The sequence below is a fragment of the Leptopilina heterotoma genome, unplaced genomic scaffold (genome assembly GCF_015476425.1).
Source record: "Leptopilina heterotoma isolate Lh14 unplaced genomic scaffold, ASM1547642v1 Lhet_26, whole genome shotgun sequence".
In the NCBI taxonomy this organism is placed as follows: Eukaryota; Metazoa; Arthropoda; class Insecta; order Hymenoptera; family Figitidae; genus Leptopilina; species Leptopilina heterotoma.
The window spans coordinates 2,718,360-2,790,448 of NW_025110969.1; the positions used below are offsets into that span (position 1 = coordinate 2,718,360).

Sequence of the window (72,089 nt, forward strand, 5' to 3'; positions counted from 1 at the left end):
GAATTTAATTATTAAATAAAATTTTTTATAATATTTCTACACGAACATTCAATTATTTTCAAAAAATATAAAAATTTCATAAGAATTCAATTATTTAAAATAGAATTTGCATAAATTTTTTCGAAAAAAGCCAATTGTTTAAAACTTTTTTTTATAAAATTCCCCGCAATAATTCAATTATTTGCAGAAATAATAAATCTCATTGCTGAATTTCAATTATTTTTTATACATTTTTAATGGAATTTCTCGAAAAATGTATTTATTCTTAAAAATGTTACTTATATACATATATTAAAATTCGTCAAAAGAATTCAATTATTTAAAAATTTGTTGATAAAATTATGTATCATAATAATTTTGTATTTTAATGACATTTTTTAAAAATGTCATTTTTGAATTTCTGCGAGGTCAAATAACATAAAGATATGTCAAAAACTCGAATTTGAAAAATTTTAGTATTACATAATACAATACTTCCTCATGATGAAGCAATTTAATTGAATCCAGAAAATTTTACTTGGTTCAAGTAATTATCGGGATAGCATTAAGGATGTGTTAATTATGATTTTGAGTAGGTGGTCACTTTTTCTAAATAATATTTTCTACTCTTTTTTGACTAAAAAAAAGCGATTTCTAATGAAATCTGTTTTCTAGAGAAAGTTTTTCTAAAAAGCTCTGATTTCTAATATTTATTTTTCTGAAATATATTTGTGAAATTCCATAATTTTGAAAAAAGTTAGAAAATTGTTTAAAAAATTAAGATTAGGAAATAGAAACAATTTCGCATATTTTCTGCTTCTCAATCAAAATTCTGTTCATAAAATTATGAGTTTCTTTTTGATAAATCAGAAAAAATTTTATAAACTTCCTATTTCTTATCACAATTTTTTAACAAAATTCTGTTCTTCTTTGAAAAAAAGAAATAATAATTTGCATCATTTTCATAAAAAAATTTTCAAAATTAATAAATATTTATGGAACACTGATTTTAGAAAATTTTAAATATCCTTAGGAAAAAAATCCCTATAATTTCAATTTATTATTTATGATGTTTAACTAGATTATTAAAAAAAAAATTTTTTTTAAACTTTGACCTAATTTTTGACCTAGCGAGGCGCATGAAAACTCTCCAATTTTTATTTTCCGAATCTTTATTTTATCAAAATTCTTTTTATCTAATAAGAATTAATTATAATTTCTTTTAATCGAAAGAATAATTGTCAAAAACATTATTTTTTTGAATGACTAATTAACAGAATGTTTAATACTGCGAAAGAAAAATTTTTTTAATCTTCAAATAACTGAATTATTATTTCTAAAAATTATTACTTTTCATAACGCGGTGCTAAAATAATAATATTAAATAATATTTTTATTTTCGAAATATCAATTTTGATAAATATTACTTTATAGATTTTTTAATAATTATAATAATTATATTCCCGAATTATTATTTAATATAATTCAAATATTACCGAATTACCAATTCTTAAAAAATTTATTGTTTCTAATAATATTTTTTTATAATGTGTAAATGTTCTATATTTTAAAGTTTTTAAATTTTATTTTTTCGAAACATCATTTGTTATAAAACTTTTTTCTTATAAATGTTTTTCAAAATAATTTTAACTTTTTCGAATTAACATTACTCATAATTTTCTTTACTTCTAATCATTCTTCTTTATAATTATACTATATTTTCTAACATGTATTTCTTCTAACTATAACTTTACCGAATTGTTACTTGTCATAATTATTATTATATCGAAATAGTATTTTTCAAAATTTTTGTAATAGGTATCTAATAATTTTTTATACAAATTTCTTTATTGTATAATAAACAGTTTTTATAATTTTATTTTATTCGTATAATTTTTTTCTTACCGAAATTATATTTTAAATAATTTTTTTTAAATCGATTTTCTATTTTTCCTAATATTCATTTTTCCAAATAATTTTTTTTCATAATTTTTATATTTCCTAATTCGTAGTTTACATAACATACATTTTTTCTAAGATTTAAATTCTCTAATTTATTATATTTTCTTAACCTATAAATGTCATAATAAGAATTGCTCCGAATAGTTATTTCACCTACAGAATATCCGGTTTCGACGTTTCCCATCTCTGAAGAATATGGGGCCAAATTTGAAAAAAGTTTATTAATTTATTATTTAAAAATTATTAATTATTACAAATATTGTTTAAAACAATGTTTTATGTTTTTTAAATTATACCGAAGAAAAGAAAAATTTATTAATATAGAATTATTTTCCAGATTAAAAATTCTTCAAATTTTAAATTATATTTAATGCGAAAACTAAAGAAAATAAAGAAATGTCATACGCTATCATAATAATAATGTACTCGCCGCGAATTAAGAAAAAGTTTCGCATAGATCTCAGTAGATGGCGGTAATCCCTAGTCAACTTTTATTAATAATTTCGATCGCAGTTATTTTTCACTACTAGTAAATAATATTTGATATCTGAATACTAAGAAGAAAAAAGAGAAAAATTCTTGATATAAGAAAATAATTCTATTGCGTGGCCCTTTAAAACTTCATAATATAATGATACAATATATTATTAATATATATTTTGTTAACTATATATATTATTAACTTTTTAAATATATCTAGATTTTAAACATTTTTTTAAAAAACATAAATTATGAAAGTTGAGCGTAATATTTATAAACAAAAAAATTAAAAAACTTTTCAAAAATATGTATAATTAAAAAAACAATAAGTAAATAAATAACAAACAGATTACACGAAAACAAATGGAAAAACAAAAAGTGAAAACTCGTTGAAAATATGTAGAAATGTTATTCATAAGAAAAAATGAAAAAAAATGAATGGAGCAATTTTGTAGCAACTCACTTAAGGATGACAATACACAGTCGAAAAGTTGTGGGACAAAATTTCCGTGTATATTAAAGTCGAAAGTAGTCCGCGGGTGGTGGTGTGTGATTGCAGCGAGTTTAAAATTAAATTTCAGTTTAGAGTCTCGCGTGTCGAGTTAGACAATGGGGTTAATAGTCAGTGAGAAATCAGAATGGAAACATGAATACCGAGGGCAATGATGAAAGAGCGGATATATAATCTGAATATGAGGATGTCTGAATAAAATTGAAAATGTAGGAATGTGATTTTATTTTATTTTCTTTTTTTTGTATAAATACAGGGATCTTATATATATCGTCGCTTGAAATCGTTGAAAAATATGAAAAATTCATGCGTATGCAAGTCGACCCGTATGCCCTCTTCCACCTTTCCTTTCCTTTCCTCTTTTTCCCCTCGGACTTCCTATTGCCACCACAACCCCACTTCCCGGCACTGACTGTGTTGTGTGTACATATGTATAAATAATACGCATTCACACAAACACACGTCACCACTGATAACAAATGTAAAAGTATTACAATTTGTATGAATGTGAATGACTAGATCACAGGACACTTTTCATCAGAGAAGAATTTTCCACAAACATTTTGTCATTTGATTCCGACTATAACTTTTAGTTTCTATAGGCATTCGCTTTTTCATGGAATAAGAAATTGAGATGACGTGTTACTAACATGTGGAAAACTACAACATAGCATAAAATTGTATATATATTATATAAAACTTGTATAGCTTTCAGGAAGCATGACAAATTTTTATTTTAACAATGAATAATTATTTTTAAATTTGTACATTTGAGCAATTCCACGTTAAGTGATCTGAAGAATTTTCGATGATTTTTGCAATATTAAAAATACATTCTGAATTTTTTGCTTTATATATACATGGAATGAAAAGGTATAAAAGTTTTTCCAAAATTTGTTGAGTTACCCTCTTACTCAAAATTTTGGTTGGTTTTTCAAAAAAGGCACATAACTTATTTTCTTGTTAACAGGTTAAGATAATTTTTTTTGAAAAATACTCATAATAAGAAGTACTTTAACCCCTTCACAGTCCAGTGAAAATAAAGTTTTTGTGACATAATATGTTAAAAAAATTTTTTTTTTAAAAAGATGACATTATCATATTGTATGTTTTTTGGGTCACTGAATTAAAATTCGTGGTTGAAACTCCAAGATTCAAAATGAAGACAAAAAAAAAATTTTTAAATTAACAAATTCCTTAACTATAAAATTTTTTATTTGCTATTTTGAATCCGCCATTTTGAAATTTGAATTTTCGACCACAGATTTGTATTCAGCGACCCCGAAAACCACCGAGTAGGCATTTTCAGACAGTTTCGTTAACTTAAAAATTTTTTTTGGCCGCCATTTTAAAGTTGCCATTTTGAATTTTCGACCACGGATTTGGATTCAGCGACCCCGAAAACCGCCGAGTAAGCATTTTTAATATATGTATATATTATATATTTTTTTTACCTTCATTGATTAAGAAAATTAATCAAAAACTCTATTAAAATAATGTTTAATTGATAAAAAATAAATGAATTAAACATTGTTTAACCCTTAAAGCGCACACTGTGTATCGGACACCCATACTCTAATATACTTTAACTCAAATATCCCGTTTAAATTTGTAAAATTTGAACATGTAATGCTATCGAGCGGTATATTTTGTACTTAACTTTATATTTAGTGAGTAAAATTAAAACCCTTTTTGTTTTAATAAAGTAATTTTAAAGTATAATTTTTTAAATTTAGGAAGTGTGCGCTCTAACCACGGATGGACAAAATGAATCTCAACACGTCTTCAAAATCATCGAGGGGCTACAACAGGGTACTGTGAATTCTCCAATTCTCTTCAACATCTTCACCAGTGATATTCATAAGTTGTTTGGTCTGAACAACAACAACAACGGTACTTACTCAATCACATATGCTGATGACAAAATTGCCTATGTGGCTGGCAATACTGTAACATATATATAAAAAAATTTACAATCTCTAACAGACAAAATTATCAACTATTATAAAATCTGGAATCTTAGAATTAACCCTAATAAATGCGAGACAATATTATTTAGAAACCCCACACAATTTTGTTCAGGACATAATGCTAAAAAATCAAAAACTTTTAAAATCACCGCAGCTAATCCTGATACAGAGACAATAATTGATATTACACACAAAAACACAGTCAAGTATCTTGGATTACATATAGACCATTTAATTAGATTAGATCAGCATATTGTTATACAACTCAACAAAGCCATAGAAATTTTTAAAAAATATATGATAACATCTTCTATCAAAAACATATCTCCAAAAGAGTAAAAGTAATTTGTTACCTTTTGTTGGTCAGACCCATAGCAACTTTTGCCGCTCAAACTACATGGAATACCAGTGCTTCACTAATGGAATCCCTCAGACTGTTTGAAAGAAACTGTCTTCGTGCGTGTCTGTCGATGTATCGGTCACATCACAGTAATTACTACAAACGCCATAGTAATTATGACTTATACAGTTCAGCAAAGATCCCCCGAATAGACAATTTTATTATCACCTTAACGAGAAAATTTTTTGCAAAAGTGACAGAAATCGACAATATTTATATCAACAGTGCCTCGTCTATTCCCCGTAATTGGAATCAACAGGTAGAATCTGGATATATGCCACCGCAAATTTTTATACAGCTTGACCATTTAGGAATTATACAAAATGACAACAACATCCCCATCATTTACCATTGGTCACGCCATAGAAAGAATAAAAAACTACCTACAACATTCGAAAATTGCAACAATTCTAATAACCAAGTGTATAATAAAACGATTCCTTTTCAAGACTTTGTAAACACCGAAAGATTAAATAAAAAATACTGGTGGCTATCACAAGATAGTTTACATCTGGCGGAAATAAGACGAAGATTTAAAAAAAAAAACTATCTTAAGAAGAAGAATATATAGAAATATTTCATCCATCGATTTAGTGATAATAAAATAAAAAAAAGGTGATTAAGTGTAAAAAAAAGAAAGAATGAAAAAAAAGACAATACCAAAGAGAAAAAGAGACTATTATTATAAGTACACATGCTCACTAGCATACATATTTATTACTTTTGTTTTTGTTGTTCTTTTTTATTTGTTTTTTATTGTTGTTAAACTCTTTTCTTTATTTTCTTCTTTTATCAAATTTATTTATTATTTATTGTTGTATTATGTAAAAGTGTCGACGAGAGTTTTTTTTGTCAGTTTTATACTAACTTTTTCCTCTCATTAGAAATACAAATGATAAAACGTTATACATTCTATACAAACACATATCAAGGTCACTTAATATTCACACTAATTTAACGAATAAGTTCGAGTCAAGCTTATAGCTTGCAAGAATTTAAACAACACAATTTATAGTTAAGGCAATTTTTGTAATTTGTTTATGCCTGTATTTAACTAATTGTATGACTTGAATAAACGAATTATTATTAAAAAATAAAAAAAATAAAAAAAAAAGTTAGAGCGTCGTGCTAATAACGCGAAGGTCGCGGGTTCGATCTCCCCACGAGCCAATTTTTTTTCTTTTTGATACATTTTTGCAGATAAAATGTTCAAAATTTCAATAAACAAATTAAATCTGAAATTTTTTTTTTAATTAATTAAGGGAAAGTTCACGAATGATTTAATCCTCCCGTTTTTGGTGGCGGAATCATCCATTTCCATCTACATAGAAAACAATTAGTTGGTGCAATACTTATCGACTTAGAAAAGGCCTTCGACTCTGTTTGATTGAACGGATTGATTTATAAACTCTTCCAAAAAAAATTTCCAATTTATTTAATACACCTCATTGACGACATGATACATAACCGAAAATATTTAACTACGGATGGACAAAATGCTCAACACGTCTTTAAAATAATCGAGGGATTATACATCAGGGTACAGTGAATTTTCCCATTCTTTTTAACACCTTCACTAGTGATATCCATATGTTGTTTGGTTTGAACAACGCTTGGGCCTTACCTAATGGGTTAAGTGTTTTAAATATGGGGACAAAATAAGTTTTTCTATTTGTATATAGCAAAAAATATTAAAATGTATCAAGATTTTTACAATCGATGCTTTTAATTTTCTGAAACTAATGAAAATTTTGTTCAGTGGATTCAAATCTGCGATTAAATAGCAGACATTAGAACAACCAATATATTGTTTGGCTACCCCGGATAGACAACTCACTAGAGCGAAGGTTAATAATAATTGAACCTCCATTTGAACGAGAATATGAGTTTAAAAAATAATAATAAACCTATTGCGCCAAAGAGAAAAAAAATTTACATTTCTTCTCAATGAAATCCTTATATGCTTCTGCTAGAGAAGAAGGTGGTTTGTAACGGTTCATGTTACGTGTGTATAATTCCGACCACGCGACTAGATTTGAAGCTCGCTTCGCAGTCCAGAAATGGGCATATAATTAAATTATATTATCAAGACCCGCATATCGTTTGAACCTTGGTACTCGCGGGGAGGAAAAGGCAAACTTTGATAGAGATATATACGTGCAGCTTTTATTGAATTTAAGTCTACATGTATATAATACTCCATCTATACTATAATATGCCATACTAGTGAAAATTACAATAGCTCTCTCACAATTTTTATAAAAATGATTTATTCATTTTGAATATATCTTTGCGGTTAAAGGGCTTCTTCAATAATACTTTTCCAAGAGTTTTTTTGGTTTAAAAAAAAAAATTTGACCTAGAATATAAAGTTGAAGCCGCGGTGTATATATAAGGAAAGGGTATTTGCAGGTTCTTTGGAGGCTCGATAAACCTCCAAAGGAAGAAGGAACGACGACTTTGTCGTTGACCTACTAAAAGTCATCTTTTTCTCGATTATTCCCTGCGGTGTCCCTAACACCAAAATCTTCAACTCACACAACACGCCGCAAGGGCCGCGGCTTCCACAAAAGAATCCAGTTTGAGGGCTAAATAATTATATACAATAACCAAAAAACTAACTTCAGCCCCCCCATGAAAGGAAGACAAATAAAATTATATGTATACGTATTTAACAAAAAGGGTGGATATAAACCATTTAGCACACGTATTCTAAAATTCTTTTAGATAAGTATATCTTCTACCCAGAGAATATGTAAATAATAAATTAAGTAAATACTGTTAAAATATAAGAATACTATTAAAGTTAATGCCCTAATTTATAAACGATTAATAGTTTATTTTAGGTAATTAACAAATGTAAATCCTGCAAAATATTATCCTTTTTTTAATATGAAAAACTTAATTGGGGACCATCCACATATTACGTCACACTTTAAGGGGCGGGGGAGGGAGGGGGGTCAAAAATGTCCAAAAATAGTGTGCCCCTTGTTTGACAAATTGAAATTATGCAGCAATTTTTTCCCTTCTTTCTAAACAAAAATTTAAAAATTGTTGAAAAATTAAAATTATAAAGTAGAACAAATTTTGCACATTTTCTGCCTCTCAATTACAATTCATAAACAAAGTACAAGTTTTAAGTAAAAAAAAAAAATTTTTTTAATCAAATTTTGTTAAAGAAATTTTAAATTTGTTGTGGAAAAAATATTTACAAATTTTCCATTTGTTAAAAAGGATTGTAAAATTTTTCGAAAACATCAATAAACTTCTTTTCTAAATAAATATTTAATCATTATTATTTTTCCAGAGGAATTAAAATTCTTCAAAACATTCAAATTCAAAACTTTTTGAAATATTGAAATTTAACAACTTATAAGAATATTTATTATAAAACATGAAGAAATTGATTACTCCGAGTCTTCGACTCGGAGTGATCGATTTCTTCATTTTTTATAATAAATTAAAGATAACCGAGTGATAAGATCATTATTTCATATAATAGAAATATTTTTACTATGTAATTTTTTCAAAATTTTTTCCATCACTTTAATTCAATTATTATTTTCTAAAATTTTTCAATAAAATTCTCCTTAAAATTATTAAAGATAATAATAATTAATAATTTCATAATTAATTATTAAAAAAATTTAATAAGTTTTGAAAAAGTTCTGTAAGAATTTTCAAATCCATTTGTTTAAAATTCAATTTTACGATATTTCAATTATTCAGAAATTCTTCAATCAAATATTACGCATTAAAAAATAGACACTTGAAATAATTTCAGAAAAAAATTCAATTAAACTTTTTTCAAATTAATTAATTCTACAGAATTGTTGGTTATAAGTACCTATGAAAAATTAACATTTTCAAAAAATTTAATTTAAAACTTTTTCAAAATTCAATTATTTCTTGAAAATTCATGCTTTAATGTATAGCCTTCTAATATTCAAATATTGTTTGAGTATTTCATATTTGAATAATTTGAATAATAAATATTCAAATTTGAAATTTTAACTGAAATTCATTTTTAAATCAATTTTTATTAGAAAATTCTACGAGAATTTAATTATTTAAATGCAGAAATAAATAATTTATTGAATAGTTAAATATTTCTTAAAATTGAATTCTCATAAAGAATTTTATCAAAACATTTTTAAATAATTAATTTCTTTTGACGATTTTTAATAAAATTGTTAAGAACAATTACATTTTTCGAGGAATTCGATTAAAATTGTATATTAACAATAATTGGAATTCTGCGATGAGTTTTATTTATAAAAATAATTGAATTCCCAAAATGAATTTTATTATTTATGAAAATAATTCAATCCCTGTAAAAAATTTTATTATTTATTGAAAATAATTAAATTTATGCGAAGAAATTTATAAAAAAAAATTTGTAAATGATAGAATTCATATATGAAATTGAGGAAAATTTTTAAAAATAATTAAAATTTGGCCAAAAATTTTATTGATTTAAAAAAAATTGAATTTTGCTAAGAATTTTATTAAAAATTTTTTAAAAAAATTAAATTTTGGAAAAGAATTTGATTATTTTTAAAAAGAATTGAATTTATGCAATAATTATTTATAATTTTTCCAAAATTAATTTTTTTTTTGTGTTTTTGAGTAAAATTTGTCTATAAGTTTGTCTATAAATTTGCCTATAAGTAACTCCGAGTCTTTCACTCGGAATAATCGATTTCTTCATGTTTTTACAATAATTAGGTAAAGATAACCCAGAGAATTAATAATAAAATAAAATTAATTCTACGCAGAAATATTAGTTAAAAGTACGAAAAATTCTGATTTTCAAAGATTTGATTTCGAAACCTTTTCAAAATTTAATTATTTCTAAATATTCCCCCCTAATGTTTTTAATATTTAATTATTATCTAAAATTTGAACTAAAATTCTTTTTTAAATCAATTTTTATTAGTAAATATCACGAGAATTCAATTTTTTAAATACAAAAATAAATAATTTATTCATAATTGAATATTTTTTAGAATTTAATTTTTTCAAAGAATTTTATTAACAACTTTTGAAAATAATTAATTTCTTTTAGGGAATTTAATTAAAATTTTTACTAAAATTTATCATATTAAAGAATTTTATAACAATTTTTGAAAAATAATAATCTTCCTGAGAAGAATTTAAATAATAATTTATGAAAATTATTGAATTCATGCTAAGAATTTTGATTAAATTTTGTTTAAATAATTGAAATTTTGCCAAGAATATTATTAAAATTTCTGACAAAAATTGAAAATAATTGAATTATTGCAACGAATTTTATTATTTTATTGAATAATGAAAGCTTTGAATTTATTTATATCTTAAATTTATTTAAAATCGTTTTAAAAATATTGGAACATCTGCGATGAAAATAATTGAATTCCTAAATGAAATTTTGTCATTTATGAAAATAATTGAATGTTTTCGTATAGAATTGTATCAAAAATATTTTTCAATAATTAAATTATTTGATAAATTTTATGAAAATAGTAAATATTGAAAATCATTAAATTGTGAAAAACTTTTGAAAATAATTGAAATTTTGCAAAGAATTTTATTTAAATTTTTGAAAATAATTGAATTTTTGGCGAAAAAAATTGTGCTATTTTGTAAAGATAATTGAATTCTTGCGAACGATTTTTATTAGAATTTTTAAAAATAATTGAATTTCTTCGAAGAATTTTATTATTTTTGAAAATAATTGAATTCTTGTGATGAATATTGTTATTTTTATGAAAATAATCAAATTTTGTAAAGAAGTTTTTTGAAATTCCTAAAAAAAAAAATTGAATTTTTGTAAAGAATTTTATTATTTATCAAGATAATTGCATTACAACTTTTGAAATAATTAAATAATATTAAAAAAATCATTCTAGTCAGAATTAGAATAAAATTTTGAAGGTTTTTTATTAGAATTCGTGGTAGTTTTATAGCTCATGAGGCAAAGAAAAAAGAAAAAAAAAGACACAAAAAATTTAGAGTTTTCTTATGAATTCTAAATTTAAATCTTTTCCAGTACTTTTAATAAAAATCCCTGACTTTTCCCTGATTTCCCTGACCTGTGGCAACCCTGTAATTTCCAAAAATTGTTCTCTAATCAAAGTTAGTTTTATTAAATTATTTTACTCTTTGAATTAGTAAATTATACTAATAAATTAGTAGAAATTATTATTAAAAAAATAATTAAAAATTAAGAAAAATTAATTGAATTTACTAATTCAAAAGCAAAAAGTCAGTCAGTAATTCAAATTAGTAAATATTTTTACTAATTAAAATTTAGAGAGTAAGCTTAATATTTGGTTTTAATAATATAAAAATTCTTTAAAAAGATAAGTTTTATTTATTATTATCACTTTTATATATTTAATTAATTTTACTGAAAACTAAAAAAATAATAATAATCAATAAAAAAAAATATTTTCTATTATAAATTATATTATTATAATAATATTTATATTTTTTCGTTATTATGCAGTAAAATCCTTAGTCCTGGACATTTACTTGTAGAAAAAAATTTTACAAGAAAAAATTATTGTTTAAAAGTCTAGTAGATATCATATGATAATTATTTAGGTAAACATTTGAAAAACAACTTTAAATCTATAAATATATTGATAATTTTTTTCTGTAAAATCTATCTTATATTTACCTTTGAATTTTTCTCTTTGTATACGTATCATTGGGAATCCCAGCTTGTAGTAACCAAATGGTCATTGAAACGTGCCAGTCTGAAAAAAATAATAACCAAAATAGGTATCAAAACACATCGAAATTTTTGGCACATTTTGAATGTACATTCTCTCTATTATAAATAGAATGTATTTATTAATAGAAAAATGCGATGTTAAATAATATAAAGGTAAATTATGAAAGGTAATTTTATCACTCAGTTGTCTTTAGTATATAATAAAACAATCAAACGATAAGAATCAGTTCGTGTCAAGGCGTGATTCCTTGACTCTGAATGATCGTTATCTTTTTATTTTATTAGAAAAGAACAATTATTAAATTTTAATTATGAAAATTGCGTTACAATGATTTAAAATTTTTTTGCTTATAATTAGATGAATGGTTTTTTGCAATTTTAATTTGTAGAGAAATGGATTTAAAAAAAGGATTTTATTATTTTATTTTAATAATAAAAAATATTTCGTTTTTACGATTTTCTTAAAATTAAAATTTAATATGAAAAGGTAAAGAAATTCTTACAATTAATTTTTTAAAGATAATATTTTTTTAATTAATACAATTGAAAAATTTCTGAATAATAGAAATTTCATAAAAACTTTTAAAAATAATAAAATTTTTGAAAAAAATAAATAAAAATAATAAAATTTTAAAAATATTTTATTTACTTTGTCCGAAGATAATTGAATTTTAAAAAATTATGATAAAACAATTCTAGAAGAATTAGTTTTTAAAAATATTTTAATGTTATATTTCGAAAGTAATTGATATTCTTAAAAGAATTTATTTTAAACAAACTAATTAATTTTTTGATGAAATTTAATTGAAATTTTTGAACATGATTTTTTATCCAAAATGTTAAAAATAATTCTAAAATGTTAAAATTTTTTGTATGTATTTAAATTTTCGGAAATATGAAACTAAAATAAAAATTCATTTTTAAAATTGCATTTAAAAATTTTTCTTTAAAATTTTTTATAATAATTCAATTATTTTCAAAATTTCATTTCGGTATTAAAATAGAACCAAATTACTATTTAGTATCAAAATTGGTACTAAATTACTAAATTTCTTTTTAAAACTAAAATTAAATTAAATTAAATAAATTTTAATTCTTCAAAAGTTGTTTTTAAAAAATTGGAAGAAAATATGTACCTTGAAAAAAATTAATTATTTTCAATTAGATTTTTCAAAATTTCAATTATTCAAAAAGATTTTTTATTATAGATCTTTTTTAATGAAAACAAAAATGGAGAGATTGGGTGGCCTGCTTGTCAAAGAATGTCCCAGATATATTTGAAAAATTTAATTATCAAGAAAAAAGATGCAAAAATAATTTTTGAAAGATTTGATTAGTTAGTTTTCGCACTATAAAAATCGAAATAAGTTGCATTTTATACTAAAAAATGTTGTATTTTGTTGCAATATTTGGAAAAAAGTCGAAAAAGACGCAATTTTTAAAATATTTTTGAATTTTCTATTTTTTTTTAAATTTTTCAAAAAAAATTTTTTGATTTCTTTTTAATGATACACCTTCAATTTTTCTTTTAAAAAATACCTTAAAGTTTTCTCTTTAATATACATTTTTTCAAGATTGTTAAAAAATACAGTTTTTCAAAAAACGACTTTTTTTAAAAAAAATTTAAAAACTCATTTTTTTGAAACTACATAAAAATTTTTCTTTTGAAAATTTTAAATTAATTAGTTTATAATTATTTTTTTCAATTTTAAAATATTTTTTAAACTGTGTTATTTATGTTTATAACACATTTAAATTTCATTTAAATCGGTTAAGTAGTTTCCGAAAAATGATCTTTTTTTCAAAAAAGTAGTTTCTTGAAAAAACTACATTTTTCAAAAATCTGCAAAAAATATATATTAAAGAAGAAACTCTAAGGAATTTTTAAAAACAAAAATTGGAGGTGTAACTTTAATACAAAGTAAAAAAAAATTTTTTGAAAATTTTCAAATTAATTTTTTTTGAATTTTTTTTTATTTTGAAATATTTTTTCTAAATTGTCTTATTTATAGGACTAGAGATGATTCTATCACTCAGAGTGATCGTTAAATTACACTATTTATTGTCTTATTTATGTTTACAACATATATAAATTTCATTTAAATCGGTTAAGTAGTTTCCGAAAAATATGAATTTTTGGGTTGTATTTAAAAAAGAATCGTTTTTTGAAAAAACTATATTTATCAAAAATCTGGAAAGAATATATAAAGAGGAAACTCTAAGGTTTTTTTTTAAATTGAAGGTGTATCATTAAAAAAAATAAAATAAAATTTTTTGAAAATTTGAAAATTAATTTTTTAAAAACATTTTTTGGAAAAAGATTTTGAAAATTTTTTTTAATTGTTTTATCTATATTTATAACATATTTAAATTCCATTCAAATCGGTGGTGTGGAAAGGTTTTATGCAAAAATTGGAAAGGGCATGTGTCAAAAGTATTTAAAATGTTTCAAAGCCACTGAGAATTGTAGAAGTAGCTTAAAGTTGTTTCTGCAAATACACGAAGATAAGTCGCGAAAAACTAAATACTTTCGTGTATTTTGCGTCCGTGCATCACGTTCCTATGTAGAATTTAAGCTTGAAGCCTCTTCTACAACGACGAAGATAAAACCGCGAAAACGTGCAAAAAGAGGTGTGTGCACTTTTGTGCCTACGTGCGCTTCCACATGTACGTGGAATTAAGTGTCTTGTCGTTCTGCTCTAACCTTCAAAAATATGGATTCACGCGCAGAAGAGTAGAATTTTATAGCTTTTTTCCAGATCGAACTGTTGCAAGCATGACGTATCCTAATGTTGTGTTCTATAAAAATTCGAGAGTATCGCGTCTGCGTCAATGTCATTTTGGATCAAAGCTTTATAAAAGTCACAGTTCCTGAATTGTTTTCAATGTCATTTCTATATCTACACAAAACGACGTAACTTCATCGAAAAAAAGAGCAAAGTGTCAATTGTCTGCAATTATCACATGCAAATTAATAAACACGATAGTGTGAAAATTTTTTAACATAATTTTCTATTCATCTAATAGTATTTTACATTCTAAAGTTTTTAATAGTTTCTTATAAAAAGGTGAACAATCAACTTCTATCGCGGTGAATAAAAAGTGACTTTCTTATCAACGCAGGTGATTATAACATTGTTATTATTATTAAGAGTTTGGAGAATTAGCTCAAAAATTATTAGAAAGTTTAAAGATTTTCAAGTTCATTAATCTGATTCTATAAGTGAAATAAGTTGTGCAAAGAAACCAAATTGTGAAAGTGATAAATATATTTTTTATTTAAGATAGTGTTGGGGTTTACAATGATTGACCATTAGATCTGTGGACTAAGAAAGTTGACCCATATAGCACCGAAACTTTCATAAAAATTAAAGATCTACTTGCAAACTTCGAAGTATTTACTTTATCGGAGTGGGACATTTAAATCTTTACACTATTGTCACTAAACTTTGTAAGTAAATACTCCGAAGTTTGCAAGTAAATCTTTAATAAATTTTTCGGTCAGTTTCGGTTGACATAAAGTTGTACACGTTTTCAAATGAAAAAATTTTGTCTACGTGATGTTCTACACGGAAAAAATGGCTACCAGATGTGTTGGTATCCCTAGAAACAAAAGTACATACATTTATACTGCACGTCTGTTTACTATTTTGTGTCTTCGACTATATATGTATTGATTCTTTTTAGTGCAAACACTGTGCGCAAGCACACAATACTTCGAAAAGACACACTTGTCCCCTTGTCTTGGGGATACCATCACATGTTCCAAATTCATGATCATTTTTGTTTTAAATCATAACGCAATTCATTTTTTTGTATTTTTTTTATAAAAACAAAACATTTCCATTAAGTTAATTGAAATTAGGAACCGAAGTTTACAAATCAAAGAAAAAATCCATTAAAGTCGTAAAAGTTAATAAAATTAGACAATTTTTACAGAATATTAAAGAGATTTACTTACTCTAAATCACTATTATTTTTTTTTATTCCTTAAGAATTTAGTAATTTTTGCGGAACCGGAGTATATATACCATTAAAATACGCCGTAAAATACTAGTTATTTTTGTGGTTTTTAATCTAAAAACTCTATTTCTTTTTGCAAATTTTAAATAAATCCACACAAAAATTTAAATAAAAATAATGAAAATCCATGGATATGTAAACTCTGCGTTCCGAATGACAAACTAATGAAGAAAAGTATAATAAAAAAAATATTTTTACACAAGATCAATGAAAATTAGAATACAACAGAAAAAACTTAGTTTTGGAGACAAATTTTCAAACAGTGAAAAAATGAAGAAAAAATGACACTGAGTGAAGAAGAACCCACATTATTTTTAATTTAAAAAATTATGATTCTTTTTATTGATCATTAACAGGTATATAGTATAACGAATACAGAATATACCTTCAAAGTTTATATCTATACTTTTAGGCATAAAAACGATGTATATACTTTATGTACATAGATATAATATGATTATAAGATAAACATAATTTCTAATTTTATTTCCGACGTAAATGTCATGAAATGATTCAATGTAATTTCTAAACAATTGCAATTTTCAGTGGAAATCAGCTGAGGCTTTAGATTACTTCTGCGCGATACATTGCGCAAACTTATCCTATCCATTTTCAAGATCAAGCCGTTATTTACGAATTCGGAACATTTCCCTGCTTCGATTCACATTGATTTCGGATTCTTTCAAAATAACATTTGAGATTTAATACAAAAATATATTTTCAATTAAGTAAAATGGCATCTCGATTGCAAGGCCTTTCTCTCAAAGGACTACAAAAGCATCCATCTGTAAGTACTTTTTCGTTTGTTTCAAAAAAAATTTCTTCCTTTCAGTTTACATTGTACTTTATTAATATCTGTAATTTTCGTGAAAGAAATTTTAGATTAGAATCATTTACTTGAGTACTTAATAAAATATAAGCATTTTGATTATTTTATATTTTAATAGTTAAGTAATTTTTTATTACATATTAGATATATATTTATTATTTCATTGCAGTTAATTCCCCTATTCGTTGTTATGGGTATTGGAAGTTCGGTCGCTATTTTTTGCACTCTAAGAGCCGCTATAACAAATCCGGATATAACGTGGAGCAATAAAAACAATCCAGAATCGTGGAATGAATACAGTGATAAAGGGTATAAGAAGGTATATACATATAGGCATAGTCATCTTATCATTCTATTATTTCTTGTTGATTCTTATCATAAACATTGTTAATGAATTTCGTGTTTCAGTTAGTTACCGTGGATAACAAGGCTCCGTTTAACACAAGACATTCGACAATTTTTGATATAGCCAAAATATAAGCACAAACTTAAAAATATTTAACCTAGAGCTAAAACATCTTGGATGAAATTAAGTTATTTTTAATTCATTATTTTTAAATTAGTGGTCATTAATAAATTACGTAACACTGCTTTATACCTTTCTTCCCCCTGCCGAAAGTATTTATAACACATTTGTTTTGTCGAAATTTTATTCGTTAAATTACTACTCTCCTTTAAAGTGTTCGGTACTTATTTATAGACTTATTTATATTTATTTATAAATTAATCATATTAATTATTTATTTGAATATTATTAAAATATATTTATAGTAGTCTTTAAATTACAGAAATTGCATTGAAAATACATATTGTGAAACTTTTAGTCATGGAACAAATACTGTACCTATTATTTATAGAAAATACAATGTATTATAATTTGTTAAAATGTTTGTTTGGAAAAATAAAATAAAAAGCAGTTATAGAAGACCATGTGTGTTAATCTAAATTTAGCTAATTAGAACCAATATAAAAAAGAATTCGTTTCTGTAAATTAGTGAAAAATTATTAAATCGACACCTTAAAATTAGAAGTGCAATAAATTTAAATGTCTTTGAAACTTACGTGGTCATTTTTTTCAATTTAAACAAATTAGTTAGTTTATTTATCTTTATTTTAACACCACAAGAGTAGGACCAATATTATCTTATAATTATTAGAATAATTATAGAAATAATAATTATTATTTTATTATCTTATATTTTTTGTTACTTATTCTTAATAGAAAATTAACTTTCAATACAATTACGAATTTTAATACTGAACAGTTGTTAACATTCTCTGTTCAGCTGGTAAATGCTGATGTAATAGAAAAAACATTTTGAAAACAGGAATTTGAGGTGTCTTATCGAGACAGTTAGTATATATAATATAAAAATATACATATCAACATTGTTTCATTCGTTAATACTTACAATAACATTAACTTAATGCTCATACAGAATAACCATGTAAATATAAATTGTAACATATTCTAATATCGAGAATGAGTGTATTTATTTTATTATTTTGTATTTACTGGAAAAATTTTGTTCAACCTATTGTATTTCTATTGACTTTTTCGCAGTCAAGGTCTATCGATTTTGCCTTATCGCACATGAAAAATTTTAAATTCTCTGTTTTTCAATACCCAACCCCAGACTACAATGTTTTTAATGTTACAGAAATTTTTAAAAATAAAAACCTAAATAGTATTTCTTATTACTTTAATTCAAATTTTTTTAAGTTTTACCTTTTTCTAATAATACAGAAAATTTTGGTTACCCAAGTGCGAAAACCAACACGGCCAAAGACTGGCAAATACTGGCCAAATATTGTCTTGACAGACAATATTGAGCCAACTCTTGTAGTAATAATTGCGGTTAGACGTCGGCAACCAGATCTCGGCAGACATTAATAGTCCAATATCTGCCAACATTACTCCCCAGTATTGGCATAATGCAAAAAATAATTATATTTTTCAGTTAATTAACCAAATAATTTATAATATTCATTCGGCTTATTTCCTTAACCTTAAACACAATCTTATAAACAATTGAAAAATTGTTACTGCTCGTGGGGATCGATACCTCAACTTATTAAAAAACTACATTTATTTAATATTTACAAGAAAAAATTAAAAATTTTGTTTACTGATAATTGCAATTAAACAAAGAAAATGTTTTTTTAATATATTATTTTGACATTATCAAAGTAGGGAATATTAGCTTTGAAATAAGACCTCAGCCAACTTTCAATCTTTATTAGAAATTAGAATAAAAACTTTTTGTAAATGTCTTTATTTGTCGTATGATGAGCAAATCTTACTTATCAAAATTCTTTTGATAAAAGTCAAAAGAAATTTTTTTTCTCAAAATTCTTAAAAATCCTTCTGTTAGTTTTTAAATATTTATATAATAAATATACTTAGTAATTTTTACCAAAAATCGTTAAATACTCTTCGAGTTATCTTGTTCACAAAAAAGCGATCCGGACATTTGTTCAGGATTTCATATAATACATTCCTATATAGAGGAAAATTTGAAGCAGATTTGAAAATCATTTTTGAAGTAATTAAATGGGGAACAGTTGAGAAGCAAAAATGACCACTGAGTGAAGAATCACACACATAATATATAATTCGAAAAATTACGATTCTTTTTATTGATCATTAAAAGGTATATAGTAGCGAATGCAGAATTTACCTTCAAAGTTTATATCTATACTTTTAAGCATAACAAAAAAAATATATATATATACTTCATGTACAGAGATATAATGTGATCATAAGGTAAACACAATTTCTAATTTTATTTCCGGCGTAAATGTCATGAAATGATTCAATGTAATTTCCAAACGATTGCTTTTTTAGTGGAAATCAGCTGAGGCTTTAGATTATTTCTGCGCAATACATTGCGCAAATTTATCCTGTCCATTTTCAAGATCAAGCCGTTATAAACGAATTCGGAACATTTTCCTCCTTCGATTCACACTGATTTCGGATTCTTTCAAAATAACATTCGAGCGAGTTCTAATACAAAAAGAAGATAAACAAATTAAAATATTTAATTGTTTCTTTTTTTTTTAATTAAAAGATAATATTTTCAATTAATTAAAATGTCATCCCGAATGCAAGGTTTAACTCTCCAAGGACTGCGAAAGCATCCATCTGTAAGTAATTTTTCGTTTGTCTCAAAAAAAAATCCTTTAAATTTATATTCTACTTTATTAATATCTGCAATTTTTGTAAAAGAAATTTTGAATTAAAAAAATTTATATTGAACTCGATACATGGAAATTATTTGGTTGCAAAAAAGTTTTAATGGTCCAGAAGTTTCGAACGTTCAAATGAACGAAATATTTTTCAATAAAAAAAATCTTCTTAAATTACTGATTGTAATAAAAATTACAAACCTAAATTAAACATTTTAGAAACTTTATAATTATTTTTTTTACACAATACATAAAATTTTGCTTTCAAAAAGAAATAAATAAATTTCGTTCATCTGAACATTCAGAACTTTAGGAACATCAATTTTAAAAGATTACATTTTATGAAAAATCGAAACTGCTATAATTCTAGACAAATTAAAATTATAATGTCTTCATCTTTCGCGTGTTCTTGAATTTCTGAACATATAAATAAAGAATTAAAAAATATATATAAATACCCCCTCTTTTATTTCTGTAATTTATTTTTATTTTAAATATAGTTTTAATTCAATTTCAAATTTTCACCAAACAATTAGTGATCATAAACTGTAGTATTAATAATACAAATATTTACATGTACTTTTAAAAAAGTACCGCTTAAAATTTTAGATTTGTTTCCCCTAAATTTCTCAAACAAGAACAAATAAAACTCGTTAAATTATTTAATTTGTAAAAAAGATAACAAACTTCAAAGGAAATGATACCTAAGTCAATAATTCATTATATATTATTTGGACTTTTTAAAATTATGTAACATTTTTTTGACGTCATTGACAAAAAAACATCACAATAAAGGAAACGTTTTATTTGAAAAATTTCACAAAATTTTAACTTATCAATCCTTTTTTTATCGTTAAAAGATAACATCTAATTAAATATCAATCAGACAATTTAATAAGAATTAAATGGCTCAACTTAAGAAGGCATCTATAAATATACAAAATTTTTACACACATATGTGTAATATATGTACACACTAAGAAAAAATTTAATTAAGGGGAGGGACCGATAAAATTTCAACTCATCTAAATTTTTGTTGTTTATGGGTGGTCAATGTTTTTTCTAACAAATTTTAGAATTTAAAATTATAATATGCTTCAAAAATTAAAAAAATTTAATTAGTTAACTTTTTTTTAAATAAACATCAAAAAATAAAAATTTGAACTACTCTCGTAATTTTTATTGCCGATTTTTTATACACTTATTTCATGATTCTAAACAATCAATCGTATGAATTTTCAAAACATCAAATTACTTTTATTAATTTTCTGTAGATTAATATGATTTCATCTAGTGAAGAAGTGTGAAAAAAATTTCAATTAATAAATAAATAAAATTTTCAAAATGAACAAAAAAACTATATGTTTCAATTTTAACAATAATACAATAAATTTAGATCCTAAATAATGCTAGAAAAAAAATTGGCGCCTCTTAACAACGTAATTGTCGGAGGGTTGAAATTTTAACGGTCCCTCCCCTTAAAACAACTAACAATAATAAGGTTCCCGTAATAAAGTATAGAGTATTTGATTCTAATATTACATTTTTACTGTATGCATTTTTTATTTATATTTATTTTTTTAATATATTATATTTATTTTATATTTTAATAATAAACTATAGTAAAGTTTTTAACGTCCGAGCGGTTTTAATAATAAGACAGAAAAACAAAGACATTTAGACAAAGATTCGTTTAATGTTACTCCAACGTTTCGAAATCAGCAGATTTCCTCTTCAGGGAGTCAATTTAGCAACAGTCAGAACATAAATTTGTTATAAATAAATTAAAATTCGTCAGAAAATAAAAATAGTACACCCATACATTAGAGCCATACACACAGAATTAAAAACTAATTAATATTAATCCATTTAGTAAAAATAGTAAATAAAAGAAAACACATATAATAAATAGTAGAACAATCAAAAACAACAAATAAATAAGAACAAATAAAACAAAACTAATAAATAAAAAAATTAAATTTCAATCGAGACTGACCTTCACCGATGAAGGTACAATTTAAAAACGAATCTTTGTCTGAACGTCTTCGTTTTTCTGCCTTTAAATTAATAATAAACTAATTATTATTTCATTACAGTTAATTCCCCTATTCGTTTGTTTGGGTATTGGAAGTTCGGTCGCTGCTTTTTGTACACTAAGAGCCGCTTTAACAAATCCGGATATAACGTGGAGCAATAAAAACAATCCAGAACCGTGGAATGAATACAGTGATAAAGGGTATAAGAAGGTATATACATATAGGCATAATCATCTTATCATTCTATTATTTTTTGTTGATTTTTATCATGAACATTTTTCATGAATTTCCTGTTTCAGTTAGTTACCGTGGACGACAAGGCTCCGTTTAACACAAGAAATTCGTCAATTTTTGATATAGCGAAAAGATAAGCATACACATAAAAATATATAAGCCAGAGATGAAATATCTCGGATAAAGTTAAGTTATCTTTATTTCATTATTTTTAAATTAGTGGTCGTTAATAAACTACGTAACACTGCTTTATACCTTTCTTCCCCTTCCGAAAGAATTGATAACACATTTGTTTGTAAAATTTTTATTCGTTAATTACTACTCTCCTTTGAAGTATTCGGTACTTATTTATTGACGATCCCTTAATCATATTAATTATTTATCTGAATATTATAAAAATATATTTATAGTAGTTTTTAAATTACAAAAATTTGTGATCAATTGAAATAAGTTTCAAAAGTCATAATTTCAATTAAAATTTTTCTTACCGGAGAGCATTGCAGAGCTTATTTTACTTAAATGTAAGTTTATGCATTGCAATTTCCTATTGTGAAACTTTTAGTCATGGAACAAGTGCTGTATTATTTATAGAAAATAAAATGAATTATTATTTGCTTAAATGTTTGTTCGTGAAAATAAAATTAAAAGCAGTTACAGAAGACCATGTGTGTAAATTTAAATTTAGCTAAGTAGGGGAGCGTGGTCCTAAGTTGGCCGTGGGCCTAAGTTGGCCACCCTGCATTTCTCAGAGATGGTAACTGGACGAATCTATAATTTTTTGGTATGATATATTGATAGACCATGATATACTTTATGGACCTAATTATAATCTAAGATTCGTCTACGCATTGTGAGGACAATAATATTGTTTACGACCAAAAAAATTTAATTTTTCTTGTTTTTTCGAGAGCAGCTACAAGAGATAAATAATTAGAAATTTCTAAATGAGTGTGTGCGCTAGTTCCTTTATTTATTGTTGTAATAAGAGGTTCTGTTGATATTTTAATTACATTTTTTTTATTAACGTAATAATTTGAAACTTGTGAAAATCTATAGTGGTCCTAAGTTGGCCACCTATTGTTTTTGTTTGTTTTTATTTATGTTTTACTTCTTTTTTGTGTTTTTCATCACAATAAAGACCGTAAAAGTATAACATAGGAATTAAACAAAGACAAAAACAAAAAACAAAAATGCCTGTCTCCACAGCCATCCACCACTGCAAATAAATGAAATAAAATAATGCTTCATTTTCTAAACAAAAATAGTTAAATAATGCGTTTTTATTCTCCTAAATGTATCAAATTTGTAAAATTTCTGCGTAATTGAAAAGAATATGCATTTCTTCCTTAAACACAAGCGAAAAAAAGTGGTGGCCAATTTAGGACTGCTATTTCTGAAATGTCCAAAATGCAGCTTTTCACTATTTATTGTATTAAGACTACAAAAGCCATTCTATAACGTTCTAAATACCACAAAATTATAGCAAAACGATCTCTGAACACTTATATATACTTGCCGAAGTGATTAAATTTCATTTTGTTACTATTTTCGACCAATTTGCTTAGGCGGCCAACTTAGGACCACTCTCCCCTAGTAGATACCAATATAAAATAAAGAGAATTCGTTTTCTGTAAATTATTTAAAAACTACCAAATTGATAGTTTGTAAATAGTACATAATTAATAAAAATTAATAAAAATTACGTAATTAAAAGAGTATGTTTATTATTAATGAAACAACAGACCAGTGCGTCCATTGCAAGAATTGTAAAAACTAAGGACCAAAAATTCCAAAATAAATACTAGAATCGAAAGTGAAAAACCTATTATACCTATTCCAAAGAGCAAAAAAAGAAGTTTCTTTCCACCAATTACATCAATTTCGTTAAAAGAATTATCGAGACTGGGATTTTTGAACGTATTCAGGTCTTCCTTCTCCCACTTCCACACCAAACCGGCTTGTGTAGCCACTTGCAAAATGTGTTAAAATTTTGTACAATACAATGAATTTGTTTCTAGATAAACGCCACTTGCAGTTTCATACAAAGGATCTTTCACCACTTTAAGTTGTGCTTTTCCATTCTTATCTTTGGTATTTTCAATCATTACTAGCGCCTCATTGACCTGCATTGTGCAACTAATATTCTTATGTTTAGCAATATTTTGTAAGCAAATCTCAACAAAATTTAAATATCCCAGTTGCTTGTCTACCAAATCTCTTTTGGCTCCTTCCTCAAACAATAATCTTTGAGTAGCCAATCCTATAAGACCAATAGGTTGTAAATAAGATTCAAGCACATCCTTTACTGTATCAAATCTTAATTCCTTCTCCTCGGCAAATTCTATTCCCGTCAACGCTCCAAAAATATTTGAAAAATATGCAGTGCTTATAATAAGAAGATAGCAGAAAATCAACCTCTCTCTTGTCATAATCGGCTCCTGGGGAGTAGACATTTGTATCACTATCTGAATAATGTACATAATTTTCCAATAGCGGCGATCGAATTTCAAAAGTCTAATAAGCAACCAAACTGATATCACAGCAAAGATACTCATTGCACCAGTCATATAAAGCAATAACTTTCCTTCAATTCCACTATCATTTTCCATTATAACAGGAACAAGGACAACTAAATCCTGCCTACCAAAATTGACACTACTATATAGGCACACTGGTATCGTTATTAAATTTACGGCCATAAATTGAATCTCATTGTTTGCCATTTTGTACATATAACCAGATGCAGCACTTCTGTTAAAACAATTGAATGTTCCATAAGCCTTTTCCGTTGATGGTACGAATACGAGTTTAAAATTCATCACACGCGACAGAAAATTGGCAAATGAAACAGATCTTCCTTTCATTACCACAGGATAACCTGTTGAATTTAGTTCTATTAAAGTCTGCAACGGCTGATTGTATGTACCATATTTTATTTCATATCCATTTAAATCGTGCAATTTGCCAGGAAACCATTCAATCCGATGAGAACAGATTTTTTCTGTATACTTTTCAAAGTATGGATTCAATTGATGAATTGTATCAAAAACTTGCTCATTATTCAGAAATAATAATTAACCTTTTCATTAACTGTCGCTACATGTAAATTGTAATGTCAAGAAATCTATTATTCCACATTGTTTACAAGAGTTTTTCAAATCTCAAGTTTCTTTGTTTAGAATAAAGGAGAAACAAACATTTTGGATTTGCTTTATTGTACGATGCTGAAGTTATCATATCGATTGGAGCAGTAAATTTTTCAGCATAATTTAAATCTTCTACATAGATAGCCATGACGAACAAAGTTGTTAATTCAGGATTTTTCATGAGTTGAAAGGTTTTTGAATTTTTCCATATCTTTTTGGTAGCATTATGAAAATTCACTAACAGAACAGGTGAATTTTCTATTAGATTCAATACACGGAGAGAAGTTTCTGTTAATTTTTGTAAGGAAATTATGGAAAAAATTACTGTGCTTCCGTATAAAATAGGTTCGTTTTGTTGGCAAAGTAGAATGTACCATTAACCAACACAGTTTATACCTAAAAAAACGAAAATATTTGCTGTCTCTTTAACTACAAAAATTACTGTGCTACCTCAGCAAAGAAAATACACAGAAAAATAATTTGACATAAGCTATTTGTGTATATGACATTCTTTTCTTACAATTCATGTAATGAATTAACATAAATTAAATAATGTTTGTTAATTAATTACTGTTAATATTTATTTGTTTTACATGTGACGCGATTATTATATTCCATATATATCATGATATTATCAAATCAATATTTGAGGTTAAGTTGAAATTCCATAGTAAACGCATTGCATACAAGGCACACAAGTTTGATTTCAAAATTTCTAGGTTAAGTGAAATCATGGACAGTAAAAATTATTTCATTTCCAATATTTCTTTATACCACTAATTGAAATATAAAATCGAAAACGTCGCAAAAATTTACCTTGCCAACAGGTGAGGAAAGTACGACAGTAGCAATCGTAGCAATATTAAATGGATGTTCGTGATACTTCGGGTATCATCGGCCTTCTTCAACTTGACTTCATGCAGGCAGCACAGTAAAAATTTGTGGGGAGCACAGTCTATTTTATTAACCTGCGCATGACTATTTCATGGTACGGTTAATATATTTTGCTTAGGACCAAATTAGAAAGTCCTGGTTCAGCAATTTTTACAGTGCTTTCAAAGAAATATTCCGAGGCCATTTTGTAAATAAAACTGTTTTCCATATGAAATAAAATTGTGCGCAAGTCAATATTTCTATTCTTCCGGCACAAATAGTTCAGTAAAATCATTTTGCACATACTTTCAGGTGACAAGCACAGTAATTTTTATTGGAAATTTTTCTCCGTGTAGTATTCTTTCGTAACGAATTTTTTTGTTATTTTCAGTAAGGATCATTACTTGATGTACATTTAATTTTGTTTTAAAATATTTTCCTAATGTCCGGTTCCACTAACCTCGATTGAGACATTAACGGACCGTCAAATTTTTACTTGCGTTTCACCAACTTTTAACGGAATGTTATCTCGATTTAACCGACGTTAACTCTAAACGGACACAAGAGGTCGGTTAACGTACCCTAACCTAAAAAGTTAAAAATTTTAAATTCTGATAAAATTGTAAATTTTAATTCAATTGTTGAAAAATTTGAATTATTTAAATAATTTTATTAAAGAATAATAAAAAGTGAATTGAGATTTCATGAAATTTCCATAAAAATAATACAATTTGTTAGGCGGTATTAATTTCCCACAATTAAAATGTATATAGGAAAACTGTATACAAGCAAATTTAAAAAATAAATCATTAAATTAAAGTTAAAAACTGTACAAATTTAAATTGCATAGTGTAAAACTGATCACAGGAAGACTACACACAAGCTAATTTTTAATAAATTTTATAGAAATAAGCTAGTGTATATTTTTCCAGTAGTCAGTTTAACTTTGTATAGAGTTGAAAATAATTTTAATTCTTTATTAAAATTTCTAATTTCTAATAGTGTGGTGTTTTCTCGTGGTCAGTTTAACGAAATACAGTTTAAATTTGTACAGTTTTTTAATTTAATTTAATGATTTTATTTTTTAAATTTTCATGTGTGCAGTTTTTTTATGTGCACTTTTCCTGTATCCAGCAAAATAGGGATGGCAAAATGGACTTCGACTTTAGTCGAAAGTCGACTTTGATACAATAAAGGATGTATATGAATTTTATTTGCAACCTATTGGGTTTTTTGGGTTAAGCATGCAAGGATTAGCATTTGAGGAAGAAACCAAGAGAAATTTTGTATAGGAACACCTCGAATATACAGATTTTATTGATATTTGCATGCAGAACATTGTTAAATATAAGAATATTAGTTTTACTATGCAGGACAATGAGGCTGCAGTATTGATTAATAAATATAAAAGACATGGATAGAAAAGCACAAGTTAAACTGGTGAAAGAGACTTTGTTGCAAACTTCAATGAACGTTTATCTAGAGAGTAATTCACTTTATTCTAGAAAATTTCAACACATTTTGCATGTGGCTACACAAGCCGGTTTGTTGGAAAAGTAGGAGAAAGAAGATCTGAATGCGATCAAAAATCCTAGCCTCGATAAAGTTTTTGACGAAATTGATGTTATTGGCGGACAGAAGATTCTTCTCTTGTTGTTTGGAATAGGTGTCGTCGGTTTTTCACTTTCGGTTCTAGTATTTATTCTGAAACTTTTGAATTCACGCTGTATACACACTTAATTCACTTTATCGCTAGGGGTGACATTTACACAAATAGATCTACGAAAATCTGCATTAACGACAAATTAACTGACCTAAGTTTTTGTTTTGTAAAGTAGAGGTACTGAACGGTTGCCTTAATATTTTTTGACTAATTTACAGGAAATTAATTCTCCTACTTTACATTGATATTAATTATCAAAATTTAGATTTACACACATGGTAATACATCGTAATACATAATCATGATTTTGATTAGGAAAATGAAAAAGTTTTGGACAATGAACCAAATTTTATAAAACGACGAATATCCGAAATGATCCATATTAAAACAAATCATTACACTATTAATAGAAAAGAAGATATTTTCACTCTAAACAGAACTTTATTTCCCCTTCTCAGACATTTAGACTCTTGTCTATAATGTAAAAACAACACAACTTGCCCCCCTCTATGATAAAACTGTGTTTACATTCCAGTTTATTGACTTTTTCTATATTTTTATCCTTTTTGACTTTCTTAGGCTAGCAAATTTTAATTTATTTCAGTTGATTTTTATGTTTTAACGAACAAAACGTCGCATTTCTGACGATACATTGAATTTTATTCAATTTTCACCGCCTCCCCATGATCAGTTATTCTATTAATATTAATTAAACTACGGAAGGATTTAACTCTTGTCTATCATCAAAACCTAGATTATTCTTTGCAGGAAATTTTTTTAATGAAAGATAGAAAACTCTTTTTCTTACTGTTATAAATAAGCATTAGGATTTTGACTTTCTTTTGTTGTATTTCTTTTGGAAATTACTTTTTTTAAATTATGAATTCTTGCAAGACAATTGAGGCTCCTGATCTTAAAAGGGCACTTTCAGCATTGATTTTAAATGGTAAAACTGCCCTTTTAAGATCCGGAGCCTCCGGATTCTAAATGTTGTAGTTACAATGTTGAGAAAAATTGAATTAACTTGTTATGTATTGAATTTGTTATTTCTCTAAGTATAAGAAAATGTTACAAACTTTGACATAAGGTAAAACAAAATCAATGAACCTTGACTGCTAGAAAAATTTACTTTTATCTGAGAAATCTATTTCAATTAAAATACATTCCTGTATACAAAATAAGTAAAAAAATTCAAGATATAATCAATTTTTAAAAATCTATAGTAATTAGACGTATTTGTTTGTTTCTTTTCTAGGGCATATGCATTAAAGAACGAAATATCTATACAATCAGGCAAAGTTAAATTACACTTAATGTTTGAACGTATTATTTTTTTCTTTTGTTAAATTTGAGACTTTCGCATATGTCTTATATTCGTTGAGTTCACACTCTCCAACTAACTGTTAAACTAAACGAATGTATTTTTTTTTGGTAGAAATTAGAAGTGTAGTAACTATATTCTATAACTGATCATAATTTTGTTATTGTATACTCTAGCAGTCGAAAATATATTTTTATTTCATTACTGTATAAAGATAGTTGATTTAGCAAAAAAATTAAAATAAATGGAGCTACAGTAATTCACGTAAGTTAAACAAATATTTGCATGTTTTATTAATTTTAGAGTGACTCCGCGTGAGAAATATCACAATCTGCAAGTGGTTCTTAAAATTTGACGAAACTTGGGGGAAATAATAAATTAATATAAGAGCTAAATAATTGTAAAAGGAATTTTCAAAATATCTAAAATTGTAGGACTTTAAGGGGTTATACTACACAGGCGCACTGAAAAATTAACGTTTTTTTGGAAATTTTTTTCTTAGAAACCATTCTATGGATAAAAATAAAATTTTGAAGCTTTTACTATGCACGTTTTAAGGTATAGAAAAAATTTTTTAATTATAACTGTTGATACAAAATAGGGCCTTGACTGATGGTAAACGGAAAATAAGTTTTTTTCGAGAAGCGAATCTGTGTGTGACATAACATTCTCCAAACAGCACCAAGAGCAAAAAACAAAATTTGTCGTTAATCTACATTAACTTTGCTAGGAATGTATATATATATATATATATATATATATATATATAAACGATTATATATTTTTATGAAAAGTTCACAAATTGGCATCAGTTTTAACATTTTTTTTCATTTTTTAAACTAAAAATCGACTTTAAATTGTTATTAACAATCGTAACTATTTATAAATCTTCAAAAGTGTGTGTACTTCTCTAGATAATTTATCCAAAAAGTTACAGTTAAAATTTCAAATGAATCCGTCAAAAATTGAGCGAGTTACAGTGTACGCAGTTTTGAAAAATGTAGTTTTGAGAAAAACGCATTTAAAATTTCAAGGTGCATTCCCTTTATGACTTATTTAAAATAACGACTGAACAATTTTTTCACTTTTACTTTGCTATCTGAGCACCATATAACCACTGCTTTATATTTATGCTTCATATTTTATATTATAATTAAACTGATTTGTACCCCTAAAAATTATCAACAATAAGTTTAAAATTTTAAATTATCATGTTAAAAGTAGTTTATTGAATTTTCGTCGACAAAATAGTATTTACATATCATTCTTGGATAGTTTATGCATCATTTAATCCAATAAAAATTTTTTTTTAATTTTTTGCTGATTTTGATGAATCAAATATAAATTTTTTCAAAAAATTACATATTTTTAGAAAATTATATGGAATAAAAAAAATTTTAATGTTTAAATATAGAAAAAAGTACAAATAAATTTTCTTTTACAGTTTTTATAACATTCGACAAATTATTTTTAATTTTTAATATTTTTATAATAATCTCTATCATTTCATCTTTAATTAAAAAAAATGTATCTTGGAGACTTTAATTAATTTTGAGATATTGTTTGACATGTTGGTACATGTCGAGAAAAACTAGTACCGAAATTTGTATTTTTACCTTCATATGCTGCTCGTAGACGGAAAAAATTTAGGGACATCAGATGCACCGAGGAAAGTGTCAAAAGTAGTACATTTCATTTTCCACGTCTGAGGTGCCTTTTTGACACATCAGGCGTACAGTTTGTACGTCTGATGTCTCAAAAAGGCACCTCAGAAGTGCAAAATGAATGTACAAGAAAATTTTTCACAACGTGCACATCTGACGTGCTGAAATTTTTTTCGTCTACAAATTTAAATTACGATATCTCAAAACTAATTAAAGTCTCCAAGATAATTTTTTAAAAATTAAAGATGAAATGATAGAGATTATTAATAAAATTATAAGTATATTGAACTATAATTTTCCCAAGTTTCGTCAAATTTTAAGAACCACTTGCAGATTGTGATACTTCTTCGAATCGCCCTTTAACCTGTTTTAAGTAAAATATTCGTTAAAAGTAGTAGTACTTTTATCTTTAAGGAATCCATTTTAAAAAATACTTATTTTCTATGAAGCTGAAACTGGCACCCAGTTATCAGCACCCACTTATGTTTTGAAAATTTTATGTAGGCAATGAAACAAAAGAAGACCATTACTGAATAAATCAAACGGCTCTAACGGAATGAATATTATTCAAAGATTATTCACTAAAACAAATGAATACAAAATCAATAAAATTAAAATAAATTAAATTCTAAAAATATTTAATAATAGTTAAACTATCCGCGCACAAGCGCGCGGGAATATTGTATCAAACTGCTTATTTTAAACAATTTAAACTCCATTTTATTTTAAAAAATGTTTAAAGAAATAATTATTATTATTACCTAACAAAAAGTTTGAAATAATTAAAAGTGGAAAATGTTAACAATTATAGAGAATTAAATTTTCATTTTATATTATTTTGAAACTTTAAAGTTTACAAAAAAAATTTAACAACTTCGAACTTCTAATTTTTTTTTAAATTCCAATACTTTCACTTAATGGTCTCAATTTAAATAGAATTTACATTATACTGGACCTGAACTATGGCTAGAACAATTCCAATTAGTATCTGGGTCATAAAAATTAATTTAATTCACAATTAATAAAAAAATAGCCACAGCCGGTAATCAGCAGGAGGTGAAAAATTATTTTTTGAGCAAATTTTATCTTTTACATTGCTTATTTTAAACAATATAAAGCCATTTTAATTTAAATATACTTTTTAAAGAAATAATAATTATTACACACTGAAAAAAGCTTTACTTAAAACAGCGATATGTTTCTCTAGAATAGCAAAAGTTTTAATTGAAGCACTGAAAAATTTCGCTAATAAAGTGAAATCTGTAGTTTATCCAGGTAAATGTTTTTTGTCGTGCATAACGAAAAAATAATTAAATTAACATCAGATTTTCTAAATTCAAAATAACGAATTCAACATAGAAATTAATCATTTTAGAACTTTACCAAATTCACCCCAGAAATCACTGAGTCCGATAAATTAGAAGAAAGTCAGACAAATGGAAGTTCTATTTTGAATTTCAGAGTTTTGCAAGTTGAAAATTTATTAAAAAATTAAAAAACTAAATATTCTGAATTAAGAAATTTATAAAAATAAAATTCAATTGAATGTAAATTATATCAAATAACTTTTTTCAATATATTGAAATAATGTTAACATTAAATTATAGAAAAGTATTTACCTTTAGAGTAAATGATAGTTGTAAAGCTAAAAATGGAATCAAACACTATAACAGTACTGCCAGATGATTGAAACGACAAATCTTCAGAATTTTCTTATTTATCTTCAGAAATCTTTAAATTAGTCAAAAAACTTTCTTCAGATTTTGGTTATAATTTTTTCTAGAATATGATAAATGAAATTAAATTTTACAAAGAATTATAAAGAAATAAATTAATATTGCTGTGTTTGAATCTGTTCGCAATTTGAAAGTAAAAGTTTTCAATGTTTTTAATTTTAAAAATTAATGCACTGAAAATTACTAAAATCTTGCAAAGTTTTTATTGAAAAATTTGGAAATAATTAGTCATTTGATTTTGATAAAAAATTTTTTTTAAATAATTTAATTCTTTCAAAAACTGTTATTAACATTTTTGAAAAAGAATAGTTAATTATGTTGTTAATATGAAATTAAAAAATTAATGTTTATATTTGAAAATATAACATTTTTTGATTTGCAAAATAATAAATGGAACAGTAACAATTACTTTAGTAATTAATAATTATTACATTTATTATTATAATCATAAAAACGTAAAGAACAAAAATTATAATTTATCTTTAAAAAATGGTTTATTTATATTATTTAAATGTTTATAAATATTTTCATAATTACTTGATATATACACAGCCTTCACAAAATTTTCAAACAATCTTCAAGTTTTTACTATATTTCTTCCAGTCTGGCAGCACTGCACAATAATAACATAAACATTGAAAAATTTGACATTTAAAAATATTAAAAATGCTAATACTTAACCCACAAAAATTAATTTTCAAAACAAACAAATGAATGCAGATAATTTACTAACGGAAAGGAAACTTACGATTATTATAATGGTATATATATATATTTCTATTTTCTATCAAAACGTATAAAAAACAAAAGAATAACTATAACTAACTTCAAGTGTGGACAGAGATCCGGGAATCTGGAATCACGACGATTATTATATATAATTATTTATCCAGAAAATAATAAAAATAATACAACATTGGGCCTTAAAAAATGATTTTTTCGGAAAAAAACTTGATTTTAATTTTTAAAAAATTCACATTTTCTTCCTTGACTATTTTTAACTATCGATTTGTACTTGAATACTTTTCTTACATTACTACAAACCTAAAAAAACCACATTAGACCGCGGGACGAGAACATTGGGCCTTAAAAAATGATTTCTTCTAAAAAAAACTCGATTTTAATATTATAAAAATTCACATTTTCTTCCTTGACTATTTTTAACTATCGATTTGTGCTTGAATACTTTTCTCACATTACTACAAATTAAAAAAAGTCACATCAGACCGCGGGACGAGAACATTGGGCCTTATAAAATGATTTTTTCTTTTTAAAAACTCTATTTTAATATTAAAAAAATTCACAATTTCTTCCTTGACTATTTGTAACTATCGATTTTCGGTGAAATACTTTTGTCAGATTTGTACAAAGCTAAAAAAACCTTATTAGACCGCGGGATTTGATCATTGGGCCTTAAAAAATGATTTTTTCTGAAAAAAACTAAGTTTTAATTTTGAAAATATTCACATTTTCTTCCTTGAGTATTTTTAACTATCAATTTTTGGTTTGCTTTATTTTTTATTAATAATTTTTTAATTAATATTTAAACAATGTATTTTTTAAATGTATAAATTTTTTTTCCCTTCTGCAAGGGTAGTTAACATAAACTTTACAACCGGATAAATTCAATTAGAAAGGTTATGAAAACATTAAAATCTTTTATAGAGAACCAATTTGTTACAAATTGATTCATACAGGAGTCTGTCGATTGCGTTGGAATTTGACACCAAGGACTGACATCGACCATACCATGTTAAAAACCCTATTTACCGAAACTTTTATCCACCTACGGAACTACCTAGTGGCTTCAGACTTCGCAGATGAATGGTCCCATTTAGTCTCTGACGCAACTCTTCCATGCCGTTCTTCTTCTGGCCTTATTTCCTTCTTGTCCTTGACAAAGTCTTCTTGGCATCCAGCGACGTGTTGGATATTCTCCTTTTCGCCGAACTTCGCCTTGCATAAGAAGCAGCATGGGCTCTTCTTACAATTTGCTGCCTTATGGCCAGCTTCTCCGCACTTGAAGCACGCAGCTGACCTATCCATTGCTTGGCAATCACTGTCTATATGACCATAATCAAGGCACCTGTGACACCTTGTGACCATAACTCTCCTATTAATTCTGCAGGACACAAAACCGATTTTAATGTGCCCTATCTTCTCCAGCCTGTTAGCGTCCCCTTAGGTGGTGACCACGACAGCGAGCTTAACTCTCTGCTGATGCCAACGACCGTTATCGTCAAAAATCGTCATTTTGGACGCCTGGTGGGGACTATGGGAGTTAAGTGCTTTGGCGATAGAGTGGGGATAAGTTAGCATCAGCAGAGGGTTAATACCTCGCTTATTTGGTCCGAGGACCGTCACCTTCCTGCTTCCTGCTGGCACCATAGATAGTCTGTCTAGGGCCTCCTTGACATCCTCCTATTCGGTAAGGGTGTCCATGTCGCGGATCTCAAGCACAGTTTGCTGGTCCGCCACCTGTACCTTACCTAGGTCACCTCTTCGGTGAACAACTTCTTGTTTAAAGAGCCCCCAATTTTAATGAGTAGGTCTCCCTTTTTAATTGGTATAGCTCCCACAACTCTTGTCTGGCTGGCCTCCAGGTCAGCCTCTTTTCGAACTTTCGCCAGCACTTCGGCGAAGATAGTTCCTTCAGCCACTTTGACGACCACTGTGGCTCTTTCCTTCTTATCTGGATTTGGCTTTGGTGGCGTTTTGGTCTTCTTGCCTTTGGACCTTTTAGGAGGTCCCTCCTCCTTTTCTTTTTTGGGTCTTTCGTAAGCTCAGGATCACTTCTCTTCCGCTTTTGAGACTCCAAGACAACGTTTTTAAGCATTTTGCCACTGCTGCGTGCTTCTCCTTTACCTCCTGTATGAACGATGTTAAGCTTCTGAGTCCATCCTTGATTGCCCTATTGACATTCTTCTGGACTTCGCAGGTCTTCAGCATCTTGCTGACCTCTTCCTCCATTTCTAGAATGCTTGCTGCCTCTTCCTTCCGCAGCTTTACGCATTCATCTCGATCTTCATTGCAGCTAGCAATGTCAATCGCAGAAACATTACTGAAGAGAAAAATTCAGCTGGCCTAACTGGTCACGCTGCTCGTACTCCCTCGTCTCTCCGCCCTGTCCACGATGATCTGTAGCACTCCTAACGCGTTGTTGCCCTCCTGCATCCTTGGGCCATTGGCCACCGTCCTCACGCTAGGCGCTTGACGATCGGAACCAGTGAGGGATTTAGCCGTAGCATTACCCCGCAGGTACTCTTCCTCTTTTTTACAATCGCTCATACTTGGTGTTTCCCCGTGTCGAGGGACAATCAGGCCTTAACAGGGTACTTCCATCTGGCCAGGATGGGCCCTGGACCGCCTTCGTTGGTTACATAGACGTTATAGTATTGACGGATCATTGATGCGATCATTGGGCCTGGGTCAGTCCATTATATTTCACCTGAAGCCGTTGCGGCCTATTTTTAAAAAAATCTCATAATTTGTAAAAATGATGTTTAATATCCATAGAATTCATTTTTGAGAATTATTTTATAAAACTTCTTGAATTCAACTTAGAATTTTAATTTTTAAGTTGAGTTGCACAGAAAAAAGGTTAGATTGTCAGTTATGAAAATTTAATAAAAAAGCATGAAAATAATTTAGATAATAGAAATTTCTTGATTGATATTTGTTAAAAATGAGCTAATTTACTTGTATAAATAGATTATTATGTAAACATACCCAAAATAATAAATAAAAATTGATTTTAAAATTTACCTATGAAATGTCAAAAATCACTACATTTTAATTACATTTTTCTACAAAGTTTATAAACATTAAAAAATTTATTACTATTTGATGTAAAGTATTTTCAATGTAGTTTCATAATGTGTGCTAGCTTTTTAATTTTATAATATAGAAATATGAAAAATATTACCTTTAATATTCAGTGTTTCAGGATTTTCAGTGATTTCAATCACTTATTTCTTCTCAGGTGCAAGACTAAAAAATCCAATTTTTGTCTTAATATTTAAGTTTCAACTTCTTTTCCATTCTATAAAATTTTGGTGATGGAGAACGAGCTACTTTTCAGTTTAAATTTAGTTTAAGAAATCTGCTGGAAAAACGAATTTGTTTGTTAAAATGCAAGTAGATTTTTCCAAGACTATTGAAATAGCCAACTTCAGTATTATAAAATTACCTGCATTTAACCAACAAACTCGCTTTTGGAAGTAGATTTTTTAAATATGAATAAAACTACAAAGTAGATCGTTCTCCATCACCAAAATTTTATAGAATGGAAAAGAAGTTGAAACTTAAATATTAAGACAAAAATTGGATTTTTTAGTCTTGCACCTGAGAAGAAATAAGTGATTGAAATCACTGAAAATCCTGAAACACTGAATATTAAAGGTAATATTTTTCATATTTCTATATTATAAAATTAAAAAGCTAGCACACATTATGAAACTACATTGAAAATACTTTACATCAAATAGTAATAAATTTTTTAATGTTTATAAACTTTGTAGAAAAATGTAATTAAAATGTAATGATTTTTGACATTTCATAGGTAAATTTTAAAATCAATTTTTATTTATTATTTTGGGTATGTTTACATAATAATCTATTTATACAAGTAAATTAGCTCATTTTTAACAAATATCAATCAAGAAATTTCTATTATCTAAATTATTTTCATGCTTTTTTATTAAATTTTCATAACTGACAATCTAACCTTTTTTCTGTGCAACTCAACTTAAAAATTAAAATTCTAAGTTGAATTCAAAAAGTTTTATAAAATAATTCTCAAAAATGAATTCTATGGATATTAAACATCATTTTTACAAATTATGAGATTTTTTTAAAAATAGGCCGCAACGGCTTCAGGTGAAATATAATGGACTGACCCGCCTTAAAAAATGATTTTTTCTGAAAAAAACAAAGTTTTAATTTTGAAAACATTCATATTTCCCTCCTTGACTATTTTTTAATATCGATTTTTGGTTTGCTTTATTTTTTATTAATAATTTCTCAATTAATATTTAAACTATGTATTTTTTAAATGTATGCAATAATATATTAATATTTATTATTATTTTTATTAACTTATTGTAATGAAATTTTTATTAAATACAATTAAAATAAAAATCATATAAGTATTAATAAATAATTAGGGGAGTGTTGCTAACAACAAGTTGGGCATAGTTTTGACTTTTCATAACTTCCCCTGTAGAACGAGTTTCGCGATTTCGCGCATATTGTTGGAAAGGTCAACTCAAATGCAATGTTTTTGTTGAACATTGTAAAAAAATTTGACCAAAAGATTCAGAGTTATAAGCAATTTTAAAAAAATGTTGGCAGAGTTGAGCATGGTTGCCGAAGTTGGGCCACTGTAGAAAATCAATGAAATATTTAGGTAAATGATTAAAAATGACCTTCAAATGATAGAATGACACTTGGGAATGAGGAAAGGAACCATGAAATTAAAATAAAATCCCATACTATGCATTTTCATATAACTTTAGATAATTTATTCCTCATAAACGAAATCCAAAATTGAAAAAATGAAAAAAGGTTATCAAACAATTTTTTTTTCTCTCTTTCCAATGGAAATGAAATTTTTAACACCTCTTTAAGTAGAAAAATGAATTTCTGTTGCAAGTACGCTTTGTAATTGCAAATATTCCCTCATTGCCCAACTCTGACTCACGCGTCGTTTTGCTTTATAGGGGCACGGAACTCAAACGCGTGACACAAACACCAAATTACTTTACACATTTTTACATATCATCTTAATGAACAATTTCTGTAAACTTATTTTGTCTTTGCACATTTCTTCTACATTTAGTTCTCTTCTTTTGACACCACAAAAAAGTTTTTGCTGAGCCTATAACACTAAGTGGAACGATAGTCAAGTATAGGTTCGTATACTTAACTACGACTCATATGAAAAGATGGCTGACATAAGTAGCAAGAATTTTCGTAAAAAAACCGCGGTGGCTCAACCCTAAACCCTGTCCAACTCTGACAACTCTCCCCTAATTTTATTATTTGTTTTTAAATTATATTTGATTAATATGCTTTTTCTTTATTTATTTTATTATCTGTCCATGCTGAAAAATTAAAATTTTTTTACAATTAAATGATTTTATTTTTATTGATTTGTATTTAATTGTTTTTAATGTATAACCTTTGAATAATATACATTCTGTTAGAGCCGTTCGATTTTCTCAGCTATGGTTTTCTTTTGTTTCATTGCCAACATAAAATTTTTAAAAAATAAGTGGGTGCCAGTTTCAGCGTCATTTATTTTCTTTATATGAAAAAAACTGTAAATGCATGGCAATAAAATATAGTGATTTTTAATTTTTCAGTATAAATTGTCTCCGAAATATGTTTGAACAAGTACTAATAAAGAAATACTAATATGATTTGGACAAATCAAATAATAAAAATAATTTTTATAATTATTCTGAACCTACTTTACAATGATGTCAGAGGCATAAAAGAATCAAATTTGCCACAATGTTTGAAACACTTAAGAACGTATTTAAAAGCGAAACTAAATGTACCTTACATAATGTACATGACTGAAAATGACACAAGAATCGAAAACGAAAAAGTATTAGCAATCTTAATAGAAAGCAGACCTGTTCTACAAGTGAATTTTCATGATTTTTACAATCATGCGCAGAAAAATTCGAAAATGTTTCAAATCGTCAAAAATCCTGAATTAACAACATTGTTCGTAATTGCAATTTACGTTGATGATTTAACAGATGTTAGAAAACTAACTGGTCCAATGAACGTGATAAACTCACTCGCTTATAACAAAGGTCATCCGAAATGCTTGTTGGCTATGTATTCCCTGCAAAGAAATTTTAAATTTGATCAATTTCTAAGATCAATGTGGAAGAACACATTTCTGGATGTAACGATTTTGCATATTGTAGCAGTCAGAAAAGAAGGAAATGAAAATGCAATTTTAGGAAACGAAAATTTTTTGGCTACAATTCAGCAATTCAATCCGTATTTTGAAAAATATACAAAGAAATTGTGCAGTCGTCAGGTTCAGCTATTTCCGGATAAGTTGCGCGATTTAAATGGCTACAAAATTAAATATGGCACTTACAACCAACCTCTGACAAATTTTATAAAATTCAATTCAACAGGCTACCCTGTTGAAATGAGAAGTAAAGTTGTTGCTTTCACCAAATTTTTGTCTCAAATGATGAATTTTAAACTTACATTCGTTCCATCAATTATAGGTTTTGGACGAACGGCTTGTAACAAAAGTATTGCCACTGGTTATAGCAGACAATTATTAAACAATGAGATTCAATTTCTTGTGAACTTTCTGTTACAGCTGCCAAATTGTCTTTATGATACTATAAGTTTTGGCAGGCAAGATATAATAGTTCTTGTTCCTGTTATAACACAAAGTAACGCTGGAGTCGAAGGAAAATCATTGGTTTACTCAGCTGTTTCGATAAGTTGCATAGCTATGTTATTAATTTGGATTCTTATTTGGGTTTTAAAATTCGATCGTCGCTATTGGAAACTTATCTACATTTATCAAATTGTTCTCCAAATGGGTGCTCCTCAGGAGCCAAAGAAGACAAAAGAGAGATTGATTTTTTGCTATCTGCTGATCATCAGTTTCGTTTATTCTTCATATCTGTTTGGAGCATTAACAGGAATAGCCTTCACCGAAGAAAAAGAATTACCATTTAATACATTAGAAGATGTATACAAATCTGATTTGCAACCTATTGGTTTTCCGTTTATCGATGAATTGAGTATAATGTTCGAGGAGACAAGCAAACAAAATTTTATGAAAAAACACGTTGGTTATGAAGCTTTTCCACAAACGTGCTTAGATCATATTGTCCGATATAAAAATATTTGTTGTACAATTCAACAGAATGAGGCAGAAATTATTATTGAAAGCACAAAGAACAATAAGGACAAGGCACAAGTTAAAGTTGTCCCAGATACTTTGCTTCCAACCGAACTTTGTCTTTATCTTGAAACTAATTCACCGTATTCTCGTAAATTTGAATACTTTCTGCAAAGAGCAACACAAGCTGGAATTGTCAATAAATGGGAGAAGGATGACTTAAATTTTTTTAGAAAACCGTCTGAACAATCTTCTTCACAAGAAATTGCTCTTATAGAAACAAGATTACTTCTTTTCTTAATGCTTGGAATAATCAGCTTGGGATTTTCAATTTCTTTTATTGTATTTATTGTCGAAATTTTAGTTTTCAAATTTTTCACTTATCAGAATAAAATAATTGTCTTGTAAGCGTTGTAAGCTCAATTTTTCTATCTTAGATTTAAGTTTCTATCGTTTTATTTCTGTGTTTAAATTAATTTTTTTATATATATTTTAATTTAGGGTAAGGTTTCTTCGTTTCGTTTATAGGGTGACGGAACCATTTGTCGAGGAAATAGTGAGGTTCAACATTTACACATTTTTTAATCACAATCAAGGCCATCCATGTAAATTAAAAAATATGATTTAAGTAAAAGGAGTATCTAAGCTTGTATACTTGATAAAATTTCGTTAAAAAAATAAATTACACTGAGAAAACTGAAGGATTGGACTAAACATCTGGAGAGACTAATCGTTGATATTTGAGAGTTGACTATTGGAAAACAATCCAAATATTTAAATACACCATTGACAGATATTCGTGCCATTTCTCTTGGAGGGAAAATGAGTTTATAACAGAGGGACAAATTAACCATCTTGAGAAATCCCTTCCTTGTCCGGCGCGAAATGAATAAATATGGCAACCTAACCCATAAATTAAATACATAATATGTCACAAAAATAATTTCGCGCGCATCACATCGTACACATTTTCTGCGCAACTTTTAGCCCTCAGATATAATGGGAGAGAATATACAAGTAGGTTTCCATTATCAATTCAAAATTTATTTTAGAAGGACTATTTAACTCTCTTCATAAGCAAAGGAAACATACACTTTTTGAACCTCTGAATTTGACTCTCCAGTTTTCTCAGTGTATATGTTACCGGCAAAACCCGAATTGCCTAGGCAATGATTTTAGGAAATACCCAAATTTCCTAGAGATTCATAGACCAAACCCGAATTGCCTAGGCAAAACCCGATTTCCCTAGGCAATTCGGGTTTTGCCAATGCCGTTTTAGGCAAATTGAAAATCAAACTAAATTGAATTAAATTAAATTAAATTTACTGCAAAAAATATTACTATGACGCAATTGATCATAAGAAAATAGTCTTAGTTGAAAAAATGTCTTTTTCAATTTACCAAATGGCTTGTATTTAGTCATGCATTGATGTAAACAAATAGTAAACCAACTGTTCTTCATAGCTCACTATTAATTAGTGTCTCTTCTGACTTTAAATTGTACATACCATTCGAAATGCATTTTTATGCGGCGGTTAATTTTTTTTTTTTAAATCAATTTTGTAACTCCCGCAACTTCTAAAATGTCATATCTTTTTAACCTTCTGTACTGAAGGCTACTTTTTATTCATTTAATTTTCCACTTTTCACATCCTTTAAAATCTCATCATATTTCTCTTGCACAATTATTTTATAATTTGCAGATTTATAAACCGCCGCATAAAAATCGCTTTTCCATTTTTGAATAAAATTTTCGTTACTCATTTCGAATGGTATGTACAATTTTAAAGTCAGAAGAGACACTAATTAATAGTGAGCTATGAAGAACAGTTCGTTTACTATTTGTTTACATCAATGCATGACTCAATTCAAGCCATTTGGTAAATTGAAAAAGAAATTTTTTCAACTAAGACTATTTTCTTATGATCAATTGCGTCATAGTAATATTTTTTGCAATAAATTTAATTTAATTTAATTCAATTTAGTTTGATTTTCAATTTGCCTAAAACGGCCTTGGCAAAACCCGAGTTGCCTAGGCAAATCGGGTTTTGCCAGTAACATATGTAATAAATAATTAATATAAAAGAAATTGTTTGTCCCAGTTGTCGTTTTTTTGTCACATAATATAAATTAATTATATTTCATAACAAATGTTTCAAAAAAAATAAATTTTAAATTGAAAATGATTTCTATCAAAAATTTAATTTAAAGAAAATTTCTTACGTTAATAGATGATGTACACTACCGTCCGTGAGTATCAGGACGCCCCTTTTTTCATAAGTGGAAAAATGCTTAAAACGTAGAAAATAAGAATGACAAAAATTTGTCGTATTTTTTTCCTGAAAGCTAATGAAATTACGAAAAGACTGACACCTGATCGAAGAATTTTCGTTGACTTTTCTGTCAGATACAGAAAAAATACTGGATTTTGCATGCTTTTCGTAATTTTTTAATTTCTCGAAAACTAATTAACTTTTTTTAGCGTTCTTGGTCTTGTTTCAATCTCTATTCAATGTAGAATCTAAATTAATTAATGGTATTGTGATATAAATTTTTCCAAAAAAATTTGAAACTGTGAAAGTCGGATAAAAAATTTTGAAAAACAGATTGACACTTTTTCAACAAAAAAATTTTTTTTTAAAATCAAATAATTAAGTAATTAAAAAGCTTTTTTGAATTTTAGTATATCTATTAAATGAACATATTTTATATTGACCTTTTTGACACTTTAATATTCATGATAATTTTTTGAACTTTTTTAATCCTACTTTTACGGTTTCAAATTTTTTTGGAAAAATTTATTTCCCAATACCAGTTAATAATTTAGATTCTACATTAAATAGAGATTAAAACAAGACCAAGAGCGCTAATAAAAGTTAATTAGTTTTCAAGAAATTAAAAAATTACGAAAAGCATGCAAAATCCAGTATTTTTTCTGTATGTGACAGAATAGTCAACAAAAATTCTTCGATCAGGTGTCAGTCTTTTCATAATTTCATTAGCTTCAGGAAAAAAATACGAAAAATTTTTGTCATTCTTATTTTCTACGTTTTAAGCATTTTTCCACTCATGAAAAAAGGGGCGTCTTGATACTCACGGACGGTAGTGTATACATAAACCTAACCATATATTAACCTACGAAAATGACATATAATATTTATGCTTACGTTTTTAATTGACAATCGAAAAATGGTGTCAAATAATAAAATATTACAAACCCATTTCTCGAATCAACAAATCGACAATTGGAGAGCAATCAAAATTCAGTACCAGTTACCGAGTATTAATTTTATTTAAACTAAAAATAGTCATATAAAATAATTATCAACAGTGTTATACTCTTTGTTTTCTTCTGAATATGTTGGTATTAAGGAAGTTTTTTAAATATTAAAAAATATACTGTTTTTAGAAGTTAAATAACACAAGTCACATTACGAAAAGAAAAACAATTTAACATTACAATATAAAAAATGTTTTAATGAATAACTATATTAATTGGAAATATTGTTGTATTATTTTATTTTACTTATTTAATAGGGGAAAGGGCCCCAAGATGGACACCTCTTTGATTGATGGCTCTAAAATCCAAACCGAATAAGATATGTTAAAATGTTTTATACTAAATGAAAGTACAATTTATTAGGTAACTTATGGCCACTGAGATAAAATTTTATTTTGAACTTAAACATTTTTTTATAGCATTTTTTCTAATTGTTAAAATTTTTGACCAAAAAAAAAGTGGCCCCAAGATGGACACCTTCTTAAAAATCACTTTAAAGTGTGGTAAATTAAAGATAAACATCCTGTATTAATTTTTAAACTAATGTTTAATCATTTTATTCTATTTATTAGGAATAACATTATTAAAAATCTTAATTTTATAACTTGAGAATAAAAAAAAACATATATAACTTTAATTTGACAAGTTAAGATATATCGATATATCGAATTCTCTATCGATAGCTCTACATTCCATGGCGGTAAAAATAAAAAATCTCAATTACGAGGCTTACAAAATTATTTAAAAAATGTGTAATCGAAAGCATGAAAATAAATACATTGAAATGTGGTGTCCATCTTAGGGTCTCGAAAGTGTCCATCTTAGGGTAAATGACACCATTTTTTGAAACCCAGAAAAAAATTGTATACAAACAAAATATTAATAAAATCATTTTAGAATATTATTATATGATAAATAAATAATATTATAACGATAAACACCTATCTAAAATCAAAAATTTAAATAACTTTATCTACTTGAGAAAAATCGGAAATAAAACTTTTTTTGACAAAAAATTCAGGTGATATGCGCAGTAGAAAAAAAAACTGGTTTTATTTTTCAAATATGTATAAAAATCTTCGTCTATACAAACAACAAAAATAAAAAAATTGAGAAGATGCTGTCACTTTAAACAAAAATTTTATAGGAAATGTCCATCTTGGGGCCCTCTCCCCTATAATTTACTATTTATAGGCATAAATAGTCACCAGGACTCGAAAACTGGTGTCAACTCGACAACTAGTTCCTTCACCCTACTTAGATTTAAGTCTTCTTTGTTTTCTTAATTTATAGATTTTGTAGTTTAATGTTTTATTACTAAAAGTATTAAAAATGGCTACATTTAAGGTGCCCTTAAATGAATTGTGTGGTATTTCCATCCTAAATGCAAACTTAACAGAAAATGATTAAGTTGATTGTATTACACAATACTTGCAAAATCAAAATCAGATTGAAAGAGAAAAAATTGAAATGTTGAAACTCAAGCCATTGCGTTATTTTCTTCCCACTTTTAAAAGAAATAGCAAAACTCTACGTTTTTCCAAATAGAAAATAATTTAATATTGAATGTAAGTTACTTCTGTGAGTTCTGAAACAATATCAATAGATTATTTTTACTATTTTGACATTTCCTGAGTTTTCCGAGATTTTCACACATTTTTCGGAAATGAGAGAAAAATCTAGATATTATTGTAGATGTAAAATTGTTTTGGAATTTATCTAACTTAACTTTACTCTACCCTAAACCGAATCTGACCATTTGAAAATCATTTTAGTAATATTTTTCAAAGATTTTCCAACTTTTCCGATTGTGACCAAGTATATAGCAGTTATTCGTAGACCAGAAATTTGTTTATAAAAATTGTTTCAACATTTAAGAAAAATTATCGCAAAAGATCAGTTTAACAAATTTCAAACAATTTCAAGGTCAAATTCTTAATTTCAATATATCACAAAATCGGTTTGTTTTAGTTCCTTCTAACCTACCTAAATCGAAAGCTTATCTTTTTTCCTATGAGCCATGTAAAAATTAGAGTAAGACCTTGAAAATTTTTAAAGAAAATAATTATAAATAATCATTTTCTATATAAAATAATAATAAATTATTATTTTCTTCAAAAAAAAAGATAAGCTTTCGATTTAGATAGTTTATAGCTCGTAAAAAAACCCTTTAAAAATCACTATTCATACTTTTAATTTGATTAATTTTGCTTATCAAATTATATTAAATCGAAAAAAAGATATTTTCGAAAAAATCAAAATTTTGAAACTCCATAACTCAAAAAATATTTTATCAAATTAACAAAAATTTTATACTTACACTTCTACTAATAATAATACCATTTTAGCAAAGTTTCGAAAAAATTAATTTTTTGACCTGGTCAGTTGAGGAATTTTGCCTCATTTACCGAAACACTTTCCATTTAAAATAAAAGTAATCTGGCACTCGCGTAAAGCAAAGAGAGACTAAATATAATTTTGAATATTTTGTAATATTAAATTTAAAAGATAGTTTTAACTAAGATTAAAAGAATAGAATTGTCATTTACTTGAGGAATTACTCTAAACGACGGATTTTCCTTTTCACCTACGACATATACAAAATAAGTGCAAATTTTTAAGATATAATCATAATTTTAATACGTACATAACTGTAGATGATGGGGAAACAAGGGACAAAGAGATAGGGGAAATTGAAGAGAGGTTGGAGAAATTCCAGGAAATGTGTAATGAATGGGATAGTAAGTGGAAAAAGGAAAAGGAAAGCATGTGGAGAAGAATGATTTAAATAGAAAAATTTATAAAGGAAGTAAATGAGGGGACAAAGAAAGTTGAGGGAAGTGAACATGACAGGTTGAAGTGGAAAATGGCAGATTTGACAAGGCGAGTGGATGTAGTAGAATAGGAAAAAAGAATGTTGTGATCAGAGGCATTAATGTAGGCGTGTTGGAGGGTAAAAGAGAGGTGGAAAAAGTGTTGGCGTGGGTGGGGGTCAGTGTAAGTGTTAAAACGGTGCAAGCGATAGGAACGGTCGAGAATGGTGTACCAAAGTTATGGCTGGTGGAGTTGGGTAGTGAGGCAGAGAAAATGGATGTGATAAGGGTAAAAGGAAGACTGAAAGGAAGTGTGATAAGAATAGATGTGGATAGGAGTTGGAGAGAGTGAAAAATGATGTGGCTATTGAGAGAAAGAGCTCTGGACTGAGAGAGTGAATGGGAAGGAGGTTAGAATGGGTAAAGATTGTATTTGGGTGGATGGTGTAAAGTATTGTGTGAGGGATGATACGGGTAGAGTGGTTGAAGCAAGAGGTTTGTGATTGTCTAAATGGGAAAGAAGGGAGGGGGATTAGGAAAGAGTGAGTATATTTTCGTTTGGTTATGGATGGATAAAAGTGGATGGAAAGTAGACTGGATGGTTGTATGAAATGATAAGCAGGAGTAGAAGTAGGGCTATTATTATTGGATAAGGGTGGGCGAAAGGGTCAAAGCCAGCATGGGCATAAAAGGAACTGGAATCGGAAGCCCGGGCACTGTCGAATTAAGAGCGTTGAGAGAGAGAGAGGGGAGAGTAGATTAAGTTGCGATTAGATTAAGTGGTTTGAGCAGAATGTTTAGCTGTAAGACGAATTTTTGTAAATATAGATTAAGTTGATTTTTCTATGTACTTGGGTGTCTCGAACCCTGCGACTGCAGGAAGAGTAAATAAACTTATATATAATTTAAATCTTCGCACCTAAAATCGTTGAGAAAAAGTTTTTATAGCAAAACTCAAACTAATAAAACTTCCACCCTAATTTTAAGTCATCACATATTATAATTTAATTGTTACTTTAAAATTAGGAGTGCAATAAATTTAAATGTCTTTAAAACTTACGTGGTCATTTTTTTCTATTTAAACACATTCAAGTTACAAACTTTGAATTAGTTAGTTAATTTATATTCATTTTAACACCACAAGAGTAGGCCCAATATTGCCTTATAATACACGACCGAGGAGTAGGTATTTAAGAGGGGAGAGCTCATGAAGACCAGGAAGGAGTTGTGTACGCAGCCGGATTGGATATGGAGGTAAAATTCTCTTTTTTTACCATTTTTCACTAACAAAAACTTTAATCGCCTTTTTCTCGAAACCACGTTTTTTCAAGTGGGTGACACTCTCATTTAGACACTATTGCACTTATTAACAAAAACCAAACGGCATTTTACTCTTAAAATGCCTCTCTATGGTCGGAACTACAACCAAAAATATTCATTGTTATTTAAAAAAATTATAAACAATTAAAAGTGAAAAAAAATTAAAATGTCTGCCATTCTGTTTTTTTTGGTGAAAATGTTTCATTGTAGTTCAGACCGTAGCCAATGTGATACACAATGAGAAACCGTTTTGATTTTTGCTTTCAGATGATTCGTTGTTGAGTAATCCTGTCACCTACCAACAAAAGGGACGTTTTTTAGCAACCATTTTAGCAACCGCCATTTAAAAAAAAAAATTTTTCAATTAGTATTTTTTAATATTTTTTAACCTATAAAAACTTTCATTTATAAATATTTTTTATAGGGTAAGTGTGCCAATTATGGCGCGGTTCTGGTTTAACCGTCTTTGAAATAAAAAATTAAAAAATTATAATGAAAGAAGTAAATTTCTAGCTTATTAAACTAAAAGCCCGCGTCATTTAGATAATAGAACATTAATAAAAACTTTATAAAAATTAATTATTTAAACAAACTAAAGCAATAAAAACTAAGATTAAAAACGTCAATTATGGCGTAGTTGAGTCGATTTCGGCGCTCTTACCCCATTATGAATAAAATTTGTTTAAAAAAAACCCCGTTTTTTGGAGGAACCTTGGTTTAATAGAAAAAACATTTTGAAAACATCTTGTTTCATTCGTTAATGCTTACAATAATATTAACTTAACGCTCAAACAGAATAACTATGTAAATATAAATTGTAGTATATTCCAATATCGATGATGAGTGTATTTATTTTATTATTCTGTATTTAATGAAAAAATATTTTTTAACCTAATGTATTTCTATTGATTTCTTCGAAGTCAAAGTTTATCGATTTTGCCTTATCGCATATGAAAAATTTTAAATCCACTTTTTTCAACACCCAACCCCAGACTACAATGTTTCTAACGTTACAGAAAATTTAAAAAATAAAAACCTAAATAGTATTTTATATTACTTTGATTTAAATTTTTTTAAATACATTTTTCTATCAATACAGAAAACTTTGTTTACCCGCAAGTGCGAAAACCAACACGGCCTGATACTGGCACTGAGTCTTGGCAGACAATATTGGGCCAACTCTTGTGGTGATAATTGCATATTAGACGTCGGCAACCAGATCTCGACAGACATTAATGCTCCAATATTGGCCGCCATTACTCCTCAGTATTGGCAAAATATATTTATTAGGTTTACTCCCTTAAATTAAACGCAATCTTACAAACAATTGAAAGTGATGCTCCGAAGTCTAACACTCTGCTACGCTCACGTAAAATCGAGAAAGCAAAAAGGTTTTTATATGCTACGCTACTGAACCATAATGCGCCAAAATTGGATCAAGCAAAGTCCCAATATTGGCATTTATAATTTGCCATGAGATACAAAATTTTAGCCGATAATATTTCAACTTTTGGTTCGACAAATTTTCATCCTTTGATGGTGGGTCAGATTCGAAACATTTTTTTAAAACGAAGAACTTTTTATCTAAACATGTCGAGACGAAAATTCTACTACAGCTTTTTTTGAATGTAGTATGTAAGCTGGATCATCGATAAAATTAATTTTGTACTTATTCCAATACAATAAAAACAGTCTATGCACAGATTCACCTGCTTACTTCGATCAGAAACCCAAACCTCGTCCTTTTAAATTATCCAGGCAGTGTTTAGTGTGCTTTAGTAGGACATGTAGTTTTAATGTTATTGATATCTCTGGTACGGCTTTCAGCGCTGTATCATATTTCTCAATGCGTGAGTCTAAATCTGAAACAACGTACTTTGTCGAGAAGTACGAGTCTGAGTTGCAGATTTCAAAAACTTTGTTTTGAGAAAAACGCGTTTAAAGGGCAACATCACTACAACGGGCTATAAAAAGCATTTTATCAATAATTTCTTTTAATGTAAGGAAAGGATATACAGTAACAACGTTTTAAGTAGTTATTAACATATGTATTCAAGTTAAAAATTACAATTTTTCATTAATAAATATTCCAAAATGGCGGCACTGGAACCATTTTTGTAATGCATGTTTTATGCAAAGTAAAATTCATCTACGGTAGAAAAGCTGGAAATTTGAATGCAATCGATTTTGGACATGTGTCAAAACTTTTGTCCCTTATTCTAGAAGGTTTAAAGAATTTTTTAAGATAATAAAAAAATAGAATTTTTTTGAAATGTTTACAGTGGTGTAACCCCTTAAGTCTTTTAAGGTAATTTAAAATTTTAAAATATTTATATGATAAATAATTGTATCAATTTTTACCAAAATTCGTTAAATCCTCTTCGAGTTATCTCGTTCACAAAAAAGCGATCCACACATACATAGATCCGGACATTTGATCAGGATCTCATATAATACATTCCTATATAGAGGAAAATTAGAAACTGATCTGAAAATAATTTTTGAAGAAATTAAATGGGGAACAGTTGGGAAGCAAAAATGACTACTGAGTGAAGAATCACACACAACATATAATTCGAAAAATTACGATTCTTTTTATTGATTATTAAAAGGTATATAGTAGCGAATGCAGAATTTACCTTCAAAGTTTATATCTATACTTTTAAGCATAACAAAAAAAATATATATATATACTTCATGTACAGAGATATAATGTGATCATAAGGTAAACACAATTTCTAATTTTATTTCCGGCGTAAATGTCATGAAATGATTCAATGTAATTTCCAAACGATTGCTTTTTCAGTGGAAATCAGCTGAGGCTTTAGATTATTTCTGCGCGATACATTGCTCAAATTTATCCTGTCCATTTTCAAGATCAAGCCGTTATATACGAATTCGGAACATTTTCCTCCTTCGATTCACACTGATTTCGGATTCTTTTAAATTAACATTCGAGCGAGTTCTAATACAAAAAGAAGATAAACAAATTAACATATTTAATTGTTACTTTTATTTTTAATTAAAAGATAATATTTTCAATTAATTAAAATGTCATCCCGAATGCAAGGTCTAACTCTCCAAGGACTGCGAAAGCATCCATCTGTAAGTAATTTTTCGTTTGTTTAAAAAAATTCACCCTTTAAATTTATATTCTACTTTATTTATATCTGCAATTTTCGTAAAAGAAATTTTAAAGTAGAAAAATTTATATTGAACTCGATACATGAAAATTATTTGGTTGCAAACAAATCTTAATGGTCCACAAGTTTTGAACGTTCAAATGAACGAAATATTTTTCAATAAAAAAAATTTTCTTAAATTACTGATTGTAATAAAAATTACAAACGTAAATTAAACATTTTTAGAAACACCAATTTTAAAATATTACGTTTTATGAAAAATCAAAACTGCTAAAATTCTAGACAGTTTAAAATTATACTGTCTTCATCTTTCGCGTGTTCTTGAATTTCTGATCATTTAAATAAAGAATTAAAATAAATATATAAATAGTTCCTTTTTTAGTTCTGTAATTTATTTTTATTTTATATACAGTTTTAATTAAATTTCAAATTTTTACCAAACAATTAGTGATCATAAACTGTAGTATCAATAATACAAATATTTACATGTACCTTTAAAAAAGTACCGCTTAAAATTTTAGATTTGTTTCCCCTAAATTTCTCAAATAAGAACAAATAAAACTCGTTAAATTATTTAATTTGTAAAGAAGATAACAAACTTCAAAGGAAACGATACCTAAGTCAATAATTAATTATATATATTATTTGGACTTTTTAAAATTATGTAACACTAGCTTTCGTGCCCGCCTTCGGCGGGCTCATTTTTTTTTAAAAATAGATTTTTCAGAAATCCGAAAACTAAAATTGAAAATTTTTTTTAACATTAAAATTGATTTTTATATAAAAAACCACTAAATAAAACGTGTCATTATATTAAACCCGATTATTTATTATATTTAATTTAAACTAAATTTACCCATGTTGATCCTTTCAGTTTCAAACAAATCTAAACTGACAATTAGTTGTCAATTAAAAGTTACACATAAAACAATTGATTTTATTTTTCAAATGTTTGAATTCCTTTTTTTTATCTTTCATATTATTTGATTTCTGTTAGAATTTATTTTTCAAAAAAGAGTTAATCTTTAAAATATTTATTAAAAAAAAAAAAAAAATTCTAAACGAAAAATTAATTTAATTATTTATAATTTTACTAATCTAATGACTAAGTTTCATTAAAAAAATTAACGCTATGCGAAATTCAAAGTTGATTGCAATAAATAAAAAAATAAAAAATTTCAAATTTTCGAATTTTTGAAAAAATGACATAACTTTCGTCCATATTAATATTTTTTAATCTACTATCGCTAGGATTTTAAGTTAGGCTAATGCCTAAAAGACTGCCAAGTTTCACTTCAAACGATCGAACCGTTTTTCCGTGATACGCGGTCGAAAATTTGCGGACATACATACACACATACATACACACATATACACATACACACATAATTTTCTTAATAGTATTTTCGCATTCCTTAGAGTGTAAAAAGAAGGAATATAATAGAAATTTTGAATTCTATGCAATGTACAGACAAAAGTCTGATTTTATTAATAAGGATTTTTATGACGTCAATGACAAAAAAAACATTACAATAAAGGAAACATTTTATTTGAAAAATTTCACAAAATTTTAACTTATCAATCCTTTTTTTATCGTTAAAAGATAACATCAAATTAAATATCAATCAGACAATTTAATAAGAATTAAATGGCTCACCTTAAGAAGGCATCTATAAATATACAAAATTTTTACACACATGTGTGTAATATATGTACACACTAAGAAAAAATTTAATTAAGGGGAGAGACCGGTAAATTTTCAACTCATCTAAACTTTTGTTGTTTATGGGTGGTCAATTTGTTAAAGAATTCTCACAAATTTTGGTATTTAAAAATGTAATATGCTTCAAAAATTTAAAAAACTTAATTAGTTAAAATTTTTTAAAGAAACAAAACAAATTTGAATTATTCTCCTAATTTTTATTAATTTTCATTGACGATTTTTATACACTTATTTCATGATTCTGAACAATCAATCGTATGAATTTTCAAAAAATTTGATTTTTTGAAAAAATTAAAATTTTTGAAAAAATTAAAATTACTTTTAATAATTTTCTGTAGATTAATATGATTTGAGCTAATAAAGAAAAGTAAAAAAAATTTAAATTAATAAATAAATAAAATTTTCAAAATGATAAAAGAAAATTTATTTTTCAACTTTAACTATATATAGAATAAATTTAGATCCTAAATAATGCTAGAAAAAAAATTGGCGCCTCTTAACAACGTAATTTTTGGAGGGTTGAAATTTCACCGGTCCCTCCTCTTAAAACAACTAATAATAATAAGGTTTTCGTAATAAAATATAGAGTATTTGATTCTAACACGTACTAGTAATATTACATTTTTACTGAATACATTTTTTTATTTATATCTATTTTTTAGTATATTATATTTAATTTATATTTTAATAATAGACTATCCCAGTAAAAAAAAAAGTATTCAGAATAGAGAAAAAGTATTGGTGGAGACGTTCGGTGAATGCGTTTTCGCGACAAAACCGTATTGGTGGGTTACGGTGAATACAATTTGCTTACCGTGAATACTTTTTTTTTAAACTCTCGATATAAAGATTCCTAAGCAAAGTTGAGAATATTTATAAAGAGCGTAAGTGAGCTGAAGTATAAAAATGACGATTGCGAAAAGGAAATAAGAAATTTTGAGAAAAAACGAAAAATTAAATGTGACAAACCTACAACGTATGATGATGAAAAGGAACATTGACGATAGCGACAGAAACTTGAGAAATCCAAGTAAATGTATGTGAAACAGTAAGTTCCGCCGGTAACGTCAAAGTTCCTTTTAATCATCATACGTTGTAGGCACAGAAAAGCATATGGTAATTGATCAACATTTGACAATCTGTTTGTCACATTTAATTTTTCGTTTTTTCTCAAAATTTCTTATTTCCTTCTCGCAATCGTCATTTTTATACTTCAGGTCACTTACGCTCTTTATAAATATTCTCAACTTTGCTTAGGAATCTTGAAATCGAGAGTTTAAAGAAAAAGTATTCACGGTAAGCAAAATGTATTTACCGTAACCCACCAATACGGTTTTGTCGCGAAAACGCATTCACCGAACGTCTCCACCAATACTTTTTCTCTATTCTGAATACTTTTTTTTTTACTGGGATAGTTAAAGTCTTTAACGTCCGAGTGGTTTTGATAATAAGACAGAAAAACAAAGACATTTAGACAAAGATTCGTTTAATGTTACTCCAACGTTTCGAAATCAGCAGATTTCCTCTTCAGGGAGTCAATTTAGCAACAGTCAGAACATAAATTTGTTATAAATAAATTAAAATTCGTCAGAAAATAAAAATAGTACACCCATACATTAGAGCCATACACACAGAATTAAAAACTAATTAATAATAATCCATTTAGTAAAAATAGTAAATAAAAGAAAACACATATAATAAATAGTAGAACAATCAAAAACAACAAATAAATAAGAACAAATAAAACAAAACTAATAAATAAAAAAATTAAATTTCAATCGAGACTGACCTTCACTGATGAAGGTACAATTTAAAAACGAATCTTTGTCTGAACGTCTTCGTTTTTCTGCCTTTAAATTAATAATAAACTAATTATTATTTCATTACAGTTAATTCCCCTATTCGTTTGTTTGGGTATTGGAAGTTCGGTCGCTGCTTTTTGTACACTAAGAGCCGCTTTAACAAATCCGGATATAACGTGGAGCAATAAAAACAATCCAGAACCGTGGAATGAATACAGTGATAAAGGGTATAAGAAGGTATATACATATAGGCATAATCATCTTATCATTCTATTATTTTTTGTTGATTTTTATCATGAACATTTTTCATGAATTTCCTGTTTCAGTTAGTTACCGTGGACGACAAGGCTCCGTTTAACACAAGAAATTCGTCAATTTTTGATATAGCGAAAAGATAAGCATACACATAAAAATATATAAGCCAGAGATGAAATATCTCGGATAAAGTTAAGTTATCTTTATTTCATTATTTTTAAATTTGTGGTAATTACTAAATTAAGTAACACTGCTATTCGGTACTTATTTATTGACGATCTCTTAATCATATTTTATTTGAATATTATTAAAATATATTTATAGTAGTTTTAAATTACAAAAATTTGTGATGAATTGAAATAAGTTTCAAAAGTCATAATTTCAATTAAAATTTTTCTTAACAGGAGAGCATTGCAGAACTTATTTCACTTAAATGTAAGTTTATGCATTACAATTTCATATTGTGAAACTTTTAATCATGGAACAAGTGATGTATTATTTATAGAAAATAAGATGAATTATTATTTGTTTCAATGTTTGTTTGTAAAAATAAAATTAAAAGCAGTTACAGAAGACCATGTGTGTAAATTTAAATTTAGCTAAGTAGTACCAATAGAAAATAAAGAGAATTCGTTTTCTGTAAATTATTCAAAAACTATTAAATTGACAGTTTGTAAATAATAAATAATTAACGAAAATTAATAAAAACTACATAATTAGAAGAGTATGTTTATTATTAATGAAACAACAGACCAATGTTTCTATTGCGAGAATTATAAAAACTAAGGACCAAAAATTCTAAAATAAAAACTAGAATCGAAAGTGAAAAACCTATTATACCTATTCCAAAGAGCAAGAAAAGAAGTTTCTTTCCACCAATTACATCAATTTCGTTAAAAGAATTATCGAGATTGGGATTTTTGAACGTGTTCAGGTCTTCCTTCTCCCACTTCCACACCAAACCGGCTTGTGTAGCGATTTGCAAAATATGTTGAAATTTTCTAGAATACAGTGAATTGGTTTCTAGATAAACACCAATTGAACTTTGCAACAAATGCTCTTTCACCACTTTAAGTTGTACTTTTCCACTCTTGTCTTTTGTATTTTCAATAATTACTGTCGCCTCATTTTCCTGCATTGTGCAACTAATATTCTTATATTTAACAATGTTCTGGATGCAAATATCAATAAAATCTAAATATCCCAGGTGTTTGTCAACAAAATTTCTCTTGGCTCCTTCCTCAAATGCTAATCTTTGAGTAGCCAACCCCAGAAGACCAACGGGTTGTAAATAAGATTCAAGCACATCCTTTACTGTATCAAATCTTAATTCCTTCTCCTTAGTAAATTCTATTCCCGTCAACGCTCCAAAAATATTTGAAGAATATGCAGTGCTTATAATAAGAAGATAGCAGAAAATCAACCTCTCTCTTGTCATAATCGGCTCCTGGGGAGTAGACATTTGTATCACTATCTGAATAATGTACATAATTTTCCAATAGCGGCGATCGAATTTCAAAAGTCTAATAAGCAACCAAACTGATATCACAGCAAAGATACTCATTGCACCAGTCATATAAAGCAATAACTTTCCTTCAATCCCACTATCATTTTCCATTATAACAGGAACAAGGACAACTAAATCCTGCCTACCAAAATTGACACTACTATAAAGGCACACTGGTATCGTTATTAAATTGACGGCCATAAATTGAATCTCATTGTTTGCCATTTTGTACATATAACCAGATGCACCACTTCTGTTGAAACAATCGAATTTTCCAAAAGCCTTTTCCGTTGATGGGACGAATACAAGTTTAAAATTCATCACACGCGACAGCAAATTGGCAAATGAAACAGATCTTCCTTTCATTACCACAGGATAACCTGTTGAATTTAGTTCTACTAAAGTCTGCAAGGGCTGATTGTATGTACCATATTTTATTTCATATCCATTTAAATCGTGCAATTTACCAGGAAACAATTCAATCCGATGAGAACAGATTTTTTCTGTATACTTTTCAAAGTATGGATTAAATTGATGAATTGTAGCAAAAACTTGCTCATTACTCAGAAATGCATTTCCCTCTTCATTAACTATCGCTACGTGTAAAATCGTAACGTCAAGAAATCGATTATTCCACATGGTTTTCAACAGTTGTTCAAATCTCAAGTTTCTTTGTTTAGAATAAAGAAGAAATAAACATTTTGGATTTCCTCTATTGTACGACGCTGAAATTATCAAATCGATTGGAGTAGTAAATTTTTCAGCATAATTTAAATCATCTACATAGATAGCCATTACGAACAAAGTTGTTAATTCAGGATTTTTCATGAGTTGAAAGGTTTTTGAATTTTTCCATATCTTTTTGGTAGCATTATGCAAATTCACTAACAGAACAGGTGAATTTTCTATTAGATTCGATAGTATTCTTTCGTAACGAATTTTTTTGTTATTTTCAGCCAGGATCATTACTTGATGTACATTTAATTTTGTTTTTAAATATTCTCCTAAGTGTCTCATACATTGCGTCTGATTTGCTTGTATTATACTGCTGCCTCCGTAAGTAACTAAACTCAATAGTAGTACTAAATTTGATTTCATTTTCTTTTATAATTTTAATAAATACATAACTGTAGAGAATTTTAATTTCGCACCTAAAATCGTTGAGAAAAAAAATGTGTAGCAAAGCTCAAATCAATAAAGCATCCACTTAGATTTTAAGTCATCAGTCTCTCGCCGAACTTAATAATTTAGCATTAAACGAAACAAGAAGGATTAGAAGTCACATTTGGGAAATATTCAAACGTTCTATAATATTTGAAATAGTTATTCAAATATGTTTGAAACTTACGTTGACACTTTTTCCATTTAAAGGAATTTAAACTACTAACTTTGATTCAGATAGTTATTATTCTTAGTTGTAAATTAACTTATACTGTAATTACTAATCATACAACAGAACAGTTGTTAACATTTAACATTCAGCTGGTAAATGATGTATTAATAAAAAAACATTTTGAAAAGAGAACTTGAAGTCTTCTATTAAGTCAGTAGGTACATAAATATAAATTATATCAACCTTGTTTCATTCGTTTATAGTTATAATAACATTAACTTAATGCTCAAACACAAATAAGCTAACCATGTAAACATAAACTTGTAAATAATATTGTAACATTTTCTGACTTCGAGGATGAGAGTATTTATTTTATTATTCTATATTTACTGAAAAAATTTTCCTAACCTAATGTATTTTTATTGATTTCTTCGCAGTCAAGGTCTATCGATTTTGCCTCATCGCACATGTAAAATTAAAATTTTTTTTTTTTCAATACCAATTCCAGACTGCAATGTTTCTGAAGTTATACAAAAATCTTAAAAAATAAAAAACTAGATTGTATTTAATATGACTTTGAATCAAATAGTTTAACAGTCAACTATTCTATTCTTATCGACTAAAAAGAATTTGAAAACTAAAATTTCGACAATAAATTAATAACAGAAAATGAAAATCCCAAGATGCTTATTCCAAGCAGTAAAAGAATAATCAACCTTCCTTCTATTTATAAAAGTAATTTTTTGTGTAGAAGAATGTTCATAAGGTTTTCGAAAAAAATGTAAGTCCTCCTTCTCCCATTTACCAACAATTCCAGCTTGTGTTGCTTTTTGCAGAAAGTATTCAGATTTACGAGAATACGGTAAATTAGTTTCAAGATATAAACTGAGATGAGATGGAAACAAAGTTTCTAAAATTTTAATTTAATTAATTAATTTTTAATTTTAAAATTGTAACTTGTGGCTTGTCATTCTTATTCTTTGTGCTTTTAATAATTATTTCTGCCTCATTCTTTTGAATTGTGCAACTAATATTCTCATATTTGATAATCATCAAATCAAATTTTAACTCCTTTTCGTCAGTGAAGGCTATTCCTGTTAATGCTCCAATCAGAACTGATAATCAGCAGATAGTAAAAAACAATCTTTCTCTTGTCTTCTTTGGCTCCTGAGAAGCACCCATTTAGAGAACAATTTGGATAATATACATAAGTTTCCAATAGCGACGATCGAATTTTAAAACCAAATAAGAATCCAAATTAATAACATAGCTATGAAACTTACCGAAGCAGTTAAATAAAACAATGATTTTCCTTCAACTCTAGCGTTACTTTGTGTTATAACAGGAACAAGAACTCTATTATATCTTGCCTGCCAAAACTAAAAATTAGTCACAACTGTTACTACTTAAATTAGTACACGAATCCGCACTACTTTATTAGTAGAAAATTACTAATTTAGATTAAGAGAGTACAGAAATTGTTAAAAATAAAATATTAGATAGTATTTCATATGAGTAGCCCAGATAGCAAAATGCGTGAACTGTGCCAGACACAGTGCTTGCATGCATGCGAAATAATTCGCTCCGCGTGCTATCACTGGACCACACAGATATTAAATAAAATAAAAAATAATATATATATGTTATATATTGAACATATTATTATTTATATATTATTATTATTTTTTATTTTTAGTTTTATATATTATGTCCTCATATGCGTCGCATATGACTCGTATGTAGAGATAGTACAGCGAGTAGCTAATCACGCGTTTATTTAATATAATTAGCAATTTGTTTATTCATTATAATTTAATATAATATAATTAGCAATATAAATGTTATTTAAAATAGTAATTTTAAAAAATAATTTGTGTTAATTTGGTTCATTTTTTTAACAGATTTTTAATATTATTTACAAACATGTTCACAACATTTTATTTACAACACTTATAATTTATACAGATTAAATAGTAATTTTATTATTTTATATAACGCTTAAAATGAAAAATATCCGCTCGCATGTGGGATCGAACTCACATCCCCTTGCTCCGACGCATACCGAAAGCGTATAACGCAACGGGTTTAAACCGAACGGCCACTGATGGCTGGATGAGAACTGTCCTAAACTACTATATCAATTCCAGTGCCGTATATTCTGTTACTTATAAGGACAAAGTGAAAATTATGACTACAAATATTTACACACAATAATCCTGAACTATTTTAATTATTAAAAATTATTATTCCAATAATTACATGATTATACAATTTTTTTAAGTAGTCCTTTCAGTTTAAAATTTTTTTTTAATTTTTAAAACCGTCCCCTTATTGCCTGTGAATTCTCAATTACAATAAATTATATTATACTATAATAAATATAAATTAGCTCCTGATTAAATCCGTTTAAAGGCCTCGTAAAATTAATCTGACAAAATAAATTAACTATATTATTCTTCATATTCTTTCATTCATTCCGTCCGCAGTTTCAAGTTAATTCTTATGTATGCTTTTGTTTTCTTTTTCTTTAAAAAATATTGTTTGACAATTCGAAAATGTGCAGGTATTTGTTCATGATTAATATTAATTAATTAATTATTATTATTACTTATTAATTAATATTACTTAATATTAGATATTAGAAATTTTTTTAAAAATGATGATTAACAAAGAAAAATATACTTAGTTAAGATGTACTTTTTATTTAAAATAAATCCATGATCTTAGTAAATAAAAATAATTTATTTATAAGCTTTCGCTCGTTTTATTTACTAAGATCATGAATTTACTTTAAACAAAAATTACATCTTAACTAAATTTTCTAAATCCAAACAACCAAAACATCATAAATAGAAAAATATACTTGTTTTGTTTATTATATTCTTTTTCTATAACAAACTCCGTTTTATTAATCTAAATTACGCAAATTTTTCTTTTCTTTATTTATAAAAAATAGAAAGTTTTCAAAAAATTATGATTAAGAAATTTTATGCATAATTTTTATTTTTCAATAACAATATTGTTCACAAACTCATTATTTTATTTTGGAAAAAAACATTACATATTCCCGTTTCTTAATATTTTTGTAAAAAATTTTCAATTTTCATAAGGAAATAATTTACATCATTTATATTTCTTAATTACATACAATTCTTCTAATAAAAATCAAAGTTTTTTAAAAATAAAGGGAAAAAATGTTTATAAATTCTATTTGTTAATTACAAATTTTAATTAAAAATGAAAATTTTTAGAAAATAAAGGAAAAAATTTTATTCAAAAAAATGTTCTGTTACATTTATTTACGAATTTTTTAAATTGTGAAATTATTTAAAAACATCAATAACTTCTTTTTCAAATAAATATTTTATTATTATTATTTTTTCCATAGAAATTAAGATTTTCAAAAATTTCAAATTAAAACCTTTTTGAAATTAAATAACTTTAAAAATATTGTTATAAAACATGAAGATATCGATTGCTCCCAGTTGAAGACATGGAGTAATCGATTTCTTCATTTTTTATAATAATTAAAGATGTTCAAAAGATAAAATAATTATTTTATATTATAATACTATTGTTATTGTAACTTCTTCAAAATTCCTATTCCAATTCATATTTTATTTTTATAAAAATAAATTTGATTTAAAATTTTGTACGTTGTATTATTTTTAAAGTTGCTAGTTTTATTTTAAAAAGTGAGGAAAAGGTTAAGCGCGCGCGAATAAATTATTATTCTACATTATTAAAAAAATTGATTTCAAAAAACAGATTTTGGGAAACTTTATTAAATTTTGACTTTTTGATTTTAAAGTAAATTTTTTATTTTTTAAACATTAAACAGTTTAAAAACTATTTTCCAAAATTTTTAAAGTCTAAAAAATTTCAATTTTAATTTTTATACACGAACTCAAAGCGATTTTTTAAATGAAATTTAAAAATATTTTGTCATAATCCGCATATTTACTACTCATATGACTCGCACTTATATACCCATCACTGATGACTGCCTTGTGCGAACGCATTGTGCGATACAGTGTGCTACAAGCATACGGTGATGCTTGGGTGCGACTCACTCATATTACTCGCACCAGTGACTGTTAAATTGGACGCAAAATGCTGTCACTAGTGCGAATCGCATGTAGTGCGAGAAACGTGCGACGCAGGATTGTTCTCTGGGATATAAGTATAATTTTTTAAAATTACCTTTTTCTAATAAAATTGGAAATTTTGGTTGTCGTCTATTTTTCAATCACATTTTGTAAAAAAAGGACTTTTTGAACCAAAAGATAAAATTTGATAAATATTTACTATGCACCATTCTAACATTTTTAAATAAATTAACAAGATATTTATTTCTCGACCTCAAATTTTGATAACATGCCAAGCTACACAAGATAGGTAGAGTTTTAAGAGTTTACAAGACAATTATTCTATTCTTGTGGCTAAAGAATTTGAGAACTAAAATTTCAACAATAAAAACAATAGCAGAAAATGAAAATCCTAAGATGCTTATTCCAAGCAGTAAAAGAATAATCAACCTTCCTTCTATAAGAGCAATTTCTTGTGCAAAAGAATGTTCATACGGTTTTCTAAAAAACTTCAAGTCATCCTTCTCCCATTTACCAACAATCCCAGCTTGTGTTGCCCTTTGCAAAAAGTATTCAAATTTACGAGAATACGGTGAATTAGTTTCAAGATACAGACAAAGATCGGATGGACCCAAAATCTCTTTGACAATTTTAACTTGTGGCTTGTTATTCTTGTTTTTTGTGCTTTCAATAATTATTTCTGCCTCATTCTGTTGAATCGTACAACAAATATTTTTATATCGGACAATATGATCAAAGCACGTTTGTGGATAAGCGGCATAACCAACGTGTCTTTTAATAAATTTTTGTTTGCTTTCTTCTTCAAAAATCATACTAAAATTAGCGATAAACTCAAAACCAATAGGTTGCAAATCAGATTTGTATACATCTTCTAATGTATCAAATTGCAATTCTTTTTCGTCATTGAATGCTATTCCTGTTAATGCTCCAAACAGATATGAAGAATAAACAAAACTGATAATCAGCAGATAGCAAAAAATCAATCTCTCTCTTGTCTTCGTTGGATCCTGAGGAGCACCCATTTGGAGAACAATTTGATAAATGTAGAGAAGTTTCCAATAGCGACGATCGAATTTTAAAAACCAAATAAGAATCCAAATTAATAACATAGCTATGAAACTTATCGAAGCAGCTGAGTAAACCAATGATTTTCCTTCAACTCTAGCGTTACTTTGTGTTATAACAGGAACAAGAACTATTATATCTTGCCTGCCAAAACTTATAGTATCATAAAGACAATTTGGAAGATGTGACAGAAAGTTCACAAGAAATTGAATCTCATTGTTTAATAATTGTCTACTGTAACCAGTGGCAATACTTTTGTTACAAGCCGTTCTTCCAAATCCTTCAATTGATGGAACGAATGTAAGTTTAAAATTCATCATTTGCGACAAAAATTTGGTGAAGGAAACAACTTTACTTCTCATTTTAACAGGATAGCCTGTTGAATTGAATTCTACAAAATTGGTCAGAGGTTGGTTGTAAGTGCCATATTTAATTTTGTAGCCATTTAAATCGCGCAACTTATCCGGAAATAGCTGAACCTGACGACTGCACAATTTCTTTGTATATTTTTCAAAATACGGATTGAATTGCTGAATTGTAGCCAAAAAATTTTCGTTTCCCAGAATTGCATTTTCATTTCCTTCTTTTCTGACTGCTACAATATGCAAAATCGTTACATCCAGAAATGTGTTATTCCACACTGTTCTTAGAAATTGATCAAATTTAAAATTTCTTTGCAGGGAATACATAACAAACAAGCATTTTGGATGACCTTTGCTATAAGCGAGTAAGTTTATCACGTTCATTGGACCAGTTAGTTTTCTAACATCTGTTAAATCATCAACGTAAATTGCAATTACGAACAATGTTGTTAATTCAGGATTTTTGACGATTTGAAACATTTTCGAATTTTTCTGCGCATGATTGGAAAAATCATGAAAATTCACTTGTAGAACAGGTCTGCTTTCTATTAAGATTGCTAATACAATTTCGTTTTCGATTCTTGTGTCATTTTCAGTCATGTACATTATGTAAGGTGCATTTAGTTTCGTTTTTAAATACGTTCGTAAGTGTTCCAAACACTGTGGCAGATTTGATTCTTTTATACCTCTGACATCATTGTAAATTAGGTTCAGAATGAATACAAGAATTATTTTCATTATTTGATTTGTCCAAATCATATTAGTATTTATGTATTAGTACTTGATAAAATATAATTCGAAGCAAATTTATACTGAAAAATTAAAATTTACTATATTTTATTGCTGTGTATTTCAAGTTATTTTTTTATGTGAAGAATAAAAGTATTATATAAAATTGATTTATTAAATACAAAACTACTACTACTTTCAATATAATAGATTATATTTAAGACAGGGTAAAAATAAGTCTAATTGCAAATATTTGTTTTACTTACATGAATTATTGTAGGTCTATTTATTTTAATTTTCCTTTGCCAAATCAATTATCTTTACACAGCAATTTAATAAAGAATTATTTTCGTCTTTTAGAGTTTACAATAACAGAATTATGTTTAGTTATAGACTTTAGTTTCTACACTTCTAATTTGTAACAAAAAAAAGACATTCGCTTATTTTAATAGTTAGTTGGCGAGTGTGAACTGAGCGAATACAAAAAATATAATATGAAAGTTACAAATGTAACAAATGTGAAAAGTAATGCATTAAAACATTAAATGTAATTTAAATTTTCCAGATTGTATAGATATTTCGTTTTTTTATGCATATGCACTATAAAAGAAACAAACAAATGCATTAAATTATTATAGATTTTTTAAAATTGATTATATCTGAAATTTTTTTACTTATTTTTTATACAGGAATGTATTTTAATTGTAAAAAATTTCTCAGATAAAAGTAAATTTTCCTAGCAGTCAAGGTTTATTGATTTTGTTTTACCTTATGTCAAAGTTGTAACATTTTTTTTAAACAAATTTATTACATGAAACTTTAAATCAATTTTTTTTCTTAACATTTTAACAACAATTGTCTTGCAAGAATTTATAATTTTAGAAATAATAATTTCCTAATCAAATACAATAAAAGAAAGTCAAAATCGTCACGCTTATTCATAACAGTAAGGATAGAGGTTTTCTATCTTTAATTGAAAAAATTTTCTGTAAAGAATAATCGTTGTTTTGATTTTTAGAAAAGCGTAAGTCGTCCTTCTTCCACTTTACAATAAGTTGATTTGATAATTAATTAATTAAATTAATTAATTGTGTAATTTAATTAATTAATTAATTTAATTTAATTTGCTTCTTGCAAAATGTATTTAAATCTTCGGAAATTAATTAAAGATTAATTTGATAATTAATTTATATAAAATCAAATTAAGGGAATTCAGATTTAACCATATTGGAAATAAAGTTAGTCAAAATTACTTCAATTTTCTATGGCTTAGTAAACATGATTGAGTCATTTTTTGTGAACTGTCCATCTTTTTTCGTCATGTCTTTCAGTTGCTTTTATAGTTTGTGAACTTCTTGCTCTATATGATAGTAATTTAACCTGCAAATATTAGATTTTTACACCCACCCCTTTCTTAGTTATAAAGAGTTGAATATTCAACCCTCCCGCATGCACAGTGAAATCCAAAAGCTTGTAACTTTTTTTCTATTTTACCAAATTAGAAGATCAAACTATATTCGGATAGGGTTTTTTATGCTCTTTAATAATATTCTAAGATAAAAAAAATTTGTTTTTGGAGTCAAAATCGGGTTTTCTGCTGATCGTTGAAGACTAGCTTTTGCAGCAAGTCTTTTAAAATTCCCTCCTATTCCACCACCAGGGCCTTTCCCGTGGGCTGTCGCTTGAAAATGTGATTCTGCTAAAACGTTAAAATCACTTTTGTGATTTAACAGATTTGAAAAAAATACTTATTCTTAAAATGTTGTGCAGACCCATGCTTTAAGTAAAAAATTTTTCTAATAATAGTAAAATGTTCTTTCAAGTATTCGATAATAATTTTTTGAAAAAGATATACAGCTGCAGTGTCATGATTATTAATTCATCTGAGATAATAGCCAAACTTAAATGCTTTAATTCGTTTTTATTTTTATAATAAATAACCACTGTAAATACTGTTGTCTGGTAGAAGGATTGAGATGAATTTTGTACAACGAACGAGTAGTTTTCAGCGAAATCTAACTGAATTACAAATTCTCCTTCTTTTAAATTAGTTTTGGTATGTTTCAAAAGCTCTCCTTGTTGTTTTGCGCAAAAAGAATGTGGTTTTAGATTTTTAAGTTTGTTGCAGAAGTCTTCCACAAAATTATCAGTATCAGTTAATTCATTCTTTAAAGTGCTTCTATCTGTTTGTTGCCAAACTGGATACTTAGTAAGTGTCCAGTATTACTTACACTTTAAAAATCATTTGCATCTAACAGATTGATAAAGTATTCTTTTAGATTCTCAATATCAGGGCATGATAAACATTCGTTAAAATGTCAATATTTAACTAGTTCGTTACACGTAATTTCTTTCAAACAATCATGGTAAAATCTTTTTTACTTGGTAACATTCGGATGTTTTCGTCATTCTCATAAAAGTCTTTTACTTTTGATTCTATTTCTGGTGCCGATTTTCTCCCCGGTTTAGCCTTTGGAAAAGCTAATACTTCTTCTAATTCTACTAATTCTTTTGCTTTTCTGACTTGACGCTCTAATGCACCAAATGTTTTCATAATTTTTGTACGACCCAAGGATTTAGGTGTACAGGTAAGAGCAATTTTTACAGAAGGTGTAGTTTTTTCGTTCTCAAATTTGTTTGAGAACAATTTGTTTGTTCATTCAAAACTTCTACACCTGCCAAGTGATATTTATGAGTACATTTCGGAACTATAGTTTGTTTGATTTTTGGTCATCTGAAGAAATAAAATCCGGATCCACCTGTAAATTATCTTCCATTTGAAAGTTATCGAAATCGTAATCGTAAATTACCAATTTCTTTATTTAAGTTTTTGAATTCTTTAACCGGAATTTCTTTTAATTTTGAAAATTGTACTCTACAAGAATTAAAAATTTCCATACCTTTTGGTAAATCAGGAAATTATAATTGCTGATTTGCTGTTAAAGATCTCTAATTATGACTTATATTGTGCTTTCTTTACGAAAAGGATTTGCACACCTAGAGCGAAAATTAGTGACTAATTCCATAATTTTCTTAAAAGAATAACAAATTTTGTATTTTAGAATCTACTAAAGTAATTGCAAAAAGCAAAGAAAGCATGAAAAGAAAGAACAAAAGAAAAAAAGTAGCAGAACTAAATTTCGAAATTTCAGAAAAGTATGAAAGCAATTGAAAGACATAACAAAAAAACTGGACAATTTACAAAAAATGCCTCAATTGATGTCTCAGATTCGTCCACATGATCAAGAATTTAAAAATTACGAACTGTTCGTCTACTTTAAGTACGGAGAAATTGATTATAAATTCGCAGTTTGTAATATGAGCGTTAGTTGGTTTTTATGTAAAGAAAATATTGGCGACAAAGCGAACATAAAGATCGCGATAGCGAAATTACAGTAATTTTATTCTGCGAACTTTAAAGCCAAATGGTAGTTTCGTAGAAAAATATAAGTTCAGACAAAGGCGGGAGTGGTTTTTAGTGGGTCGACCAAAACAAGAGTTCTACTAAAGTCTGCAATGGTTAATTGTGTGTACCATATTTTACTTCATATCCATTTAAATCGTGCAATTTACCGGGAAACAATTGAACCCCATGAGAACAGATTTTCTCTGTATACATTTTAAAGTATGGATTAAATTGATGAATTGTATCCAAAAATTGTTCACTGCTCAGAAATGAATTTACCTCCTGATTATCTGTCGCTTTGTGTCAAAATCGATAATATTGTTTCGTTAGTGATTTTTTGTTATTTTCAGCAAAGAACATTACCTGATGTATATTTAATTCTCAGTTAAAATAATTTTCTAACTGTGTCATACATTCTGTCAGATTTGTTTGTTTTATAAAACTGTCTCCATAAGAAACCAAACTTAAAAGTACTAAATTTGTACTAAATTTGTTTTCATTTTCTTCTATAATTTTAATACATTCAAAATTACAGGAATTTTTAATTTAGACTTTCGCACTTGAAATCGCTCAGAAAAACCACTTAGGTTCAAAGTCATTACATTTTGTAATACAACTATCGCCTTAGAATTAGGAGTACAATGTTTCTGACAATACAGAAATTTAAAAAAAAACTAAATCGTATTTTATGACATTGAATCAAAATTTTTTAAATGACTTTCTTCGAATAAAAAAGAAAATTTTTGATGTTTAACTTTAAATCACATTTTTGTAAAAAAAAACCTTTTCTTTTCAATTAGCAGATAAAATTTGATAAATATTTACTATGCACCATTCTAACATTTTTAAATAAATTAACAGGATATTTATTTCTCGACCTCAAATTTTGATAACATACCAAGCTACACAAGACTGCCGTCCAAAAGAAAAAGATACATAAGCGACATTACCATAAATCCGAGAAAATCAAAGAAAACTTTTTGCCTCCGAAACTATAATTCAAATTAACTTTTTTAAAAAAATTTTTTATCAATATTTAATAAAAAAATATTCTGCTTCTCATTATGTAAAAAAATTAATTTTTTAAACAATTTCTATTGTAAAATGGACATGCGGGTTTCTAGTAGTGATAAATACAGACGAATAAAAGCACAAAGTCGCTTATGTTTATTCCTCGGTAAATTTACTCGAGCTGAGCGGTGCCATCCAGAGGAAACAGATACATAAGCGACATAATGTAAAAGAACTAAGCCTGTGTAGTAAAATTATCGCTTTTCTTCTTCTGTAAACTCGACTCACTGTCAGACCATTTTACAGAGGAAAAAGATACATAAAGACAGTCGAAAGACAGTCGCTTTTTTAGTCTGTAAAGTCAGCTGACTCTCAGGCTCCTTTACCGAGTAAGAAGATACATAAGCGACTTTGTGTATCATTTTATGTATCTTTTAACTCTGTATTTCGTCACTTTTTCCATTTTTGTCATTTTTAAACAATCTTTTTTTGCAATAAATAATTAAACTTTTTAATTCTTTTTTACACAGTTAAATGCAGCTTTTTTTATGAATCCAATGATACCAAAAACTCAATTTTTTCAAAAATGTCGCTTATGTATCTTTTTCCTCTGGACGGCAGAAGATAGGTAGAGTTTTAAGAGTTTACAAGACAATGATTCTATTCTTATGACTGAAGAATTTAAAAACAAAAATTTCGACAATAAATACAATAACAGAAAATGAAAATCCCAAGATGCTTATTCCCAGCATTAAAAAAAGAAGTAACCTTTCTTCTATAGAAGCAATTTCTTGTGCTGAAGAATATTCATAAGGTTTTCTGAAAAACTGTGAGTCCTCCTTCTCCCATTTATCAACAATTCCAACTTGTGTTGCTCTTTGCAGAAAGTATTCAAATTTACGAGAATACGGTGAATTAGTTTCAAGATAAAGACAAAGTTCACTTCCAAACAAACTCTCTTGGACAATTTTAACTTGAGGCTTATCATTCTTGTCCATTGTGCTTTCAATAATTATTTCTGCCTCATTCTTTTGAATTGAACAACTAATATTCTTGTATTTGACAATAAGCTGTAAACATGATTGTACTACAAATTCATAGCCAACGTGTTTTTCCATAAAGTTTTGTTTGCTTGTCTCCTCGAACATCGTACTAAAATTATTGAAAAACAGGAAACCAATAGGTTGCAAATGAGATTCATATACATCTTCTATTGTATCGAATTGTAATTCTTTATCTTCAGTGTAGGCTATTCCTGTTAATGCTCCAAACAAATACGAAGAATGAACAAAACTGATAAGCAGCAGATAGCCAAAAATAAATCTCTCTCTTGTCTTCTTTGGCTCCCGAGGAGCGCAAAGTTGAAGAACAATTTGGATAATGTACATAATTTTCCAGTAACGACGGTCGAATTTTAAAATCCTAATAAGAATCCAAATTATTAAGATAGCCAAGAAACTTACCGAAGCAGTTAAATAAAGCAATAATTTTCCATCAAGTCCATCGTTATTTTGCGTTATAACAGGAACAAGAACTATTACATCCATCAAGCCAAATCTTATAGTACCATAAGTACAATTGGGAAACTTTGTTAGAAAGTTCACAAGAAATTGAATCTCATTGTTTAATAATTGTCCACTGTAACCAGTGGCAATACTTCTGTTACATGTCATATTTCCAAAACCTTCAGTTGATGGAACGAATACGAGTATAAAATTCATCATTTGCGACAAAAATTTGGTGAAGGAAACAACTTTACTTCTCATTTCAACAGGGTAGCCTGTTGAGTTGAATTCTACAAAATTTGTCAAGATTTGGTTGTAAGTGCCATATTTTAGTTTGTATGCATTTAAGTCCCGCAACTTATCAGGAAATAGCTGAATCTTACATGTACAAAACTTCATTGTATATTTTTCAAAATATGGATTGAATTGCTGAATTATAACCAAAAAGTTTTCATTTCTTAGAATTGCATTTTCATTTCCTTCTTTTCTGACTGTTACAATATGCAAAATTGTTACATCCAGAAATCTGTTATTCCACATTGTTTTCAGAAATGTCTCAAATTTTAAATTTCTTTGCAAGGAATACATAACAATCAAGCATTTTGGATGACCTTTGTTATTAGAGAGTGAGCTTATCATGTTGATTGGACTAGTTAGTTTTGTAACATCTGTTATGGCGTCTACATAAATTGCAATTACGAATAATGTTGACAATTCAGGATCTTTAACAATTTGAAAAATTTTTGAATTTTTCTGTGCATGTTCGGACACATCATGAAAATTCACTTGTAGAACAGGTTTGTTTTCTATTAAGATTGCTAATACTTTTTCGTTTTCGATTCTTGTGTCATTTTCAGTCATGTACATTATGTAAGGTGCATTTAGTTTCGTTTTCAAATACGTTCTCAAGTGTTCTAAACATTGTGGCAGATTTGATTCTTTTATGCCTCTGACATCAGTGTAAAGGAGCTTCAGAATGAGTACAAGAATTATTTTCTTAATTTGATATGTCCAAATCATATTAGTATTTCTTTGTTAGTACTTTATAAAATATAATTCGTAGCAAATTTATACTGAAAAATTAAAAATCACAGTTTTATTGCCATGCATTTGAAGTATTTTTTATATAAACAGAAAAAAGTATTATTTAAAATGGATTTCTTAAATATTAAAGTACTATTGCTTTTAAAGCAATACTTTACTTAAAACCGGTTAGAAATAATTACAAATGCAAATATTTGTTTAACTTACATGAATAAATTTTAGAGTTTACAATAACAGAATTACATAGTTTCTACACTTCTAATTTCTAACAAAAAAATACATTCGTTCATTTTAATAGTTAGTTGGCGAGTGTGAACTGAACGAATACAAAAAGTATACGAAAGTCACAAATTTAACAAAAGTAAAAAATAATGCATTAAAACATTAAATGTAATTTAACTTTGACAGATTGAATAGATATTTTTTTCTATAATGCATATGCATCATAAAATGAACGTAAACAAATGCATCAAATTATTGTTGATGTTTTAAAATTGATTTTATCTTAAAAATTTTTACTTATTTTGTATATGTCGTAGGCGAAAAGGAAAATCCGTCGTTTAGCTTAATTCCTAGGCTTTAAGCTAAAAGCAGGCGAAGAGGAAAATGTTTAAGTAAATGACAATTACCTATTCTTTTAATCGCCTGAATTTTTTAGTTATTTAGCTTGATGCCTAGGCATTACACCACCCTGAACGCCTGACAATTTCAAAAATAAATTTTGACAAAACTTCTAAAAATACAACTTTTTACTAGTTACAGTATAAAAATACCTATATTTAACTGTAAACAAAATTTTGAAAAATGAAAAAATATTCAAAAATGGCGAAGATATGGCGTTTTTTCGAAACTACATTTTTCGGAACGGTCTACATGATTTCTTAAAAACTACTCAACCGATTCTCTTCAAATTTTGTTCACAACTGCTCAATAACATTCTCTATATGCTATGACGTAGGATTTTTTGATATGATTTTTTAAAAAAAAGTTATACATTTTTAAAAAACATATTTTGTACCCAAAATTTTAGACTTTTTTTGAAGTGCTCCCA

General features: G+C 27.1%; 4 protein-coding genes across 5 annotated transcripts; 3 read left to right on the forward strand and 1 right to left on the reverse strand.

Moving 5' to 3' along the window:
• Window positions 1–14,917: 14,917 nt before the first annotated feature.
• LOC122503386 (cytochrome c oxidase subunit NDUFA4-like) lies at window positions 14,918–17,720 on the forward strand. Its single transcript, XM_043613896.1, has 4 exons — window positions 14,918–15,149; window positions 16,596–16,836; window positions 17,048–17,197; window positions 17,287–17,720. Exons 2-4 carry the CDS (start codon window positions 16,783–16,785, stop codon window positions 17,356–17,358), a joined length of 276 nt encoding a protein of 91 aa, XP_043469831.1. The 5' UTR covers window positions 14,918–15,149; window positions 16,596–16,782; the 3' UTR covers window positions 17,359–17,720.
• A 2,096-nt stretch (window positions 17,721–19,816) lies between these two features.
• On the forward strand, window positions 19,817–23,271 carry LOC122503383 (cytochrome c oxidase subunit NDUFA4-like). Its single transcript, XM_043613893.1, has 3 exons — window positions 19,817–20,025; window positions 22,164–22,313; window positions 22,403–23,271. Exons 1-3 carry the CDS (start codon window positions 19,972–19,974, stop codon window positions 22,472–22,474), a joined length of 276 nt encoding a protein of 91 aa, XP_043469828.1. The 5' UTR covers window positions 19,817–19,971; the 3' UTR covers window positions 22,475–23,271.
• Window positions 23,272–34,534: 11,263 nt separating this feature from the next.
• Window positions 34,535–34,846, reverse strand: LOC122503351. The gene has a single exon (XM_043613855.1). The coding sequence runs from the start codon at window positions 34,844–34,846 to the stop codon at window positions 34,535–34,537; it is 312 nt and encodes a 103-aa protein (XP_043469790.1).
• A 16,058-nt stretch (window positions 34,847–50,904) lies between these two features.
• Window positions 50,905–55,510, forward strand: LOC122503384 (cytochrome c oxidase subunit NDUFA4-like). 2 transcript variants are annotated; one of them, XM_043613895.1, is made up of 4 exons: window positions 50,905–51,149; window positions 54,800–54,949; window positions 55,039–55,159; window positions 55,372–55,510. In XM_043613895.1, the coding sequence occupies exons 1-3, from the start codon at window positions 51,096–51,098 to the stop codon at window positions 55,108–55,110; spliced, it is 276 nt and encodes a 91-aa protein (XP_043469830.1). In that variant the 5' UTR covers window positions 50,905–51,095; the 3' UTR covers window positions 55,111–55,159; window positions 55,372–55,510. The 2 variants fall into 2 exon arrangements, with proteins under 2 accessions (XP_043469830.1, XP_043469829.1); XM_043613894.1 differs by lacking the exon at window positions 55,372–55,510 and having other exon boundaries at window positions 50,906–51,149; window positions 55,039–55,340.
• Window positions 55,511–72,089: the final 16,579 nt, after the last annotated feature.

Excerpts from the sequence above, each read along its gene's own strand:
- LOC122503386 (XM_043613896.1), top strand. The coding sequence starts at position 16,783 with ATGGCATCTCGATTGCAAGGCCTTTCTCTCAAAGGACTACAAAAGCAT. Across the intron at positions 16,837-17,047 it reads GACTACAAAAGCATCCATCT|TTAATTCCCCTATTCGTTGT; the intron begins GTAAGTACTTTT and ends ATTTCATTGCAG. Across the intron at positions 17,198-17,286 it reads GTGATAAAGGGTATAAGAAG|TTAGTTACCGTGGATAACAA; the intron begins GTATATACATAT and ends TTCGTGTTTCAG.
- LOC122503383 (XM_043613893.1), top strand. The coding sequence starts at position 19,972 with ATGTCATCCCGAATGCAAGGTTTAACTCTCCAAGGACTGCGAAAGCAT. Across the intron at positions 20,026-22,163 it reads GACTGCGAAAGCATCCATCT|TTAATTCCCCTATTCGTTTG; the intron begins GTAAGTAATTTT and ends ATTTCATTACAG. Across the intron at positions 22,314-22,402 it reads GTGATAAAGGGTATAAGAAG|TTAGTTACCGTGGACGACAA; the intron begins GTATATACATAT and ends TTCCTGTTTCAG.
- LOC122503351 (XM_043613855.1), bottom strand. The coding sequence starts at position 34,846 with ATGGTCACAAGGTGTCACAGGTGCCTTGATTATGGTCATATAGACAGT.
- LOC122503384 (XM_043613895.1), top strand. The coding sequence starts at position 51,096 with ATGTCATCCCGAATGCAAGGTCTAACTCTCCAAGGACTGCGAAAGCAT. Across the intron at positions 51,150-54,799 it reads GACTGCGAAAGCATCCATCT|TTAATTCCCCTATTCGTTTG; the intron begins GTAAGTAATTTT and ends ATTTCATTACAG. Across the intron at positions 54,950-55,038 it reads GTGATAAAGGGTATAAGAAG|TTAGTTACCGTGGACGACAA; the intron begins GTATATACATAT and ends TTCCTGTTTCAG.